This window comes from Thermobia domestica, chromosome 13, assembly GCF_964235325.1.
Source record: "Thermobia domestica chromosome 13, izTheDome1.hap1.1, whole genome shotgun sequence".
Taxonomy (NCBI): domain Eukaryota; kingdom Metazoa; phylum Arthropoda; class Insecta; order Zygentoma; family Lepismatidae; genus Thermobia; species Thermobia domestica.
Window position 1 is genome coordinate 40,401,507 of NC_137466.1, and position 72,089 is coordinate 40,473,595.

General features: G+C 36.0%; 2 protein-coding genes across 2 annotated transcripts in view; both read left to right on the forward strand.

Annotated features, from left to right (window-relative positions):
- The first annotated feature begins 21,628 nt into the window (after positions 1-21,628).
- Positions 21,629-27,716, forward strand: LOC145667570 (uncharacterized). The gene is made up of 2 exons (XM_081735041.1): positions 21,629-21,672; positions 27,018-27,716. The coding sequence occupies exons 1-2, from the start codon at positions 21,664-21,666 to the stop codon at positions 27,714-27,716; spliced, it is 708 nt and encodes a 235-aa protein (XP_081591167.1). The 5' UTR covers positions 21,629-21,663.
- Positions 27,717-70,669: 42,953 nt separating this feature from the next.
- Positions 70,670-72,089, forward strand: part of LOC145669173 (uncharacterized) — a 10,685-nt gene continuing 9,265 nt past the window's right edge. The window contains exon 1 of the mRNA XM_081737503.1: positions 70,670-70,971. Within this exon, the coding sequence (XP_081593629.1) occupies positions 70,963-70,971 (9 nt within the window). The 5' untranslated portion in view covers positions 70,670-70,962. The remainder of the gene's footprint in view (positions 70,972-72,089) is intronic.

The following is a 72,089-nucleotide window of genomic DNA, read 5'->3' on the forward strand; positions in this document are numbered from 1 at the left end:
ACACCACTGATGTTTTGTAGAATGTAAATAATAATAATAATAATAATAATAATAATAATAATAATAATAATAATAATAATAATAATAATAGAATATATAACTTCTATTCGGAATTAACATAACTGAAAACGAACTTGATTCTCATTCTAGATTGAGCTAAAATGTCATGCTTGTAACGGACTGTGTGAAGGGCAGATTTAAGTAAATATTATTCTTGTATGTTAATGAAACAGAATCCCATTTTTAATTATTATATGTTGTTAATTAATACTACCTTTATATCTTATTATTGCAATATATTTCAAAATATGATTTCTCAGCCTCTTGAATTCAAAACTCTTCCAAAGAACGACACTCTGGAGAGAATTCGTTAATCAAGTCTTAGTCACACGACTAGTTAGTGTGACATTATCTCTGTACTTTATATTTTGGTGTTCAGAGTCTGCTTGGAGTTAAGCTTATAAGTACATTTGGGTATGATTAACTGATATAACCCCAATACCTCAAGTGAGAAAAATAAATGTGGCAACTAAGGAAATCTAGACGTGCGCATGCGTACTCTGTAAAAATGAAATATATGAAATACGAAATTCGAAATGTTTTCTTTGTAGTTTGACATTACGATAACTTATAAACATTTACGAAATCGGATTATAATTAACGTATTCATTTCTGAAGAATGTATTTATGGCAGAAATAAGTAGAAGTCAATTTTATTAGTAACAATAGAAAGATTATGATGTAATTATAAGGGAAGATAATTTATCGATCAGTTGTATGTATCCCTTAGAAGACAGCAAAGTTTCTACTCATGTCTCACTATTCACTTGAAGAAACAGTTCTACTATTGTAGAGGACTCGGCTTAATGGCTTGCTTCATAGTTAAGTAACCCGAGTGGTGAAAGAAAATAAGGATAGAATACAATTACCCTTGTATTCTCATAATCATGGGCGGCGATTAGGGGGGTAAGAGGGGGCAGTTGCCCCCCCACTTTTTTGAAGTGACCACTTAACTCTTTTAAATTATATCATCTATTTTTCGGTGATAAGCTAGAATTTTCATTATTCGATTTAAAAAAGTACCAAAAAGCTTTTTACTTGTTTTTTTTCTCAAGTCTGGAGGCATTGTAGAACATGTTACATATGCTTTAACGCCTTTCTGCGTCGTGACGTAGTGTGATGACGTCATAACTGAAAAAAATATTTTTTATGACTTTTTTATTACTTTTTGCAGGGTTTTCTTTTGCACCTAGAAGATTTAAATTTTGCACACACATTTAGTACACCTCTTAGTATTTTTCAGATTTGTTTCAGATCCCTGTGTTAAAACAGGGGGGTACAGAGGAGCAAAAAAGTACAAAGAAGGAATATTTTTTAAACAAATAATCCATTTCTCATGATTTTCCCACCTCAGGTACATAATGGAGACACGTGAGTAGTACCGTTTGAAAGTATGTTCTGTTCTGAAGGGAATGATGTACGAACAATGATCATACTATAAATAGGGATGTCTCAGGAAAATTTTATACGGGTCATCTGGGGCATTGTGGGAATGTTCTTAGCTCATTGGTAAACATTTTCCCGCACTTAGTTTTCAAGATAGAAGCTTGAATTTTTTATACAAGTTTAGTACACCCCTTCGTATTTTTCAGTTGATTTTGAGATCTGTGCGTTAACAAAGGGGGCCCAGAGGGAATCAAAGTATGAAAAAATCAGAAAAAAATCCAGATTTCCCTCAAAATTTCCCGCCTTAGCGACATGATACGAAAACGTAAATGGAACCGTTTGAAAGGTTGTTCTATTCTGAAGAGAATGAGGTACAAACCATGATCCTAGGATAGATGCTGTAGCTGATTGACTGAAATTCTATAATTTACCTTTATTTATTTATTTATTTATTTAACAATCACCAGATACAGCTCAGAGGCCATTTTACACTGGATATCCAAAAACAACAATAACAATGGAAAAGATTTGGGAAGGTATCGGCCAGGGCCTGTTTAGTAGGTACCATCCCGGCATTTGCCTGGTAGGACTGAGGGAAACCCTGGAAAACCTCAGTTAGGATGATCGGCAGCGGGATTCGAACCCACGACCTCCCGAATACGAAGCCAACGCTCTACCACTTGAGCTACTTCGCTCGGTTAAAAAGCCATAATTTAAAATGGTTAATGTATATAGTTGCAATTGGAAATGTAAAGTTTTTGCATACAGGGTTTGTCCGGAAAGTAATAGGACTGAGTCGATTTTAAAAAAAATTATTGAGCCAATCGTTACAATTCTTTAAAAACTTTCAAAATAGGCTCCTTCTGCGTCGATGCAGCACTGCCAGCGCGATTTCCAAGCATTGAAGGCGTCACGGAAGTCATTCTCCAGAATAGCCTTGAGAGCCGCGGTGCAAGCTGCTTGGATCCCCTCTGTCGTCTCAAAATGCTTGCCTTTCATCGGGCGTTTCAGGCGAGGAAACAAAAAGAAGTCCGGGGGGGCACATCTGGGCTGTAGGGCGGCTGCGGAAGCGTTGGGATGCCGGCCTTGGTCAGGTAGCTGTTCACAAGAAAGGCAGTGTGAGCCGGGGTGTTGTCGTAGTGCAGCTTCCAGTCGGCTCCGATGTCTGGTCGGACCAGATTGGCTCTTCGTTTGAGTCTCTTGAGCACTTCCACGTAAAACTTGGCGTGGACGGTTTGTCCAGGAGGAACAAATTCATGGTAGACGATGCATTTGATGTCAAAAAAGACAATGAACATCGTTTTCACTTTGGATTTGCTCATTCTTCCCTTTTTTGGGCGAGGAGACGCCGGCGTGTGCCACTCGGAAGATTGCCTCTTTGTCTCGGGATCATACTCAACGATCCATGATTCGTCACCTGTGATTACGTTATTCAAAAATTGGGGGTCACTTTCACACATGTTCAAATTTTCTTGGCACAATTCCACTCGCCGCAATTTCTGCTCGTCAGTGAGCACTTTTGGAACAATCTTCGCGCACACCTTGTGCATATTCAAATGCTCCGTCACAATTTCATGAACCACAGTTTTTGGTAAATTTAACATCTGGGCAATTAAACGAATACTTAGTCGACGGTCTGAGTTCAAAACTTCGCGCACACGAGTCACATAGTCGGTGTTTGTCGAAGTCAAAGGTCTTCCAGCACGGTCTTCATCGGCGACCTCTTCCCGGCCCTCCGAAAAGGCCTTGTGCCACCGAAACACACCACTTCTTGCTAAAGCATCATCTGGGTAAGCCTGCTTGATCATATCAAACGTCTCTGTCGCAGATTTACCGAGTTTAACACAGAATTTAATCGCGTACCTCTGCTCTAACGAACGCTGCATTTTCTGCTTGCACCACTCACAGAAACACGTCGCGCGAAAAATTCTGTCCTGACTCTCCGTGTGCTCGGAGACAACTGACCAGCCGCTCGTTCGTTAGCTAGGAACGCCCTCTACCGGATCCAGTCGGTGCGCGCACGCTCCGAAGTACAGTCATGGCGGAATAAAATCAGTCTTATTACTTCCCGGACAAACCCTGTATATTACTGGTTCATAGAAAAAATGGTACCATATAATATTTGTCGATGCGGAAGATTGTATTGCTTATTTGTCTTCCCGTGGAGTTAAGACAGGTACAGGAATTGCGTTTTAATTGCAATTCAAAGGAATTAATATTACAATTGCGTCGTAGCATATGCTTGTAGTATTTATTGTCTTTCATTTTCTAAGAGTAATAACATACATTTAATGGCAAGTGTGGAATTATTACAAAACAAGACTCATTATTCATTAGTATGATTAATATTATCCTTTCTATTTATTTGTTTTACAAATATGTTATTAAATAATCTGATCACACAATTTTCCAGACAGAATTTTGAGATGTTCATGAGCAAGGAATCATGAGCAATTAAGTAAATTACTCTTGTCAACTTACTTAATTAAATATGAAACACGATATACGGTATTTTAACTGAAAAATATAGTATCCTATTAGTTATACAACCTTTCGTCAAACAAAGTGTTAGAAACAACCAGGAACACTAACATTGATATACACATATTCAGATCATATCTTGCCCCCCCCACTTTTAACGTCCAATCGCCGCCACTGCTCATAATGTACGTTTATTATGCCTAAACTAAGGTTCTTTCTGCTCTAAATTAACTAATCACATGTGATTAACTTAGTCAACTACTACGAGCTAATCAGAAATTCTGAATACACTTCTGATAACCATGTATTGGTAAAACCTTTAGTATGGTGTTAATCATTCGTCAAAACAACTCTGCATAAGGACCCGTGAGTTTACAATGAAAGTATTATCCATGGTTCCTTTCGATATTCTGTTTCCACAACGGACCATCACAAGAGGTCAGGAACTCAGTACTGACAACCCTAGATGTAGCCTCTTCGGGGGGAAGGGGCGATTGCCCCCCTGGATCCGCCCCTGGTTACAATATTAACTATCAGTCACAATACGTAAAACGGTATCGCTTCTAGCCCTCTGCACTACGGGTGAAACCACTTTTTTTTTCAGCCTGGAAGCATTACGAAACATGTAATTCGTTAAATATCTCAGATTTCTTTCTTTCTTTTCTTTTCTTTTCTTTTCTTTTTATTACATCTTGAAAAGTTATAATTTCTCTTTAACAACCTTAAATATAGTGCATCGATTTGCACTCTAATTTTCTTCTGGGTATTACTTCTGGAGTTGACCAACTGTCCCACCGGACCTACAATTAATTAAACTGTCATCGCATGTCATTCTTACGAAGGTACTTCTTTTTATAAATAAGATCCCAGTGCAGCCCCCTCATATTTTAATTTGATTATACTCCCCGGGACAAAATTTTCTTCAAGAAAGGCTACTTACACTGTCTCTTATAAAATAAAAGTAATAATCAACGAAATTATTTGGATTTAGTTCATTACTCAAGATTTATAATTACTACATTCTTGAATCTTAGTTTATGCAATAAGTCAAAAATTTATTATCATTTTTTTAAATGTTCAAATTTGTTGGTTTCTTTTTTGTTTTTATCACTTTTCAGGAAAGATATTTTACGTGGGAGTAATAAAAATGTGTTATGTACGTAGTACTACTATAGGTGAACATTGCATCGTACAGTGTAATCCCTATCGTTCATAATTTTCTCATATGTTGCACATGACTGCTATTTTCCTTTCAGATTTCAAAGGAAAGTAAGTAAACACAAGTTTGTTACATAAGAGGCGTAACCTTCCTGGATGTCAAAGAAGATATAACAAGTAAGAGAAAGTAGAATGCAATACTTTTCCTTACAAGGGGAAGTCACAGTATAACATATCACGTTACTTACTTTTTAGAACATTATATTACAGGCACATTATTTTAAAAATTATTTCCTTAGTTTTTCATCTAAAGAATTATTTAGTATTTTAGAAATTTGTTCAATATTTTACCAAAGGTTTTCAAATTAAGGTTTAAAACTCAAATATAAAAGACTACAATGTAACTGAGTTGATGACTACATAAATGATCAGAGTCACATTTTTCTGAAATTTGGTTTATGATCTTTTCCGATTCCCTAGGGGCATACATAACTTCGTATACAGAAAGTGCAGGTGTCCGTGGTGAAACAGAGGTACAACATTGAACTACACAATCACCGCAAGAAACGTCTGCAATCCTGGACTTTTTCTTTAATATCTCAAAGTTACACAAAATAAAACTCAGATCCTGTCTGAAAGCATAGATTCAATTATAATCTCTGTTTTCTATATGTCTCTTTCTTTATGGGAATTTTACATTGAAATGGAGGCATGGTGGCGCAACGATAGAAGAGTTCCTGATCCGATTCCTGTCCACCACTGATGCCAACCCGTGGGAAAAAATCCATTTTATGGGATTTTTTAACATTGATTTTTCGAATAGGGATAAAGCAAGTTGAAAGCTGATTCGTCGTGATTGGGGAAACAGACACTTCAGGTTGTCGCCAACTTGAACTTCAATATGTCAATTCGGTAAATAAACTGAACTAATTTTTTCATTCTACTATTCTACATATAGCTATTTCTTTAATGGTTATTCAATATTGGACTTCCGTAGAGAAATCTAATTGAATTTATTGACTGCGCCTATAGCGACAACTCCCAGTCACGACTTTCCTTCAGTTTTATCTTAAAATAGGAAAAGATTGAGAGAGCGATATATGTAAGTCAAGAGGGAGGTAGAAGAGGGAGAAGAAGAAGAAGGAGCATAGAAGGAAGAAAGAGGGTTAGTAAAGTCTTCTGAAGAAATCTATCATGTCGGCGATAAGGGGAGACCAGAAGGAAAAGATGCAGGAAAGGGATATTGGATAGTCTATGGTTAATACAGAAGAAGATAAAGGAGGGAGAGAAAGAATAAAATAGAAATGAAGAAATACGGGATAATTATTGAAATATAGTAAAGAAGCTTAAATAGATATTAGAAGGTGCTTCATATCCAAATTTTATTACTCGAGAATCAATTCTGAACTGTTCCTATTGAGACACATTTTCCCTCATACGACTCCGACTTGTATACAGGTAACTCCACAAGTTGGAGTTACCCTGACCCAGCCCAGATGATGAGAAGTACTAATTTAATGATTTATTTGTTGTTTCTGAGTGTTAAATAACTTTCACCCAGTAACTGATTTTACATGGTTAGGATCGAACACACGCTTGAGTTAGCTAAGGAAAGAAAAAAATTCAAATGATACACATATTTTCCACAAAACGGAATTCTTGAAAATTTGAAGAAACTATCATTATCTCCAGCCTATTCCGTTGTTTCAGCTTGCTTCTCAGAGCCGATTTGGATTAATTGAGGATTAGTTGCCTTCATGACCTCGGTCATGACGCAGATATATACATGTAACAATAATACACATACATAATAAATATCCATAATTTAATATATAATCCATACTTTAATATTTATGAATATTTAATAAATATCCATAATATATATACATAATTGTATATGAACTTTAAAATTCACTACTTAAAACTAGAGTTATCATTCATTCAAACACACACATTGGACATTGTATTGGCACAGGTAAATAGGTTTACTTTGAAGGAAACTATCACCTAGCTACAGTTTTGTAATATTTATTACACGTATTAAGAATAAAACACAAGGAAAGATATTAATTACATGCAAATACATATACATATAGGTATATTAGTGTACATAGAGTGTTAAGTTATATCAATCAAAATTCAAAGTTGGAAAGAAAATAATTAGAGTAAACATTTGTAATATTAAATCACATCTCGCATATTAAGAGGTTAAAAAAATTGTTAAAGGAGTCCTTTTCTAATCGTTTCAGATAATGTTTTATTTCACGTGTCTATATTTCACCTATTTGACGTCCATGCAGGTAGTCCATCTTTTTATTTGAGTATACATATGTTGTGACATTTATTCGTGGCTAACACATTCTTAGTCTATATAATTATTCATATATCGGTCTATATAATTATCTATATCCATTCGTAAAATTAAAAAAAAAAAAACAACTTAAATTTTTGTCATTCGATTCAATTCGACTGAGTAATTAGTCTCATTTAGTTTGTTATTTTGTGAAATTGATATCACTTAAGTCTCACATTGCGGTCACATTTGTACAATTTAGGGAAAAGAAATTTTGATGAATTCGTAACGTACTTGTTATAGTAGTTGAAGGATACTTGGTATGGTATTACATACATTACTAATTACTTTTGCACTAAGATCACGATCGCTGAGATACAACACTATTTGGGTTTTGAAGATTCGCATTTTACAAAAATATTTTACAAAAATAAAATAATTTATCGGAGAATAGATAAGCATCACTTACAAACCACTTTTTTAGTTTCAAATAATTTGTTATGATTATAATTGGCGGAGATATGGACCTGTAGATGCCGTAAGGAGGCAAAAACCAATAAGTAAGGGAGTCAGGCAGAAAAAAACTCTGAAGAAGAAAATTATACTTGCACAACCTCTAAGTTTACTGTTCTTTTCTTTACCATACTAATTTGTTTGTTTTAATTTAATCCTTTAACACACCAAGCGGGGTCCTCTAGGGACTCCAGAGGGTGATATTTGGTGATACTGCTGCAACTATAAGAACCAATTTATTCTCGATTTTTATGTGTCCTGTATCCTTTTGGGATAACTGCTACATAATTAGATCAATGATACGTTCGTTAAAAAAGTGCAAAAAAAAAAAAAAAAGGTTGAGAAATTAAAATAATACTAGAGGTCCATTAGAAGATCCCAGCTTGGCAAATTCAGACTTGGTACATTAAGGGTTAAACGTGATTTATTAGAATTTTTTAAAAACTTTTTTCCAGAAAGAAGAAGAACAGGCAAATATTTTCACAGTACACATGTTTTCTGCCATTTGATAGCCCCAAAGAGTTTATCGTACAATAATACAATAATTGCCTCCTTCGCCAACTATTTCCTTGTACACTGGGGACATTTATAAAAGTAGTTAGCTTTTAAAAATTTCTAATAATAAAAGGTACGGGGCACCGCACTAAATTTTCTTGCTTCAATTCCTTAAATTAAACCATGTTATGGAACAACTATTGATGAAACATGGGATGGGCGGCTCAGTGGTAGAGCGTTTACCTCTGGTGCATGAGGTACCTGATTCGATCCGTCGCCATGACAGTTTTGTGGTGGACAACATGGTGTCCATGGGTCTTCTCAGGGTATTCCCGCACCCACTACATTCTCATTCCACCAATTCTTCCATGATCATTCACATGCATTCATCCGTCTCCCTTAATCTAAAGGGCTTAATCGTTGGATCTTAAACAGAAATATTTCATTTCGAGATTAGCTTGATCAAAAAACTAAACTTCTTATAAGAAATTCAATCATTAAAATGAAACTTCAACAGACATTAATGACCCTAATCGTGATTTCTGTTAAATGTTGGGGTAATATAAAATTTAATATTGGAAGATAGTTATATAAATAAATACAAATCTTTCATTTTGAGAAGCTCAAGACTTCTCTCCTCACTGGGATAAGCAACGACCTAGCAGGTAGATTGATTGTCAAATTTTGTCAATTTGCTGAATGTTCCGTTCTTAGTGTTTATTATTATTATTATTATTATTATTATTATTATTATTATTATTATTATTAATAATAATAATAATAATAATAATAATAATAATAATATCTCAATTAGATCTCCCTAACTTACTAAGCAGTGCAAATTTAAGACTTCAATCGACTATTGAGATACGTTCGGAAATTATTCTGAAGTTAATTGTGTCTTAATTGAAATTTGCCAAATCTGGCAGAAACATATCCTCTTCAGCCCATAGGTGCACATATGTGCACCTCTGTTTTTTCTTCTTCTTTTTTTGGTTCTATTCTGAAGCTTGCATCGTAGTAGAAACTGCTTTGCAACGTTTGTCTATCTCCCACCTATGTTTATTACTAATCTTGTTCATTCGATGGCATCAACAATCATCATATTTCAAGCAATAGTTACAAAAGAAAAATGTAGACCACTTAGTGCCAGGACTCAAGAGGATATGAAGTCATACTCTTCTATCAATTGACACTTCAGGTTATATAGTCTATCATATCATTATGAACTGCCATTATTGGTAGTCACTTGCCGCAGTTGAGCAGCTTCCATGGTCCACGATCTGCAGCTAATCACTTCGTCTTCACGTATGATCTTTCTGTTTTTATATCGTCCATCAATCCTTGTCTCCTTCGCTCCCTTAATTTTTTCCCTTCTACCATACCTTCTAGTACGTCCCTCACGATACAGTTTCTTTTTAGTCAATGTTCCAATCAATTTTTCTTCCTCTTTTCAATAATATTCTATATATAACTGTTATTTTCTCTTCTACCATTTCTAACACCCTCTCATTCGTTTTCCTCTCGACCCAACTCTTTCTCTCTATTCTTCTCCACACTCACATTTCGAAAGCTTCTAGTCGTTTTTCATCATTTTTGCGTAATGTCCATGTTTCTTACCCATATGCACAGTGTTCCAAACGAAACACTTTATAAGTCTTTTTCTCATTTCTTTGTTCAAGGACCCACAAAATAGCATTTTCTTTCCCCTAAGACTTCTTTCGCTATTCCTATCTTTGCTTTTATTTCACGTTCACACTTCATATCATCCACTAATAATACTACTCAGGTATCGAAAACTAGTCACCTGTTCTATTTTCTCCCTCCCGCCTACTTTTATGTTTGACACCGATCGCTTTCAATCATCATCGCTTGTGTCTTTCTAACATTAATTTCCATTATATATTAATCACAACTGTTTCTCAAGTTCAACCTGTCATTTTCTCTTCAGATTTCGCAACAAGTGCCATATCATCTGCAAACATATATGTTTAATCATTCTACCTTCTACATTGAGAAAAAAATTGTAGGGGGGTACTTAAAAATATAAGTTACATGCATAATTCCTGTAGTTTTTGGACAACGTACAGCAGACGTATAACTGAAAACGCATGTTTTATAATACTTTCTGTATAAGTGTTCCATCTATACGTACTTTCCGTATGAAACAATGTAGGCGGTCAGGATCTCACATAAAAATGGACGTATATAACATATAGCTGACGAAGGTAACATAAGTATATGCATGTGATATACGGACAACTGTTAGATGTCAGAAATCCTGCAACGGCATGATGTAACATCTAAGGGCAGTGCCTATATGGCATACGGATAACGTATGCTCCGTACTGATTTCTATAGTAAGCAAGAGGATACCGTACATTTGTACCATATACCGCTGTCCGGAGAACGGATTTTTCTCTGTGTACCGAAATGCTGTTAATTTATCTTCCAGACAGATATTAAATCATGTTGGCGAGAGACATGCTACTATAATTATCACTTATATACATATGAATAATATGAGAGTCATTTATGAATACTCTCATATAAGTATACAAATGACAGATAGTATTTTAATACTTAAAATTCTTGGGCAAATTTGTGGGCTTATTTGGATTATAACGTGCCTTAAATATCTCTTCCCATAAGGAACCTTTATATTGATTTACCTGATCAAACATAGTGGAAGTATTGCTGTGAAAGAAGAATAACAACATTCCTCTTTGCATTAATACATAAAATAGTGGGTGTTCATGGAATCTCGTTAATGGAAAGGTAGATATAGATTCGATTATAGACTAGGCGTGTCATGACTGCTGTGTCCCTACAAGAACCTTGAAGCAAATACTGTATTATGTGTGAATTATTGGCCCCACCCACTTAATGTAGAGGATATGGGTGCACGAACAAATCGAGCAAAGCGAAATAATTACAACCTAGCAGTTAAATAAGAATGTTTACAACTGTTTGTTCTCAAGCATAAAATATTTATACTCTCCACGATCATGAAGCTTTCATTTGTTAACAACATGTAATGACTATTTTTATGGATATAGAAAGTCGATAATATTATTATTCCGTTTATATGTCTGCTGCCAACATTCTTATTTATTTATTTTAATGAAAGGGAATTTTTAAGAAAGATTTTTTTTTTTTTTTTTTTTGCAACGAAACAGTAATTCCGTAAAGAAATTAAATTAAATTTTTGAGCTTTACGTCCCGCGGTTGTGCCGTGTGGCTAAAGGAGACGGAGAAATGAATGAAATGGTGTAATGAAGAAAGTGGGAGGAAACGGGCAAACCCCGAGAAAACCCACGCACATGGAGTCTGTCCACCACAAAGTCCACTTGGTACAACTGGGATCGAACCAAGAATTCCACGCACCAGAGGTGATCGCTCTATCACTGAGCCACGGCGGCACCACAGAAACTTGATTTTGCTCTGAATTTGAGTAGGGGTATATTAAGGAATTGAAGGAAGTTGTTTAAATTTTGAAAAAGCAACAAAAGTTATTCAGATGCTCTTCAAACTAACTTTTGTACGTATACATCGTTTCAGACTTCAAACTCTGCTACTCGTACTCATAAGCATTAGAAGTATTATAGAACCGTTATCTTCTTCTGACCATCTGTCAATTTGTGCGAGTTTTCCCGGGTTCGATTCCTGGTGAGGACATGCAGTCGAAGAGGTATAACACCTTTTTTCACGCCAGCCATCCTGAGTGACATTTTTCCTGGGTTTTCCTCATTCACATCAGGCAAATGCCGGGATGGTACCTAATATAACAGTACCAGCTCGCTTTCTTCCGTCTTTATTTCTTTCTTCCTCTCCAATTGGCCGGCAGTGTGATCGAAGAGGGACGTCGCACAGTGGGGCGAAAACGCAAAAAGCTGGCCAAAAGGAAAAAAACGAAAGTTAGTAATATAGGAATTTTTTATGTAGTTGGCTAGAGTGATGTTAGAAGGGCCCAAATCCGTAAATAGAATAGGGTTTTTACTTTATTCCAACTACCTGAGCCACTCTTAAGTAGACCCTTCAGCAGGTCAAATACGCAGAGAACAATATAAGAATTGTGACGCGTCCGTTTAAACTGTTGTAACTTTCGAACGCTTTCATAGTTTTTAAATCTGTAAAGTTTTCCTATATCGTACTGGTAAGTAGAATAAGTGTATGAAGTGAAAAATTAATAATAATGATGTAATAATTTATAATTTGAATCGCAAGTCAGGCAAAATTTTCACATTGTTTATATATTTTATTAACTTAAAGCGTTGAAAACATTATGTGCACCCTCGTGCACCACGTTCATATTTTGTAGAATGGTAGTCTGATAATTAATTAATGCTGTCGACAAAAACTTAGCTGCCAAAACGTGCCAATTACGAAGCATGTTGATGTTAATTATTGCTCATTAATGTTATAGTTACAAGCCGTTGCAGTTATCATAACCGAATCAAATACCAATAATTTGTGTCATTTAAGTAATAATACATTTCTAATAAATAAGAACGTAAGTAACAAGTAATTGTTCATCAAAATATGTGAAAAAAGTGAATTTTGTTAAAGATACATTGTGAAAATTACGAAGTATGTTGACATTCTTGTTATTCCGCCATTTTTGATCCGCCATTTTATTTTTTTCAACTTTAGTTGCAGAATCGTAATCAGCAACCTCAATAACCCCTTTATCGCCACTTTTGAGAACATTTCTACGACTTTTCCGACTTTTGCAAATTTTATTCCGCCATTTTGGATCCGCCATTTTGTTTTTTTTTAACGTTAGTTGCAGAATCGTAATCAGCAACTTCAATAACCCCTTAATGCTAAATTTCATTCAATTTGAATATAGTTATATTTTGGCCAGCTTTTTGCGTTTTCGCCCCACTGTGCGTCGTCCCTCATATCATTGTAGAAGAACCAGAGGAAAGTAACTCCATTTTGGTAGGTTCACAGGAAAGAGAGGAAAACAGTTTTTTTTTTTTTTTTTTCAAATAAATGTTATTTTGATAAGATGGTAAACACATTATATGCATAACAGACAAATCAATGACAAAGTAAACTTCAATAACACTCAAATAACACCAAATGGGGCTTTCAGAATTACGTTCATAACCCAAAAAAAAGCAATAATTGCATTCTTGGAGTTACATTGCTTTGGTTTTCATACGACGATATGTGTAACGGGTTAACATGACTATAGATGCCGAAAGCCCAGAAATCTAATGGGGCGTTTACACTTGGTCGATTTAGTCGCACGGCTAAATCGACTCGCTGCATTTGCGACTAAATCGAAGCAACTAGACCGAATGAGATCGATGGAAGAGGTTAAATTGTTTCAACCGAAATTAAATGCTCCTTGTCGACTCGCTCTCCTCTGGTCGATTCGAAATCTACTGGCAATTTTAAAGATGTCCAAGCAAAAAGTAATTGGTACAATTTGCGGTGTTATAGCAGAAGAAAATAGAATCGACCACAGAAAATAGAACGTCTTTAAATTCAGTTGCTAGTCGATTAGTCGCTTTCGATCAACAAGCGATTAAGTTGAAGTCCTGTTTACACGGTCGATTAAGTTGAAAGTGACGTCAATTCAACTGAATCGAACGCAAATCGACTAAGTGTAAACGCCCCATAATCCCTAATCGTAACTCTCACCGTCTGTCGATAGGTTTCAGAGGAAAAAATGGTCAAGGATAGCAAGAAATGGTTTTCTTACAAGGATTCATTTTTCCAAGAAGAGATTCCACCTTCAAACCTAACTCTCTATTCAAACCGGAAGTGGTACAAGTCTACTTACACTTTCGGTTTCAGTATTGATGCCTATGAGACGAGATATAATGTTTTTCTCCTTTCGTGCCTCGATTCTCGAAGTATTCTTTCTATGTCTCGTCTCGATTCTTGGAAAGTTCTTCTCGTCTCGTTTTTCCAATTTATATATATACAAAATGTATTTCCTAGTTTTCTCCTTAATTTCTACCTAGAAGTTACCACAACTCCTCCGCGTCAAGGACGTCCACCATGGATGTAATTTTACAACATTTAAACCATATTTATTATTGGAGTATATTGTGTAATGACTTGCGTACCTTTAAACACTGATAAATGTTCTTTGTTGTGTTGGTAAATTACGTTATCAAATTATTTATTTATACTATAAATCCTGTACTATTAAAACAATGTTTGAGATCTAATACAACGATATTGTATATTTATTTTGTAACTTCTTCTATTTTTATATCTTGATTTTGGACAACGGTGCATAAAAGTACACAATCTGTCGTGTAGAAGAAGAAGAAGAAAAGAATATATATGTTGTTGATTCTAAATAGGAAGTAATAAGATTTAATCTCAATAGTTGAAGATATATGTTGGTTTGCTATGTGTAATCTGCATTTATAGTTATCATAACAGCAGATAGTTGCTTGTTTAAAACGTTGCTATGACAACCGGAAAAGAAAAGAATAATTAATGGAGTTTTAGAGAATAAAGGTAATAGTGATATAAGTTGTCGTGCCTGATTTAATGTATTTTGACCGTGTTAACGTAACTAAAAAGTACACGAATTGTGGGCTGGAATGTAACGTGAAAAATAATAAGTTAATATAATAATCGTTACATTTTAAATGATGGTTCCAATATACGTTACACTAAGAGTAGGATGAACTAGTGTTGAGAACGAGATTAGAGGAATTTCTCGTATCTTCTCGATTCTTTTCTCAATAACGAGACGAGAATTGTCAGTTTGTCTTCTCGTCTTGAATATTTGGGGGCACAGTGGCTCAGTGGTGGAAGGCTTACCTCTAGTGCGTAAGGTCCCTCGTTCGATCCCCGGCCACGTAAGTTTGTGGTGGACAATATCACATTCGTGGAGTTTTCTCAAGCTACTCCCGTTTTCTCCCACATTCTCATTCCATCTATTATTCCATCATCATTCACTTGTCTTAATCATCCTAAAGGGCATAATCATGGGACGTTATACTGAAGGATTTAATTTCATTACAGTACGTATCTCTCGTGCAACATACTTGAATATTGTAAAAGAGGATTACTGCTGCTGTCTAAACTGTCATATGATTAAGATAAACTAAAAAGAGTGGTGGCTCTTGAGGGAGGTCGCATCTGCATAAAAAATTAACATTTTATTGCTACATACTAAAGAATGTATACACTGTATGAAACTGTGTGAAGTTTTCTTCCCTTATCTTATAGCAATAATATAACTAATGTGTCTTCCCTCAAGAACCGCCACTATAGAGAAATTGTCTTGAAATCGAAGTTCGTCTGTTTTTTTTTTTATTACAAAAACTTAACAACACACATCTACAGTAAATACTGTCTCAAAAATTGGTTAGTTTTACTAGGTATTGTCACAAACGTACCATTAGGGTCTACCAATCAAAATATGGAAATAGGGTATTTTTTTAAAAAAATAGGGAATGACTGTATAACACCATATGAAGATATTAAAATACAAAAACCAGAATGGAATATTCATATGTTAGCATAACATTAGCTTATTATTTACATAAAAATGTTATTATTAAGTTTCTTTAGTAGAACTCGGAAGAACAATGAATGGTTCGTTGTACTGTGTATCACGTGCTTCGGCAACGTACTCGGATTGAGGTTACGAGACAACAGAAAACCGCAGTTATCTAGGAAAATGTGTTTGCTGTGCTTTCGTGTGCCTCGACGTCCGTCGACTGAAATATGCCTAATTAACGAACTTCCACCTTTCACTTCGGATGGGTTTTACCTATCAGAACTATTCCTCCGCAGAAATTGGGATTCTGTTGCACTTAATACAGCAATAGTAATGCGAATATAGAAACAGTTGCTCGAAGAAGAAGGATCACGCCTATGTCAAGGATTCGGTGATGACATTATACTTCGGACGAATATAATAGATATCTTGTCACTATAGCTATTGTGCATATGTTCGCATCAGAAAGATTTATGCACAACGTCGGGAGTGTTGTATAGCGACCAGCAGTGGCGTACATTGAATTTCTTCAAAGATGGGGGTTGAAGAATTCAAGCTCGTATTGTTTCATGAGATAAGTGACTTTCATGTGCATTCTTCATATTGTGAATGTTTATTTTCGATTGGTAGGTGTTATGGTTTAACGTATCTTTAGCACTGAGGCTAAACGCCGTAAGACGTAGACCTATAGCTTAAAGTGGGATCCGAACCACATGAGCTTCTAACAGAATCGCAACCGGGTTCCGCGCACCAAAGGCACGTTCGCTAAATATAGAGTGGGGAGATATTTCCATAATAATATGCTGAAGGGATAGTGGGGTTAAGATCCTAAATCTCCTCTGGGTATGCCACCAGTGTCTTTAGTACGGGCTAATGTTGTCTAAAGTGTCGAAGCATTTTCTCACTTCGCTCATTACAGAAGTTCTTTGAATATATGCTAGAAATGAATGAAATGAAATCTTTAAGTTTTACGTACCACGATTATGCTGGTTAGGCTTAAGGAGACGGTGATGATGAGAGATGAGTGAAATGGTGGAATGAAGGAAGTGGGAGGAAACGGGAGAACCCCGAGAAAACCCACGAGCACGGTGTTTGTCCACCACAAAGTCCACACGGCGCGAGCTGGGATCGAACCAGGGACCCCAAGCACCGGAGGTGAACGTTCTACCACTGAGCCACCGCTCCCCCCGAATATATGCTAGAATGGTGGACCAAGTTTCATGATAACCGTATTATCTAGCGACATCCACTTCTGTCTCCTGTGCCATAGTAGCTACTTCTGTGATAGAGCGTTCACCTATCGGGCATGCGGCCCTAGTTTGATCCGAACTCTCGTCACTTCCGCTTTGTGGTGGACAAACTCCATCTGTGCGGATTTTCTCGCAGTTCTCCCGCTTCCCGCATTCTTCATTTCGCAGTTTAGTTCATTACTATCAACATGTCCGTCACTCATAGCGTCGCAGTGTAATTGCTATGAGCGTTGAACACTAATCTCAATCATTTGATACATTTCATTTTCCATCTCTTTTCTAAACTTTAACACTGTCGGGAGTATAATTATTAATCTCAACGACATCGAGAACTATGGATCCGACACTAGTATTGGTCGTTTTCTATTATTTTAACATGTCAACCTATTTCCACTACCATCATTGGGGCGTTAAATATAGACTTAAATAGTATAGGGGCTGTCGCCAATAAACATACGGATCACGAGAACTATGGATTCCCTACTAATGTTAATCGTTTGTGATTATTTTCTTTATGCTAGTATTCTCCTAGCTGGGGTACGAATGGGGTTGAACTTTAATTTAATCAGCATCGTGATGTCGCTATTCATCTCAGCGAGCTGAAAAACTATGGACTTTACACTAATATCAGCGGTTTTGATTATTTTATATGTTAACCCTTTCCACTCTCCCTAGGTGCGCTAAGGAATCTTACCCTTACTGGAGGCTGAATGTGAACTTAAAGGCCATCGGTAATGCTACCAATCAACTTAGGGGTGATGGAGGGAGAGGGAGAGGAAAACTATTGATTCGAAATTAACAAAGGTAATTTCATTTTCAAATATTTTTATATGCCACAATTTTACCTCCCCTCTTCCTTAAGAGTGACAGTGAGGACTAAAGTTGAACTTAAATGGAATCCGAAAACTACGCATTCCACACTAATATTGGTCATTTCCGATTATTTTTATGTCAACCTATTCCACTCCTCCTCCCTCCCTAAGTGCGCTATGGAGTCTTAACCCTACAACACTATTTTCTCAGACTGTAAGTAATATGTGTACTAAAATATTTTTTTAAAATGCGACTGCATGACATTGTGAATAAGTAAACTGTATTTTTTAAAAGTTAGCCTGTGCACTGCAACTTAAACCCACTTAAATTAAGTATCAGGGCTTGAAATGAAAACATGAAGCCCCATTTAAACTACAATTTATTATGACTGATTTTTACAAAAAATATGCAAAATAAATCTTTAAAACTGAAAAGTACAGTGGGTCGCTTGTCACAGGAGACTTATACCCAAAATGATGAATGACTTCTTTTGTTTATGCATGCCAGATGGCAGAGTTTTACTAAAGTTCCTCCCAAGAGTGGAGAAGGGATACCATAGGAAAAGAGAGGTACTTACACGGCAAGCGTTTTAAACTCCATTGCGGTTATTGGTAATTCCTTCCAAAGCGTAAAATTCGTTGATGTTAATTGTCATGCTCCATGTTTCTTGCCCGTGCTTTTTATATTTTTTAATTTCGTGACGTATCACGCAGAAAAATCAAAAAAAATTGTTTTTCAATAAGTGTGCTGCTATATTTTTATCTGGGAAGTTCATACGTTTGTCATTAGATGTGTTTTATGTTTTGAAAAAAGCAACGGGCCGAGAAGCTTACGTAGAGGTCAACTGGCTGTTGTTGCTCTTGATGGGAAAGTTTGTTTTCCTATTTACACAACTAACCTTAACCATATGTTGTCACTTTCTATTACTATTTTCACCTTCCGTGTATAAAAATATACACTAAAAATACGTTTCCAATAATTCTAGTTTTTATATTAAAAAAAAAACCTTATGCATTATTATGTGGAAATTTATTATATAACAGTACGAAGTTCGGTTAAAAGTGCTTCAGGCGTTCTAGAATTATGCTGGAACATACATACATATACATATACATATATATATATATATATATATATATATATATATATATATATATATATATATATATATATATATATATATACAGTGGCGGATCCAAGGGGAGGGCTATAGGGGCTATAGCCCCCCCCTTGACGCTCAGGTTTACACTGGATAAAATGGGCTTCAATCTTGGCTTACACTGGATAAAACGGCAAACTATGGGTTAGCCCCTCCCTTGATCATATCCTGGATCCGCCACTGTATATATATATATATATATATATATATATATATATATATATATATATATATATATATATATATATACGCGTATACTTCCATTTTTATAAGTATAAAAGATTAAGGGGAGAATTCCGTGTCAGTCTTCGCAAATATTGCAGAGCATAACGCAACATAAAACATGCAAAAATGAATTAAAAATGTTATCCCTATTGTCGCAACACTAAAACACAGATTTTGCACTATGTTGACGCAAACCTTGACGGAGTGATTTCCTAAGTCAATAACTGATCTGGAACATTATAAGTGATAAATGATGTATTATTGAGAACTTAAAGTGTCGTTGGGGGGGGGGAGGGTCAGTGGTAAAATGCTTACCTCTGGTACGTGAGGTCCCTGATTCGATCTCCGGCCAAGTAAGTTTGTGGTGGACAACATTGTATCCGTGGGTTTTTTCGTCATATTCCCGTTTCCTCACACTTTCTCATTCCATCGCTTCTTCCATAATCATTCATTTACCTTCTCTTTTAGTCCAAGGGGCACAATTGTGGGGCACTGAACTGGAAGATTTAATTTAAAGTGTCGTTGGCTTAAAGTTCGGACAGTTCATGGAGCTAATTTGAATTTCTTATTACCTTTTCAGATAATTTATTTAAAAGGTTCTCTGGACGCCGGGAAAAACCCAAAGATCATTTATATTTGTGTTGTCAGTGATCTTGTGGTTTTTTTAGTTCACGTATAAAAATATGTAACGAATGGAAATATATACAAACGATAAGACCAACAATAAGTGGCTAGAGGAGCCACAGTGACCCAGTGGTAGAGTGATCACTTCTGATGCTTTGGGTCTCTGGTTCAATTCCAACTCCTACGAAATGGGATTTGTGATGGACCAATACGGTGCGCGTGAGATTTCTTGGGGTTCTTCCGTTTTGTCCTACTATTCTTATTTATTGTCAACATTACCGTCTTCCTTAGGCTCGGGTCATAATCGTGGGACGGTAAATTTTAGAAAGTAAGTACTTCTGGTGCGAGGGGTCCCTTGTTTTGACCCCAGGCCATGTACGTTTATAGTGAACAACATCGTGTCTGTGAGTTTTGTCCAGTGGCGGGTTTTCTCTAGCCTGGGGTCGGGTGCCTAGGCTCACCAGTCTTTTGCGTGATAAAAATAATTCAAGCTATTATTTACATATTTTGTAAACTTGCCTTTTATTCTTTATTGGGAAATTTTTGAAATACTAGATACAGTTTTCTATTATGCAATGTGTAAAACAGTACTTGAGGTCCACAATATCAACATGCAATCTGGTAACCTAGTTATAATACCCATCGGGAGAGAGTTAAAAGTTGAAAAATTGTAAAACTCGTAATAGTCTATACCTACAAGTATCATAGTCTAGGTTCTGGGTACCCCCCAGTTCTTACCTTCTAGATCTGCCACTGGTTTCCTCCCACATTTTCATTCCAAAAGTTATTTTATAACTGTTGACTTTAAATTTATCATCCGTCTCCTATTGCTTGCAAAACATAACTGTACGACGTAACTTGCGAGACATACAACTAGAAATATAAGTAGCGTACGCCTTTGGTATACATGGTATCAGGTTCCATTCCCGGTGCGAGAATATTTAATAAATAAATAAATAGATGCATTATTGTGCTTCAGATTCCATCTTAAACTATAGGTTCGCATCAAGGCAGAAAATGAGACGCTTAATTTCAACAAATAAACATTCATTAAATTATTTCCCTCAGGTATGAACAAGTATTCATATTATGAACATCTACCATCAGAATATTATATAAACGTTTTAATTTCATTCTATTTACACATGCTAGATGTCAGTCGCTGTTAAAAATAATGTAAAATCATAACCGGAAATGCCAAATTTACCCGATAACATCAAAATAACTTTATTTGAATTAATGCTGCATTTTCATTAAGAAAAGAAAGAAGAAACAGCATTTGTAGAAAAAAGGTTAAAATTAATACGAAATCTCGCATTAATTAAACTCGTTGCCATAAATATTTGAAACAGAAAGTATACATACATTTCGTAAATGTGTATTGCAATCCGAAGGTGATTTCAGTATCATCAAAAGTTAAAAGCGTTATACATAATTGCGGGGATCACTGTAGCGTATCCTTCCGGACAGTCCTTCATTTACTTTCCCAATTTCCTTCCTCCATTCAACGTTTTGCAAAAGTTTTATGTATAGAAACCTGTGTCTTGACTCAATACAAAAAGCTTATGTATGCGGAAAGATTTCTCTCCAAGAAATTCCAACTATGTCCATTTGGAAGTGATGACGTAAAGATCGTTATATAAAAACCCGTAATCAAAATGCAAAGTACATCATTCATTAAAACAACAGTGAATTAATAACTGATTAAGATTTAAGTGCCATCATGAAATTGGTAAGTAAATTTGATTATTTACATGTAATTTTAAATGAAGGATACTTTTGTATACCAGATTTGTTAAATGTATGTAGAGTTCTTGCTTGGGATAGACGTAACCAAATGAAAAGATGTGTTCATTTTACCGTATTAAATTACTTTAACTGTACGAAACCGTATGACTCTTTCACTCGTTACTATTTGCTCAAGATTTCACAAATACTATAAACCTATGAATAACGTCAAATAATGTTTTTCCTCGTCATCTTTGTAGATCACTTCAGTTGTCTATACCTCAGTTAAGGACTGTTCATAATCTTGTAAATGTTTTAAGAACTATTTAAACCTTCAAGAAGAAACATTCTTTTCCTAATTGATTCTTCTTTCAATTATGAGGACAATTCAAATCTCAACAAGTTGAGTAAAGAAAGGGGAAAACTAAATCTACTGAGTATAGCAGGTGTTACTGAGTTCTTCGAAACGCTGATTTAAAGTCACTAATTAACTGTATGGTCTATGGAAGCTGAAGGTTCAATGCCATGTTCACGAAAACTCTATTGATTTCTGGCCTCAGCCAACTGGATCCAGTTTCTACTTTGTATTCATATTTCGGCGAGATCAATCTTAATATTGTTCTCCCATCTGCACCTAGGATCTAAAATAATCAACTAATAATAATAATAATAATAATAATAATAATAATAATAATAATAATAATAATAATAATAATAATAATAATAATAATAATAATAATAATAATAATAATAATAATAATAATAATAATAATAATAATAAAGTAGAGCTCCCTCGTGGCTAAGCGGTTAGCGTACGCGCCTTTGGCGTAGGAGACCCGGGTTCGATTCCCGGCGGGAGCTCATGTGGTTCTGATTCCACGTTAATCAGTAGGTCCCCGTCTCATATAGCCTCGCTGCTGAAAGAAACTCTAAACTAAAATCAACTCAACTCTATAATAATAATAATATCGTAGAATGTTATATTTACCGAGTGGTATATTTCTTTATTGCGGAAAAAATTCGTCCTTCCTTCATTGATTTTCGGCAAATCCTTAAGCAAATAACGCATTTACAAGATGTATTTATAACATATCAACCGTCTCAACATTTATTTTCTTTTTACACTCTTATAGTATGAATCAACCTTTTCTTTTAAAGTTTGTTGCATATGTCTTTGTTCTACATAAGATTAAGCGTTTCTTCTTCTTTTATTTCTTCAATTTGATTATTTCCGAATTCTACCTTCGATGGTCCATAACTCGTAAATCATTCGCTTGCACACCTTAATATTCCATTGGAATGAAGGTCTACCATCATGCCAACCTTGGTCAATATTGGATGAGTTTTTGCGATAGCTACTCTCATCTTGTTTGCTTCTTATTTAAAAAAAAAAAGAAAAAAGAAAAAAAGAAAGAAAGAAAGAAAGCAAATCAAGAACGTAAAAGCATATGTCATGCTACACAATATGATTTCCTCCAATTATATTGATGTTAATATTAGGCCTATTAGAGTACGGTACGGTATTCTGCCTTTTGGCAGATCCTGAGACTAATGAGTTTTTTTTTTTTTTTTTTTTTTTTTTTAAGTTAGGATTGGACTAGAAATGTTCCTTCCACGTTTCTCGATCTTCAGCTTTCTCTTTTAATTTTCAGTATTTTCTTCTATTCTTTAAATCATGGATCAGTTCTGTTCTTCTCTCTTCTACTTCTCGCTTTCCTTCCATTTTTTCTTCTATGGAGTTATGAAGAAGACAATTTCTTCGCAAGATGTCTCCAATCCATTTGGGATTCCTATGAAGGATGGTGGCTAAAAGTGTCCTCTTCTGTCCTATCTATTTTAAAACATCTTCGTTTGTTACTCTCTTTGCCCATTTTACCTCCTCCATGTGCCCCGAACACCACATTTCGAAGCTTTCTAAATATTTCTTCTCGACTCCCGTAATGTCCAAGTCTCTGAGCCATACAATCCAATGCTCTATATATAGCACTTGGACAATTTCTTCCTTCGTCCAATATTAAGCCTGCTAATTAAGAGTGACATTTTCTTGTTGAGTATTTTTTTGGGATATGGCAGTTCTTCACCTGATCTCTTTGGTGTAGTAAGCCCCTTTCCTCAAAATACTTTCCACATACTTAAGATGATCGACCTCTTCGAGTTCTCTTGGTTCTACTTTGACCTTTAAGGGCGTGTTTTCATTAGAAAATAGAAAGATCATTTTGTTGAACTGGGTTATAGTTTCATCAATATACGTATCATTCTAGTATTCCTCTCTTGTGACTCAAGACATTGCAAGTACTTTTTTTAAGAAGGCAGGGGCGGATCCAGGACCGACTTCTGGGGGGGGGGGTGTCGTACTGCTACTTTTAAGGACTCCAAACTTTGAGATGGGTTTTATTTATATATATAAAATTTAAAAAGTTTCCTCTTCTGGGGGAGCAATCGCCCCCCACCCTGGATTCGCCCCTGTAAGAAGGTGCATTCAAAGTGTAACGTAGAAACAAGGGCGTCAATTTCTCTGTACATTTCGGGGGGCGATTCAGATGCAGAAAGCATATATGAGGATATTAAGACAAATTGCATTCAAATTATGCCAAATATTGTAAATTTACAAATACAATAAGGGGGGCCCACATGAGCGTTGGGGGGCCGGGCCTTCCCAGATCGACGCCCTTGTTTAGAACCAACGACAATTAAAAGACTGAATTTCCTGACTCTGAGTCTACTCTGAGACTGAAATGTGGGTTCCTATCGTTTAATTCAAGAGAGGTGAGAGGCGGAGCAAGTCATATCCACTTATACATTCACAAATAATTCAAAGACTAATATCGCTTCCATTACTTGAATATATGACGATTTCAATCTTTGTAACCGCTGAAGATATTCCTTTGGGCATACGTATATGAGAACTTGACAGATAATGACAGCTTGAAGGCCGTACGTTATAAAAGTGTTTTATTTGAATTTCTGTAATGAGTGAAAGTATACTATGTTTTAACATTTAGATTAAGTGTTAACGTATATGAAAGTGAACAATATCATTTATTATTATTATTATTATTATTATTATTATTATTATTATTATTATTATTATTATTATTATTATTATTATTATTATTATTATTATTATTATTATTATTATAGTGCTCATAAATTCAAACGAAGAGTAAGTATTTTTTCGTTGCCAAAATTGTACTTTATATGATCTCATTAAGGATAATAACATTTACTTGGTTACTTTTTCTTACTCTTGATTACGCTTAGTTCCTTGAGCATAATTGTACACTTATAAATGAAATTTCTTCAAATATTTTTAATATATTAAGAATTTTCTATATGTTCTAAACGCCTTTACTGAATTTCAGCATGTAACTTAAATATAATGAAAAATATAAAATATCAATAAGCAAAGTTAAAAATTTTAAAACACTTCTTGTGTTTTTTCTTTTTCTAAAAAAATTGCAATCTTGTATCAGAACTACTAGGTACACAAAAGCATTTCACATTATATATATAATGTCTATATTTCAAGTGCAATACATGATTTTCTATTGGTATAAACACATCCATAGGAGAGAATTACATTGAGACACCCCAAGAAGAGGGAGAGGGCAGAGGATAAAACTTTACGATACGGCGACACTGAGGAACGAAACTCATCCTAACCTATTCCGTTTCGTATGTTTTAATTATATTATGTTTTCTTTGTTTTATGTTGTTCCACTACACCTATTGTACCCGAAACCAGATTCTGTAGGCCATTTATCCTAACGTAAATATGTAGATACTGTTTTCTCGTACTAATATACCAACTCATACACCACAACATGACCACGGAACAGCCTTTAGATATACTATAGGTCCAATAACTGTCCCGGTTTAGGGCAGAAACTTGTACTGTTAAAATTCGAATAATGGATACTTTGAATATTCGAACAAAATTCGTATTTTTCGAATAATTATTCAGATAATGAATTGTAATTCGTACAATTATTCGGACAGCGATTATTTTTTTCGAACTATTGTTTGAATAACGAATAATTATTCGAAAAATATCTTTAAATATTGTAGACTAGACACATATTCAGATATTGGAATATTAGAATAACAGAAGAAACATATTCAAATAATCGTTTGAATATCGAATATTCGAAAAAAAATTAACAACACTAGCAGAAACTCCAAGGATAAAGTAAATATTCACGTATTTTAGCCTTGATTCCAATGCAACGTACCTGTTGCAGGATACTATTTATCTACATATTCAAACGTCATCCAGTGATTATCACTCAAACAGCCCATGAATGATCCATAGACTTTTCGTATGAAATCCTGTTTCCGGGAAATAAGGGGACATGCAGATGTCCATAGGATGTTTCTTAAAAGAAATCATGTGAACATACCGAGATTGGCGTTCAAGTGTGTTTTGCAGGAGCATAGAAGCGCAAAGCGATATTAGATTCTCCATCAATCACTCTGTATGGAAATTAAGGAACTGGAGTGAAGGGAATAGATTGAAAATTACGATCACGTCAAAACCGAATAATTATGGGACTTCATTCCGCAGCGGTTTGTATGAAAGCAACGTTACGCAACGCAAAATTTCATCCTAGTTTGCGGTAATTGGCATAGCCCGTACGTAAAATTGATTGTCTCATCTTTTGAGATAGATCCGAAATTGTGCGAAGAATAATACGAAGATTTTGAGAAGAATGCGAAGTTATGTTCTTGCTTTGATTACACATCAGCTCCAGTAAAATGTAAACATTTCTTCATGTTTAGTAAGATTTTTTACCTTTTTAATTATTTCTACCTCGTTTTCCTTCACATTACTTCTTTAAAACAACCTAATTGCTTTTCCGAACAGGAAACTGATTTTCTTCCTATTTTTCCGCTATTCAGCCCTATCTCAATTTTTCATCAGTCTCATAGAATTGTTCGGTCTCCTATAATGTACTGTAACAGAGGAGACAAAGTTCTAAATATGAAACTCAAAGTTCTCGATAACCGTGGGACGTACAACTTAAAGATTTAATTTCATTTCAAAGTTCTCGATACGAACCGTGTAATGAGTACAATTATTGTCCTTTCCCTAGATACCCATAAATGTACTTTACATTCTTCCTAGTACCTCTTTCGAAATCATTAGTTTTCGTGTTCGGTAAAAGAAGGTGCTCCTTCCTATCTTACCTGCATATTCGTAGTTTCAACAGTTCTACTTGTAAACATCGAGTCTCATTTTATTTTCACTGTTAGTATAGCTGAATGCCTCAAACTAGGGATAATGTTAACAGTAAGATTGACATTAAGACACTCTAGAAAGAAAATTAACAAGATTTTTTTTCGTTATAGGTAATCTTCGCTGTACTGTGTACCCTGGTCTCAGCTCAACAAGCACAATACCCAGCAAACCTCACTCCTCAGCAATGTCCCAATTATCCTTTCTGTGGAAACACACCACCTGCAGCAATCAGAGGACAAGGTGGTAACTATTATGGAGGCAGCACTGGTCAGGCAGGTTCTTGGGGACAAGGTGCTCAATGGAGACAAGGGTCTCAGTATGGAGCACAAGGTCAATGGGGACAAGGTTCTCAATATGGAACACAAGGTCAATGGGGACAAGGTGGTCAATATGGAACACAAGGTCAATGGGGACAAGGTGCTCAATGGAGACAAGGTGCTCAATGGGGACAAGGGTCTCAGTATGGAGCTCAAGGTTCCCAATGGGGGCAAGGTTCTCAATACGGAACTCAGGGTTCTCAGTGGGGACAAGGCTCTCAGTATGGAGCCCAGGGTTCTCAATGGGGACAAGGCAATCAATATGGAGCACAGGGACAATACGCACAAAATAATATAGATAATACTCCAGTACGAGGAGACGATGGAGATGATGGAAGTTACCGAGGAGAAGCAGCCTATGGTGATGATGGAGGCTATCGTTGGAAGGAACAGGGAGCTCAAGGATCCTACTACGGAAGTGGAGGAGCACAAGGAGCTCAGTGGGGAAACGCAGGAGCAGCTCCAAACTACAACACCGTTCAGGGAAAATAGGACGACCAATCTCTTGTCTTTTAATTAATAAATTATTTCCTTCATTCTAATTTAAGTTATGAAAATGAATTATTTATTTAGTAAATAAATAAATAAGTGAAAGTGAAATTAAGTGCTTGTTAATTAACGAATTATGTTTTCACCCTATAGATAAATTAGAGGTAATTGCACCATAAATTAAGCTCAAGTTACGTAAAGTGAAAGCTAATATCAGGAATAGATTAAAGAAGATATCCTCCTCTCTAGGGTTTCAATCATATTCGTTAATTATTGACAAGTTCACAGGTTACGGAGATTCTCAATTCTTGATCAGCTTTCAGTTTGGAAGATTATCTTAACACTGCAATATATATATATATATATATATATATATATATATATATATATATATATATATATATATATATATATATATATATATATATATATAATGGAGCTGCAATTACCTGATACATGGACATTGCTCATGGTTTGCTGAAAGCAGTGTTTATTTTGTTTTTTTTTCTCTCTCTCTCTCTCTAGTAGTACTCAGTACTGTCACCTTTTCTTGAAGTATTGAAAGCTTGCAACTTCTTTAGAGTGTAGACAGATTATAATCAGGGGTAAAAGTGATTCTGAAAAAGTACGGGGACGCTTGCTGCCACGCCGTTCCCCTTGCCTATCTGCCCATTATGTTCTTTCAGGAAGTGGAGGGACTCCATATGTATTTTTTTGGTAGCGGAAGAACGACGTCCACCCGTGTTCTCCCTCAGTTTTACCCCTCGTTATAATACTGTATATATTCTACACTCTGCAATTGAGTGCATTAACTTTGTCTGCATTAACAATATCGCAAACGAAATAAGAAATGGGGGTAGTCGGAGTACATGTTAAAAGTATGGAAGTTGCTCTGATAAATATTCATGCTTACTTTTAGCATCTTTTTCTCAAGGAAATAAGCCACTGCTCAGAAGTATCAATCTTAACAAATCGTTCAAATGAAGGAAACTCTTTTGCTTACGTTACACTATTTCCTAATGCATCTGTTAACGTTCTAATACTTATAAATAGCAATTTATCAAAAAAGGAAGACTTAAGACCTTACTCTAAAGTTGAACTTTATAAACCAGTAACTTTTTCAGATATATAGTTTAATAGATATCCTTCACTTATCCAAAGCTGCACTTCTTAAATACATTTTCCTATTTTTAAATCCAATTTCATATCAAATGTTCTTATTTAATTACAGTTTTTAGTATATAGTTGACCGTGACATGTTATTTTTGTGTAATATAGTGCATGTAATGCAAAGAAACCGCCCAACTTATCATTAGGTTCTTTCTATATATATATTCACTCAACCACAAAGGACTTTGTACCTCTAAAGGCATCAAAATCGAACAAGTTTCGGTCTGGTATGAGAATGAACTACGTGATCTTCTTAAAAAGAAAAAAAACTCCCCTGGAATCTATGGAAGTCTCATCCAAACACATACAAATATTTAGCTAAAATTTGAGGCCTTACTAAGAAGATACAGTGACGTAAGTACTTTGAATACATTGACTCAATTGGTGATTTTACTGTTAGCAATCCTAAACTCTTTTGGTCTGTAAAGAAATCTACATTAAAATCTCCCAGCATACCGGCAACAGTTCAAGACAAGAATACTGAAGTGAGTGATGATCAAAGACGCGATCTCTTTAATAACTACTTCTGCAAAACATTTACTTCCCTTCCCCTTCTCCGCCCCATCTGTTCTAACATCTTATCCAACCCCTCTACCACCCGGATGAAGTTCTGGCTCTCTTGCAATCGCTATCTCCTTATTAATCTCTTGAACCCGACAACATTGGTTCTCTCTTTCTCAACAAAAAAACTGCTTTAGCTATTGCAGTTCCTCTATCCATCTTATTCAATAGATGTTTCAAGGAAGGATATTTACCCCACCAGTTGGAAACTAGCTCACGTGTCCCCGATATATAAATCTGGCTCTGAAGATCATGTATCCTCTTATAGGCCAATATCTCTTCTTTCTGTAATATCAATTTGCGAAAAGATAATCAAGAACAGGTTACATAAATTCACCTCACCTTACATCCACACTCCTCAGCACGACTTTCTACCGAAAAGCTCAAGTCTCTCAAACTTAAATACTCTTCTTATCTGTGCAGTTGAATGTATGAATAACAATACTCAATTAGATGTCATCTACTTTGATCTCTCGAAGGCCTTTGATTCTGTCAGTCACATTCATCTTCTCCACAAACTTTCCAATAGGTTTAATAAACATGACAAATCTCTCTCTTGCCAGCTACTTGAAGTACAGTAAACAGAGTTGTTCTTTCAAGGGCGACTTCTAACCCCAACCCATGATCTCAGGGGTGCCACAAAGAAGTGTACTAGGGTCCCTGTTATTTGTCCTGTATGTGGATGACCTCTACTCTCACTTATCAGCTCATCCTAGTGGCCTTCTCTTTTTTGCTGACGATTGTAAGTTATACAGCAAAATATCGTGTCTCTAAGGCAAGATTGCCCTACAAGAAGACATAAATTACCTTATAGGCTGGTGTAAAATGTGGCACTTGAAACTTAACAGCAAGAAATGTGACAATGTTACCGTTGCACTGAAAAAGTTTCCTGTTCCCTCCACGTACCATATCAAGGATTCCCCTATTACATATTCTGTTAGTCATAATGATCTTGGTGTCATCTTTGATTCGAAACTTAGATTCTCTGACCATATCTTCCCAATACTTAAGAATTCAATGAGCATGTTAGGGCTTATTTATCAATTTATTGAATTACGTACTGTTTCTCATTAGAATTTTTTTTTTAAATAAAACTCTAATAGCGCCCAAGATCGAATACTACTCTCCCATATGTCAGTACCTACACATCTCTCTAGACTTGATTCTATTCTGAATTTATTTATTTCTATAGTACATTTTAGTGTTCCCGCACTTCGAACTTTACCTAAGGAGGAACTCTTGCGATATCTTAATATCCAGACTTCGGGAATACGCAGAAATAACTCTGACCTGAAATTTCTTCATAAAATAGTTAATGGAACTCAAGATCGGAAACATTACTTCATGAACTATCCTTACGTGTTCCTCCCCGCATAACGTAGAATACCGGTACCCACCTATTCCATCTTGCCCGCCCTAGGTTGGCAATTATACAGAGGTCTTTTTTTTTTTTTTTTTGTACAGAATACCGAACTGTTACTCATTTAACAACTGATGTTGACATTTTTTCGAGCTTACTGGTGTTTGAAAGAGCAATTAAAGAGTTTTGTCGAAATAATATTACTTTTGCACTATTTGTTTTGTTGTTTTTTTCTGTTTGTTAACATTCCTCTGTGTAAAATGGCCAAGTTATGCTGTACCTGGGAATTTGTTCAATATATATATATATATATATATATATATATATATATATATATATATATATATATATATATATATATATATAGGGTGTTAATTAACTATACAAACTAAAACAGAAGAATGTTCACATCAGAAGGGATCGCAATTATCTAGGACTACTTTTCATTACTTCCAAACATCTCCAATACTTCCCCACTTACTTGTTGCAGGACAAAATTTCACAACTAGCTTCAGACCTTTAGTCTTGTTTCCACGAATCTACAGGAGCTAGGACGGTGTCTAGTTTTGCAAGTGTCAGTTAAGCTACTTTGTGGAAAAAGTGGATGGACTTTCGAACTTGCGACATCATCTCTTATTCGGGTCATTTCAAACTTTCGGGTTATTTCCCGAAAACTAAACTAAACTTTCGGGTTATTTCAAACTTGTGACAACATCTCTTAAGATTATGATTATTCTTACGGATTCAGTACTGTCATTCCAATGTGCCATTCCTTTAGTTTAGTGAAGAGTATGAACGAGGCCAGGTGGGTTCTTTTTACGAAGCATAACCAGCCAATTAAAAATATTCTACCGACATGTAATGTTGTACTGCACCACCTGAGGAGAGCTTCCTTCAGTGCTCATTGTGGACAAATTGTCTCTAAAGAAATTTGCAGTCTCTGGATCCGTGTGAGTGGGGATGGGAGAAAGTCGGAGATGACTACGAGCTCTTCTGGCCAGCTAATACCGACACTATGGACAAGCTGGAAGGACTATCATACAAATCTAAGAGGTGCAATTGTTGTCGATGTGTAAAATATTATTTAAATTTTGCATTGTTTCGTAGCTGTAAGGTTCGATGAAGATATTAAAACACAACCATAAAAAGTATGCTTTTTCTTTTTTACTCCCTTTCAAATTGGTATTGCAATAACTCCTAAACCGTTTCTCAGGCAAATAAGACATTTTTCTAACAATTCAAGATCTCTCAAATAGTATATGACAACATTAAAGATCCTGCCCATAACTTAAGGGAAGATTATGGGAATTGGGCTGTGGTGAATCTGCCACTGTGTAAAGGAAGAAGAATCAGAGTATAATAATATGTATCATTTAATGATGTATTCATCTCATTCCCAGAAGAAAACTGTGATATCATTGCTTTTGATTGCAAAATTTTCCATAAATTGGGCCATTTTGGGGAGTCGAGTTTTTGAGCACTTACGGTGTCAGACAACAGCAATAAGAATTTAAGCAGATCCTTGACTCTGAAAACATGAGGAACGATGCCACACACTAATATGGAGGACTTCATTTTCTCGTCGAAATTGGTCGGTATCTTGGCTTTCATTGTGGTTTCTGACACTTTCGGTGGTCAGGTCGTATCTCGGAGCTCACAAATGGATTTTTTGATCCTGAAAATCATATTGCCCCTGTATATATCACACGGCAATATTTGTAGCTATGTTCAAAAACAAAATTTATGCAGAAGCCATTTTGACCGTCACCCTGGATTTCATCCACAACGAAGCAACATTCAACTTGTTAACGTTCAGATTCATAATATACGTTGCTGAAATGTCGCAAGAAATATCGTTAAAGTCGGTTTAGAGAGCGTTTTTTTTTTCCTTAAATATTTAGCAGTATATCAGTAGCTTACTTCAAAATGTGGGAACCGCGGTGGCTCAGTGGTAGAGCGTACACCTCTAGTGCATGGGGCTTGGGTTCGATCCCAGCTCGCACCAAGTGAGCTTTGTAGTGAACAAATACCGTGTGCGTGGGTTTTCTCGAGGTTCTTCCGTTTCCTGCCTCCCACTTTCTTCATTCCACCATTTCATCCATTTTTCATTATCACCGTCTTCTTTAATCAAGCCGGCATAATCGTGGAACGTAAAACTATAAGATTTCATTTTTTTCATTTCACTTCTTTAATTCAAAATCTTTCAAATGCTATATTCAAACATCACAATATCATTATTGGTAATGGTGGCATGATATGGTCACCACAGCGATCCATGACCCCTGATCAAGCGTATTTATTATTATTATTATTATTATTATTATTATTATTATTATTATTATTATTATTATTATTATTATTATTATTATTATTATTATTATTATTTCATATATACATACCCACTATACAATGACACTGGTGTCCGTAAATGAAATATTTTGGTGAAATTTCTATTAACTTCACCGACTATTAAACTGTCCAGAAGAATTAAAACAATTGTGGAAAAAAAAGGAAGCAGCGTATAAACTTATATTGTTATCGTCATTTTTAAAACTGACAATAATCAATTGAATTGTTTTGATTGACATTTCCTAGGAGATCCATACTTAAAGTTGTTTTTCAACAAATAAAATTGAATCTCGTGGAGATCGGCCATCATCTTCAGGATAGAAAACGACTTTATTAAGATACTAGCAGCGTTCACCCCGCTTCGCTGGGGTCACCCCGGAACGCAATAAACTTTGTTACTTAGATAATTTTTACTTTTTCGCTTTCAAGTGATATGATAAAAACCATAGAAGATTGGAGTAAATGTTAACATTATATCGCCTGTCATTTATGTTAACCCGCCGAGTGACACGGTCATGTGGGTTGCATATAAATACGGTTAGATTTAGCTATGATGAGCTAACAAAGGATTTCTACGTTATGGACACTTGAATGGTCAATTATCTCAAGACACTGCTAATTGAAAATTAAAGTGATATGATAAAAACCATCTAGGGTCCAAATCTTAATAACCCCCCAAAAATGAAAGAAATTGGTTCAGCCGTATTAGCGTGATGAGCTAACAAAGGATTTGTACGTTCTCTTTTATATATATAGATTATTTACTTGATTACTTAAAATTTTTAGAAAAAAAAATATTTGTATGCTCATTAGTATAAAGTGTAAAATGTTTACTTAAAATTATAATAGCAATCTAGGAAAGCAGATTTTCATTTGCTGAAAAGTGACTCTGTGTACTTATTTATTATTATTTTACGGTCTCTTGTATGGAAGCAACAATATTTTATAATAATAATGGCAGTAAGGATAACGGTAGTAATTTAATCTATTTCTAGAAAACCTGTACAGAACTGAATACTTTCTAGGTCAACAAGTGCCAAAAGGTACTGAATTTATTTTTCAATTTTACTATTTCCCTTTAATCACAAGAATTCGACGCCATGTTAAAGTTCATGAATGGTGTTTAACACGGGTCTAATACAGTGTTTGTAGTTTGAGAGAAATCTCTCTAATCTAGGTCAATTTCGTAGGTAAATTTATATAGTAAAAAAAAAAAAAAGAAAAGAAAAAAAAGAAAAAAAGAAAAAAAGAAAGAAAGAAGGAAAAGGAAAAAGTAATTTTTCTCGATAAAACATGAAAATCCAGGGAAATTCTCGCCCTGACACATTGACCCAGTGGCGTATTTACGGGGTGGCTTCCGGGCTTAAGCCCCCCCCGAAATCTTACTTACTATAGTAAAGTATATGAAATATCTTGCAGAATTTTTACATTTTCAGGCAAAGCCCCCCCCCCGAAAGTTAGCAAAGCCCCTCCCAAAATAAAATTGTAATTACGCCACTGCATTGATCAATATAAATGCTTAAAATGTTCTTTGTTCTTTTGAAATTAACCAATCAATAGCTAGTTTGTGTATGTGTCTGTGGGGGAAGGGGGGTTGCACACGTTGTTGACTGGGTGTTTTTTGTGTGTGTTTTCTTCTTTAAAAAAGTGAAGGAAAAAGTATTAAAAAAAATTAGAAGCAAAAAGCAAATGAATAAAACATGTGTGGTTTTGCACTTTCTTTAATATAGCTAAATTCATCTTATCACATAACTTCTCTCATAGGAATTGGGTACTCAACAAACTAGGGAGAATTTTGTGTCAGTCGAGGGAAATTTTCTTAAGGAAACCTACGAACACTGACCGAATACTGTATTGTATTGTACAGCCAGGAGTGTACTATGATTGTGACTGCACTACGAACTGGGATTGTTCTGTTAATATTGTTATTATTATTATTTCTTTCTTCATGTTCTAAACTTTAATGCAACACCACTGTCACTGTAAATAAAGGACAAAAATAGTACAAAATAATTTATTCATGCTGATTATCGAATTCTATTCTACTGTATTTGCCCCACAATTTTACTTTCGTTCCAGGTTTCATATTCTTTTTTTTGTTATGCAAACATTAATTTTATCCATTAATGCTTATTTGCTTATTGTATGTCCTGAGATATTTCTTTTCTTCATTATAAGTTAAGGTTTAAAATCGAAAAGAAATCTCCAAATGCAGCTCCAATAAGAATAGTGAAAATGCTGTAGATACGCGGTGAAATTTAAAAGTCGCCGAACTGAGTTCAAAAGGTAATCAAAAGAAAATCTTAAACTAGTTACTTCTATTGTTGCTTGCGATATTTATGAGGAATCTTGTGACAGTGCACTAGTTAGAGTTGGCTAGGAGTCAATGACTAAAGAAAGTCAATCCACCATTGGGTATAATGTAACAAAACCGTATGGATCTTGCCTCTATACCTTTTACCAGCGGCTCCCTAGTATTCCCATGTCAGGAGAAATAACAGTGTATGGCAAAGCATAACGTTTTAAGGAGACAGGTAGTGTTTACCTAAGTGAAAAGTTGTGGAACTATTTTTTCTTAACTATTAAATTCAGATATATATATATATATATATATATATATATATATATATATATATATATATATATATATATATATATATATATATATATATATATATATATATATATATATATATATATATATATATATATATATATATACAGGGTGGGCCATTTTAATCAATCCACGGAAATATCTGAAAAATGATAAAACATAGAAGAAATGTTTGAAGTGCACGTTATATATTGCTAAGGGGGAAAACCAATTCCGCTAAAAGTACCCCTCCCCGCCCCCCGTAAATGGAGGTAACGGGGGTAACTTTGAAATGTCAAATGGGAACCTGGGTCGAGTAATACCTCGTTCGAAAGGTCTTGGAAAACTAAGTAACGCTGTACCAAAAGGTGTTTCATATGGAGCACCAGTTTCAAAATGGCCGCCATGATATGGTTCGAAAACTCCAGTACCCGTAGTATGAAAACCATGGAAGGTAAATGAATGGAACAAAATTGAAATACGTAAATACAGGGTGCGGCACGTAAAACCGGCCCGTAAAGTGAACACATAAAATGAAATGTAATGTATTGAATATGATTAACTACAACACATAAATGAAATGTAATGTATTGAATATGACTACTCACCTTCACAGCAGGTGCTGAAAGTGTCCTCCGCCCACTTCAACACACATGTGAGCACGATTGAGGAGATTCATATATACCCTTGTCAGTTCTTCTGTTGTAATGCTATTGGTGACATCCTGGATCCTGGTCTTGAGTTCTTCAATTGTGTGTGGATTTGTTTCGTATACTCTTCCCTTTAACAGTCCCCATAAGTAAAAGTCACACGTGGACAAGTCTGGTGACCGAGGAGGCCACAAGCCTTTGCTGATTGTCCTCTCTGGTGTAAACATCTCATGCACAAGGGACAATGATGCAGCTGATGTGTGGCATGTTGCACCGTCCTGCTGAAAGTAACATAACTGACGCTCCTCTTCAGTCAAGTGTGTATAAAACTCGAGGACTTCTTGTCATTATCTCCTCCACCTGCATCTTTAATTCAGGTGTGCAGACAGATGGTCGTCTGTTCCTGGGAGCATTTTGAACCGATTCTGTACGCCGCCATTTTTCAATCAATTCCTGAATGGTGCTTTTTGCTGGCACAGAACGTCCTGGAAATTCCTCCCGAAACAAATTCTTTGTTTTCACAAAAGATCCAGTGAGAATGAACCCTTCAACAATGGCAACACGCTCGGGTATCGAATACGGCATTAGCACACACTGACACTCACCCGGCTTAACACAACGAGGCCTTTTTCTCAACTGGTTTCGACAAGTTTCACTGGCTGCGGCTACACGTGACTGCTGCAGGTCACGTAAGTCGACCCGACCTCGACACGCCATCTCTTGGTAGGAAGGTAGATCATTTAAGTGTTGCCAAAAACACAATATACCAGAATATTACGACGGGCCGGTTTTACGTGCCGCACCCTGATCATAGGGCATATCGAATGATGTGATCCCTGTGATCCCAGCGGTCTCCCTGAAGGGGTCTTGTGGGCTAACTTCAAAATTTCAATGTCCGATCGGACAACGGTTCGGGCGTACGCTTCACCTACTCAATGCTGTTTTGAAGGCAGACTTCATGGATAGAGAATTGGTGCACTGAGTTAATGCGGATGGCCACATTTACATTTTGATTAACTATTAGCACTCATGTCATATTGTGAGCTTGAGGGACGAAACGGTGTGTACGTATATCCCCGAAATGCTTTCTGAATAACCAGCACGCATTGCATAAAAGTTTCTGTGGCGATGGAGATTAGCAAATTCACACGTTTGTAAGTTCCAGCAACTGCATTATTCGACAACTTCTTTCGTATAACGTTCCTTCTGTTTTCGCATCAAATCACACTCAGCCATACAGATATGCGTTACCATTCAAATAAAATTTCACCTTTTTTTAGTCACTACAGCGTCATTCTTACAAACAAATGTTTCAACCACACCATACCTATTTGTAGCGTAGCCTTAATTAGCAAATTAAAGTAGAGTTCTCATTTGAACTTTCACAGTTACTTTCCACCCCACTCAAATACAGAGCGCAAGGAGAGATTATTTTGCAGGACTTGGATTTCTCTCTATACATTATGGCAATATTACTCTAACATTTTTATTTCTGTTGTATCATTCTCGAGCCTTGGAACGCCTCCGTGGCTTTCCTATTTAATTTTCGTTATTTTCATTTATCTCTAACCGTATTCATACTATGGGCACTAGACATTTTCTTAGACACATTCACCATGTCTTTACGATCATTTTGAAAACGGTGTCTCATGTCGAAAACATTCTTACAGAAACTGTTTGATATTCATTTGTCTATGTAACGTGATGTTACTCGCTTCAAGTTACTATTTGAAATTTTCAAGTTGGCCCCGGATACTTTTCAGTTGGCCCTTGGAGTCATCCCGACAACACCTCTCGATGTGCCTTACATCAGTTACCTACTCCAGTTTTTCTTCTGTTCATTTATCTCCAATCGCTATCATACTATGGGTACTAAACCTTTTCTCTGACACGGATACTATGTTTCGGAGGCCTTTTGAGAACACTGCCATTTCACCTCAATCGTTTTCTCCTGCAAGATGTTTGATTTTGCAAGATTTATCGAACGAGGTACCACTCGACTCATGTTACTATTTGAAATTTTGAAGTTAGCCCCCAAGACCCCTTCAGGGAGGCCACTGGGATCACAGGGACCACACCATTCGATATGCCCTATGATATTTACGTATTTCAATTTTGTTCCATTCATTTACCTTCCATGGTTTTCATACTACGGGTACTGGAGTTTCCGAAGCATATCATGGCGGCCATTTTGAAACTGGTGTTCCATATGAAACATATTTTGGTACAGCGTTACTTAGTTTTCCAAGACATTTCGAACGAGGTATTACTCGACCCATGTTCCCATTTGACATTTCAAAGTTACCCCCGTTACCTCCATTTACGGGGGGCGGGGAGGGGTACTTTTGGCGGAATTGGTTTTCCCCCTTAGCAATATATAACGTGTACTTCAAACATTTCTTCTATGTTTTATCATTTTTCAGATATTACCGTGGATTGATTAAAATGGCCCACCCTGTATATATATATATATATATATATATATATATATATGCTGATATTATTACTCACATAATGGCTATGCTTGGAGAAGCTGAATGTAGTTATTTTGTTCCAATAGGACGAGGGGAAGATGTATATAAAATCAAAGACAAGGCGGGACATGTACCGTGTACGACTGATATCGCAAGATTTGTATTCCTCAGCTCACATGATTTTGGTTCACTAGATTTTATATTTATGTGGTTATCTGAAAAGTACGATATACCATAGCATCCCATTAATGCTCAAAGATTTACAGTGTACATGATCAAAACCTTGAGTGGCATCTCAGCTATCACATATCAGAAAGTTGTAACCAACATGTATCGCCGCGTCTGTTGTGTCTTAAGGTTAGTGGAAGACTTTTCGAATATCTTTGTTAAGGTAATGTAAGGCCCTTGTAGTTAAAATGACAGTAAATTGTATTTAATGAAAATTGTAAATATAAAATGTCCATTTGTTCCTTTTTTGTGACTATAACTGAATAATTTCAGTTGAAAGTTGGAGGACTTTTGAGTCACACATTGTTAAGGTACAAGTCACATACGGCTTAAGGGCTTCTAGTACCTTTCCACTTCCACTAAGACTACATGAATAAGAAATTGTAGTTGAGAGGAAAGGCCGTCCTATTTACTTCAGAGTAACTCCATTTTTAACCTCTGCAGACAAGCTTCCTCCTCCTCAAACTCACATATGATAGTGAACAATTTGCTGATGCCAAACAGAAATGAAAACGAAATATTTCAGCTAACGTCCAATGGGCTTTAGGCTAAGGCAGACGATTAAAGCAAGTGAATAATGATGGAAGAATTGGTGGAATGAGAAAGTGGAAGGAAACGGGAGTACCCCCAGTAAACACACGGACGCGAAGTTGTCCACACAAACTTACTTCACCGGAGATCGAACTAAGGACCCTACGCATCAGAGGTAAGCACTTTACCACTGTACCACCGCGCCTCCTTACACAGAAATCAATTTGCATTGAATATTTCTTAAATTCTTCAAAAGTCACAAAAATTGCTTTCAGAGTCTCTCCTCATCAAGAATCGATAGAAAATCAGGGGTAAAAGTGGATCTGAAAGGGTAGTGGGACGCATGACGTCACACCGTTCCCCGTGCCTATCTTTGCCCATTGTAACTTTTTAGAAAGTGCTCCGCCAAGTGAACTTTGTGGTGGACAAACACCGTGTGCGTGGGTTTTATCGGGGTTCCCCCGTTTCCTCCCACTTTCTTAATTCCACCATTTCATTCATCACTCATCATCACCGTCTCCTTTAGCCTAACCGGCATAACCGTGGAACGTAAAACTCAAAGATTTCATTTCATTTAATTTTTTTTTAGAAAGTGGGAGGACGCCGCAGATATTTTCTGGAAGTGGAGAGACGGCGTCTTCCTGCGTTCCCACTCACTTTTACCCCTGTAGGAAATAATCTAATTTAATGTAATTTTAATCACCATGAGCTATCACTATCTTGATAGTCATGTTAATCAAAAACAGCGTATTCTTAAAACTTACTGTTAATCTCACTCTGATCATTGGTTTTATTTTCAAGTACGTATATAACTTGAGTCTCCATAACTCTAGCAGTGAAACCAGTGCCCCTATAATTCTGAAGAAAACTTTAGAGCCTGTTATTGTTTTACTGTTATGTTCAGTTTCATGTTTTCAGATTGATTTTTTTTTCTTATACAGTTAATAAGATGCAGGAGGTTGTACCGTATTATTACAACCAGAAGGAACTCATAGCTTTCAATTGAATTTATCAATATTGATGCTTGAGAGTCAATAACAATATTCTTGCTTTCTCGGAGAATTCTTCAAGTGTATCTCACGTCCTCCTTAAGTTGAAATATTACTCTATACATTATCCTCCGCAAATTTTCGGGCAAACGCTGAAGTACACTTTTGTGGTATTCCTGGTTGACTGCCTGTCCCCTAGAGGCAAATTCAAGATGCACGGTATCCGTAGAATAATAATAATAATAAATCACCAACATTGTCTTCACATTCGACCGACTTTGTCGCGCTTTCTTCGGTCGTGGTAAACCTAGGCTCTTCAACAATTTCGGAATGAATTCCTTAGACACTCGTTGACTGAACCGCGTAGAAACTTAAATTCAGATCATCAGCCATCTCCCTAATTGTAAGTCTACGGTTCTAGCGCACTAAATCGGGAACTTTCATGATATTTTCCTTGGTTTTTGATGTGGAAGGCGGTTCGGAGCAGAGGTCATCTTCGACTGAGTCGGGGCCATCTTTGATTCTGTTAAACCAGATAAACACGTTTGACCGACTCAGACATTTATTTTCAAAAGCTGTTTCTAGGAATTAATAAGCTCCGAAACAGATTTCCCGGTTTTAAACCAAAATTTGACACAAACGCGCTGTTACAGTTTCTCATCCATTTTACGCAATTAACAATCCGCCACGACACACACATACACCCACACTCAACAGGTTCCTACGCTGTACTAAATAAAGGTATCGCAGTGATTCGTACAGTATATCTTAAGGGCACACAAAGCCACGTTAACGGACAATTATACCTACTCCTTTTGAGCAGTGGTACGACCTGTCGTAAAATTTTCCAATTACACGTCGTATACACCAATTTCTTGTACTATAACTCATTCACACTGCACATGTTTACTTACATGAGAAGGTACAGGGGGTAGACAAAAAATCTAAAAACACTTCATACAGGACACGTAAGTTTTACCCTTCACTGTACAACACGTGTTGCGGTTGCCGAACGTTTTTTTTGTTTTCAATGTGTCATGTGGGCCTTCCTCTTCCGTCAGTAGTAACCAGTTCACCTGTAAGTGTCCTGGTGTGAAAGTGGTGCGGTAAAATGGTTGACCTGACAGACTTCTAAAGAGGCCTGATCGTTGGTGCCCGTCTGGTTGGAGCTTCAGCGGCAACAGTGACGAACATTGTGGGTTTAGTGGAAGGCACTGTGTCCACTGTCACGAGGGCATACACAATTCATGGGCAAACGACGTCTGCAAAGCATAACAGTGGTCGAAAGACAATCCTGTCAGATAGGGACCGGAGGGCATTATAACGGATTGTAGCAGCTAAAAAGAAGAGCACTGCAATGAAAATTACGTCTGAACTCAATTCCGGCCTACAGAAGCCGGTTTCATCGAAAACAGTGTGACGGAAACTTCATAAAATGAAAATTCATGGCAGGGCCGCTATCGCCAAATCCCTGGTCACAGCAGTAAATGCGAAGAGGCGTATCCAGTGGTGCAAGGACCACAAGGCGTAGACTCGTGAGCAGAGGAAACATGTAATATGGTCCGATGAATCGACCTTCACCTTGTTTCCAACAGCCGATCGTGTTTACGTATGGAGAACACGGTCGCAGGCCTATGATACAGACTGCCTGCTCCCAACTGTAAAGCATGGGGGTGGTTCTGTTACAGTGTGGACAGTGATATCGTGGTTTTCTACAGGTCCCATCATAGCCCTGCATGGAATGATGAATGCTAAGACGTATGAGGCCATTTTTGGAGTACCAGGTTCTATCCATGGCTCAAATATTGTTCCCTGATGGAGATGGCATATACCAAGATGATTTTTCACCCTGTCACACTGCAAAAACGGTGAAATCATGGTTTGAGGAGCATGACCAAGAGCCATCACACCTCGCTTGAGTCCCACTATTACCAGATCTGAACATCATTGAGCCACTGTGGTCTGAGTTAGAAGGGCGTGTTCGGTCTCATTACCCTCCACCAGCATTCTTTAATGAACTGGAGCATATTTTGGAGGAACAATGGTACAAAATTCCACACACCACGATTCAGGAGCTGTATACGTCCATTCCACGTCGGATCCAAGCTTTTTTGGACGTAAAAGGAGGCCTCACATCATACTAGGTATGATTTTCACACTTTTGCAAACGTTTTAAATTTTTTTGTCCATCCCTATATTATGAATTTGCTCAGCAAAAGGTATAGAATAGGATTAGTGGATATTTTCACTGTACGGCATAATTTAGTGAATATTTACCTCTTTACTACATATTTTTGCAATTTTTAGAGTACAGTTGGATGCACATTCTGCCGTTTTTAGTGTATATCGATCCGAAGTTTAGTAATTAGTGAGAAGGCCAAGGAATAATAGCTTGTTCGAACAACGCATAGTGTCACTAGTAGGTACAATTATATTGTAAAATTTCAGGTAGTAAATGAATTTAAATTTATCGTTATTATTATTATTTTGTAGATCTTGTCAGTTGTGTTTCCCTTAATGTTAAAATTATATACCTAGGTGTAATATGAGATCTTACAAAGGACCATCAGATCTGTCTAGAAAATATTATATTGCCTGAAGAAGGCAACGTTGTACAGTAGCCAAAGAAAATAGCTACTAATGTGAAACTCCATAAAAGAAAAGAAAAATATTTATTTTTAAAAATAATTAACTACATTTTTATTTACAATACTCACACTCCCTACTTCGTTATTAAATTACGATTTTTGAATGTTATTACTTAGTACTTATAAATATTATTTTACTAAATTTGCCTTATTTTCTTCCTGTTCTCCTCCTCCTCCTCCTCCTTTTTCCTGTTTTCTTCTTCCTCCCCCTCCTCCTATTCTTCTTGTTTTCTTCTTCTTTCTTTTTATCTTTGTTGTTCTCTTTTTCTTCCTCCTCCTCTCTTTCTTCTTCTTCTTGTCCTCTTCATCCTCCTCCTCCTCCTTTTTCTTAATCTCTTCTTCTTCCTCCTCCTCTTCTTTCTTCTTCTTCTTTTTTCTTCTTCTTATTATTAGATCCTATTAAAATATAGAACATGAAAATTTTTGAAAAAGGAAACACTGATAAAATCTGATATAGAGATATGTAATTAATTTTTAATTTACTTAATTTTTTCTTCATGCGTTTAGTATCTTTAAAGTAAGGAAAGAAAAAACAATGTTCAGATGTTACAAATAATATTCTAGTGTTTAGAATACAAGAAAAAATGTTCTATATCTACAGTGCTAATTAAGTGTTAGCTACTCGATTATGACGACGTAGGTCATAGCTCCATATTGCATGTACAGTATTTGTGTGCTAATTAATGAATGTCTCAAAAGCAGTTTTACTATATGTGGCTTTCTCAGAGTATTGAATTGTAGTTTAGATTTATACACCTTATGTATATACATAGATAGATAGATAGTGAGGGAAAAGTCATGCACCCGGAAAAGTGAAAGGCACTTAAATGGTGAGCATGATTGTATACGACCACGGTTTGTTTGAATGAATCCCTTGCTTAATCTCCCCCCCCCCCATTTTATCGTAAGACTGGTGTTAGTATCTTGAGCACTGTCGTATTTTTGGGAGATGATCCACGTTGTTTTCGTTTTCAATGCTTTTAGAGTGATCGATGTGTTCGAGTTTGACTGTTTCCATATCGCGTCCTTATGCAACGCCAAAGTTCTGAAGGGTAAGACTATTGAACCCGGTGTAGTTAATGGTTGTTCAGACTATCATGGAAGATGAATTATCACGGTATAGAGCGTTTCCAGTACACTCACTACCTTGTCTCCAACAGAGCTGGAAACTTCAACCACGCCACTCTGCACGATATATATTGGTCTTGACAAATTTGAAAATCCATGGGAGGACACAAATAGCTTATACTGCTTGGTTCGATTGTTTCCATTGCAAGGTCACGGGAAACCATTCAATCTCACTAAGGTAGTGTTGATATATGTCATGCTAAATAAGATGACTTTTGTACGGATGGGAACGGCATGAAATTAAAATGCGTTAAAACACTTCTTTGGCTGATAAGCTTCAGTGACAAATGGCCTGAACTTTTCTGTCGATTTTAACTGGATGTGTCTAGAATTGTTGTTGCTGTCACCCGAACATAGATGGTCTTAGTTATACAGAAAACGACTTGACTATCACAGAGCACGTGCCTCCTTGAACTGCTCAATCCATGGTATTGTGTGTGTTCGGCCGCCACTGATTGATTCCTCAAATACCTCTGCAGTTACAAGCGTTCAACAAGGGAACTACTTCAGCACTTCATTTTTTGATAATATCTCCGTTTCATTGAGTGGGAATTTAGGAGAAAAATAGCTACTTGACTTTTGCCTCAACTTCTATAATAGTTTAACATTATTTAATAGGTTAAACACCCGTGCTCATTAAAAAAAAAAAAATAGAAATAGATGACGCTACTCGACTGATTGCATAATGGAGAAGAGAAGAAAGTAATGCCTTTTTGAACAATTCAACTAAATTGCGGAATAAAAACGCACAGAGAATAAAATTAATTTATTTGTACTACTGGAATTATTATTTCACTTTTGGTTTCATATGTCACTGTAATTTTTGTTTCTCTGAAAAACCTAGGAGAACTTGTAACTGGTAGCGCTCATTACACGTCTTGTAAGCATGTTGTGTTTGTGTAGTTCACCAGAATACTAGGCAGTCTATAAAAGAATAAAATGAAATTAATACTTATAATTTGCCATTCCTAGATTATATCCTTTAGGCTAAAGGAGACGGATGTGAAGGAGAGTGAATTATTATGAAATAATTGTAGGAGTAGGAATGTTCGAAGAAACGAGAGAACCTCAGAAAACTTCCCGATACAATGTTATCCACTGCAAATTCACATGGACAAGGATTGAGTCACTTATCTTATCGCAACTCAATCCTTGTCCATGTGAATTTGCAGTGGATAACATCGTATCGGGAAATTTTCTGAGGTTCTCTCGTTTCTTCGAACACTCCTACTCCTACAATTATTTCATAATAATTCACCCTCCTTCTCATCCGTCTCCTTCATCCACTTATCGCAACAGACGTGATCGCTTCGCCACTAAGTTCAACTACAAAACACATTTCAGTCTTTATTTGATTCTTGCTCGTATTTTAGTTCCTACTATACTAGAGAGACGTACGAATACTAATAATTGCGACTTGCCTCAATTTTTCCGCGATCAAAGGCAGAAACGACCTGGATTTGCTGCCGGTTTGATAAGTAGACAATTTTCTACCGTTCAGGCATACACACGTCATGTCATGCCAACACTCGACCATTGCTGAACTGCCTCTCTCTACCCTGTCTCCAATTACTTGAAGCTTTTGACGAGTAGGTATTGTTCTACCGGTCAGATACACATACGTCATTCCAGAACTCAACCACTACTGAACTATCTGTCTGATTTGCCTTTCAGTTGCTTACTGCTTCAATGACGACGCATTGTTCTATTGTTCGGGCACACATACGTCATGCCAACATTCGACCACTGCTTAATTGTGTCTCTGGCCTGCTTCCACTTACTTGCTGCTTGGACGAGTAGGCTTGTTTTGCCATTCTGGGACACACACGTTACCCCACCATTCGACCGTTTCTGAACCGTCTTTCTCTGGTCTGCTTTCAGTTGCTGCTTCTGGCGTAGTGTCAAACGTTCGTCAACAAATTTTACCCCTTTCTTACCATCAACACGTTCTACAAATTTGACTCATTTCTTGATGTTCTATTTTTAATATTGAGTAGAATATTTTATTGTTTACCCTTGGATGTGGCATAGTATGCTTCCTTGAGAGAGCATGGAGTGTTCTACTGATAAGTAGGGCTTTCTTAGAACAAAAGTTTCAGGGAAACCTTATCATAAATAAATAATATTTCATAAATATTTTAGTAACAACTACAGCATAATATGGTTTAATTTAAACAAGTGAAATTCGTTTCACACTGTGAAACGATGGTAGACTTTTAAACTACATCAATTCAATACTGAAACTCGAAGTAGCACATCTATAAATTCTGGTTGCAAGTTAGAACATGTTACTTAGACGCTAAATCTATAACAAAAAGCAATTACTCGCAATCTCTTACTCTTTGTGTTCTATGGAGATTAGTATTGGAACTGAAATTAATAGTAAATACCTAACACTTCCGGTTTTAGCAGAGAACTGCTGGTGAAGGTACTAGATTTATCTTTCCTCGAGACACTGAATCGATTAAAAAAAAAAAAAAAAACTATTTGTCGTTATCTATTACTGTATTTGTTCTATGGTGATCAACGTTGAAACGGAAAATGCATAATTTGTACCACTTCTGGTTCAAATACAGGGTCAAAACAGTAGATGGAACTTTCCTTTGAAACGGTAATTCAAAAAAAAAAAAAAAAAAAAAAAAAGCTTGGTCGCTATTTCTTACTTTTTTTTTTTTTTTTTTTTTTGCCTATGGAGGTCAATATTGAAACCAGAAGCAGTAAGAAATCTCTATTGTTTCCAGTTTTAGTACAAAGATGCGCATGAAGCTGTCTTCAGATGCTAAATAGATTACAAAAAAAAGAGCCTTTTTCGCTATCTGTTACCGCTTTTCTTCTATGGCAATCAACGTTGAATCCGGAAATTGCTAATTTCTACGACTTCTGGTTTGTGATTTGAATAGAGGATTAATTGATAAGATGGAACCTATTTTAGGGGCGCTGAATCGACCTCCGCCCCCCAAGAGCTGCTTCTCGATACCTCTTACTGTTTTTTGGTCTGGTACCCGCCGATAGATATAGCCATTATGATATTTATGCATAGCATAGCTTGGTAATCTAATAATGAAAGTTAGAAAGTTCAGTATGATGGTCTATATCTTTCATTTCCTATTCTTTCTCTCTTGCCATTGCTGTATCAGAAATAGCCTCAGGGAACAAAGTGAACTGAAGACATTGTGCTAACCAAATTATTGTCTAAGGCACTAGTAACATCAGAGATGAGAAAATACTTGATCTGAAACATTGAATTTATACATAATTAAATTTTATTTTAACATCTAACACCCATAATGGTCCATGTTTAAAACTTAAAGAACAATTCAAAGATAATTAAAAAGATATAACTATTTTAGCTTCCACCGTTGTGCAAAATGCATGTATTGAAGTGTCCCATGCATCTTTCTTCTCCATATTTATATGTCGAGTAGCGTCTAGTAGTTTGTAAGTAGCCATTTCTGTTGGTAGAGCATCAAGATTTCATCCCCTATCACCAGAAGAATATGAGCTAGAAAACTGTAAGGATGATTAGAAATGAAATAATATTCTGTCTTTTGAAACTATTAAATAAATAAGTAACTTGATTGTTGTAGTTATAATCTAGCGTACTCCTAGTGTTGCCATCCTTTGGTAAGCTTAAAGCCGGACACTTATATGATCCATATGCAGATGGTCATTAAGGTATGACGTACACTCATGTCCAAAATGATTATCGCATATCTATAACTGTCTTCTTGTAAGAATATAATTTGATAATGATTTTGCAGGGTACTTTTAATACTGATACTATGTGTATAATCGGGAAATGTATATTTGTGGTAAATTTCATACGAAAAGAATTATAATTACGAAAATTAGAATGAGTAAAACAAAATGTTGCTAAATAGACAAGAAAGTTTTATTTTCGTTTTATTTTTCTTATTTACTGCTCTTTTGACATGAAATTTGCCACATACATGTCATTACTGATTATACACATACTAACGTTATAAGAAATACCGGGCGAATTTGTTATCAAATTATATTTCTACAACAACATATTTATAGATATGCAACAATAATTTTGGACATGAGCGTACATACGATTACAATTTTAGAAGGATGAAGTATGTAGACCCAGCAGTGCCCTCGATTTGTAAACCGTCCTCTAGCTGTACTACTCAGGGAGAAAAGGGTGGAAGTGCACAAACGTCACTATGTTTCGCTCACGTCTATAAAAGTAACATACCGTATATGGGTTAAATGTTTCTAATGGGACTATACAGGGTGTAACATAAATGCATGGTCAAAAGTGGCGAGGTGATTGCGAACATTCAAATAAATAAAAATGCTTCTATAAACATGTTTACGTTGCCGCTTCGTTTAAGAGATACAAGGTGTTCAAATGTCGACTCCCTCCATTGGCTCACTCCGGGAAAGTGAATGAAAATGTTCAATATTAAAGGAATAATATAACTAAGTGGAAATACGCTTGGGCAAATACATTTTACACTAAGTACTAGGCTAGTCGACAAAGCGTTACCCTCCACAGCGAACGCGGCCTAAGTGGCTACACGGTAATTTTAGTTTCACCAAAGTTGTAAATCATACTATGAGCCAGTCAGGGTTTCCAGGCCTTTTTTCATTTCCCGCGCTAGAAGTGGTAGACCTGGATTCGATTCTAGGCAGGAGGTTATGTGGTTAGGGTCCCATGTTGAGCTGTAGTTCACGTCTGATGTAGCCTCGCTGATATAGTCGAAAGAGACGGAGCAAGAGGCATTTGTTTTTAAAGATATCCTCTGTATCGAAAACAAATATTAGACCCCAATCCATAAATTCCAACATTTACACTACTTTATACTTTACTAACTATGCACGTGCCTTTGGAGAATGGGGTTCCGGATTCGAATCCTGTGGGAGATCATTGAAAAGTTTCAGCGCATAAAGATAGTTTAGATTCCACCTTAAACTGTAGGTTCACATCTTGTATAGCTTCGGTGCTGAAAGGACCGCTAAATTCCAAGCCACCAACTATAAAATTTACATCATGATATTTTTAACCAATTCTCTGGTTTAATCTTTTAATTTTTTTCCTCTCATGATTTTGGCTTCTTCTGAAATTCCTACTCTCTACCAATTTTAGCACCTTAGTTTCAGTTTCAGAACAAAGTTGATAAAACACGAGCAGTTGCAGTTAAAATAAATAAATAAAATAAAATAAACACATCTTTCCCAGGAATATTTCTAAGCTGCATGGAAAGAAATGTCTGGAAACTGAAACATTATGTGTTTGTTTTACAAAACTAAGTTTCGAAATAATTTGGCAACGTAGTTTTTCGGTCATTTCAAAGACTGGAAAGAGAATAAGATGTATTGAATCCCAATTTAAAATTATGGTCTTTGCTGTTTAAAACATTTTCGATATATCTAAGTACCAAACTATTAGAGGTGGCATTTTCCGCCTTTCTCTAATGCACTCATCCATGGCTTAGACCATCTAAGGGCAATTCTTCCATCATCTAATATATTCACCCCATAAAATGCCGCGTAGCCCTGACCCTTTCGGGCTGTTGCGCCTTAAGGTTTGGTATATATTAGATAGATTAGAAGTTGGCACAACTGTAACAAAGTATTTATTATTATTATTATTATTATTATTATTATTATTATTATTATTATTATTATTATTATTATTATTATTATTATTATTATTATTATTCATAGTGAACATACAATTTGGCTCGATGTAGCTCTACTTAACAGTATTAAATGAAATCATAAAATAAGAATATTCTTACTTTCTTCATTCTGAGAATTCCGTTCCATTCCCTCCTAGTCTGGAACAAATATCGCAGCCACTTCTCTCCACATTTTTATTTTTTAAGTCACGATTCATGTAGTTCGGATCTCTTAAATCATATAGGCATGGCCTATTTTGTATTTCGATTATAAACGCCTCTGTGTTAAACACACTAACCATGACTGGATATGTACACAGGACACGTTTTCAAACACAACTGAAAATTTCTCTTTGTGATTACACTTGTGGTTATCTGTTTGGGGGTGGAGTTCGAGCTTCGGAGATAGGGGTCAAATTAAAGTTATTTCGTTGTTTCATCTTTTGCCTAAAGCCAAATATTTTGCTTATAGATTACCATGGCACCAGCTAAGTGTCAATCAAGTGTATCACGAGAAATCACCCTATTGTGTTACATAGATTTTTCTGTGATTAGCTAATTTTCGGAATTTCCTTCTATTTTTGTGAATTTTCTTTTGTTATACACACAGATACTTTATAACAGCAGAGTTCCAATCTCTGCACAAAGCGTCTTCCAAGCAGCTGTTTCTTGTTACAATCCCCTTGCCTGGCAACACGTCTTTCCTTTCTGTCCTTCCTTTTGAAATCTTTTAAACAGCAGGCGGTCTATTGTTCCGACCTGCACCAAATACGCTCGAGCCGGCGTTTTCTTAGCGATTTTATTGCTTTCGCGTTCATGTTTAGCCGCTCAGATTTAAATACATGGTCAGCGTATTTCAAGCATACGCATGAGTAATAAATGCGCTTTGCGATCGCTTCAACTAGCCACCCACTTAGATAGAGAATTAAACTAATCAATGTTTGAGGTTATTGGGTTATGTTTTCAAACAGCACTAGACGTCCACACTTTAGCATATGATTGTTCACATTAAAACGTTCCTAAACATGGGCCAGATTCTGCTTCGTTTTCGAAAGACAAGGCGTCCAAGTGTGAAGTCAATTAATGGCGCACAATAGGAAACAACGGTTCATAGATTGCAACTCTCGCACGCATAGGCGTAGCTAGGAATTGTCTGCTGGGGAGTAGTGGGAGGGGGGAACGAACCTTTTGGTCGGCCTCGGAGGTCTTGGTATGTGGTCATCTTATAGGTGGCATTTTTTTACTTTTTGTCAATAAGTTGGGGAGGGGGGGCAATGACTTCCGTAACTCCGCCCATGCTTGCATGAAAGTATTATAGTGTCGTTGCAAATGAATGAACATGAGAATAACATACGTATGAAGCCACAAAGTAATTAAATTTTAAAAGCCACAAAGTAATGTTATTGGGTAATAATGTTGCTCACTTCCTTATAAAGGCCAGAGTGTATCTGCCAGGGATTATCTTAGCAGTGAGAAACACACCAGAAAATCGTTTTGGGAATAAGTAGTAAGAGGACTCGAATTTTCCCGCTACTCCAGTGTTTATTTGATGTCAATAAACGTAATCACAGAGGCCGTTGTGTGCAGTCTAACACTTTCGTTAACTTGGGTACCTGAAGCAACCATATAGAAATTCAACTCGAACCCAGTCGTGACTTCCTCTACACAGTACCCAGTCGTGACTTGAAGAAAATACACCGCATGAGGTACAAGAGGAATCACTAGGAAGGGAAGGAAACAAGTGTGCTTCTGTTTCCGTGATCCTGATAGTCCTGAAGGATAATAACATCAGATACGTTGCACGCGTTTGGTCAACAAACTGTTACTACTCCTCGTGCAATTGACTTCACACATGGACGCTTTGTCTTTCGAAAACGAAGCGGAATCTGGCCCATGTTTAGAAACGTTTTGATGTCAGTAATCATATGCTAACATGTGGACGTCTGGTGCTGTTTGAAAACATAACACTTTGTACCAGGTTGGCAATACTGACAACCCAATAACCTCAAAAGTTCATTAGTTTCATTCTCTATGTTAGTGTAAATGGTGTCGTTGCATTTACACTAACGAAATGTATTTGCACAAGCATAATTTCACTTGATTGTTTTATTTCTGTAATATTGAACATTTCCATTCACTTTACCAGACTGAAGAACTGGAGGAACTCGACATTTCAAGATGTTGTATCTCGGAAACGAAATGGCATCGTACTCATGTTTGTAGGAACATTTTTACTTATTTGGATGTCCGCAATCACCTCCCCACTTTTGGACATGCATTTATGATACACCCTGTATAGTCACTTAGAAGAGAGTGACTTCTCATACAAGTAGGACTTCTCTAATGCTAGTAGAGCGTATGCCACCATTACAGAGATGATGTTTCGACTAAAAGGACCCGTGCGCAGAGCCGATCGGGTAGAACCACACAATGTGACTGCACCACAGGATGGCTTCCGTTTTTTGATCGATGGGCATGACAGATCATACAGTACATTTTAGTCCACAATATTAGTTCGACTAGTTCGATTTGTCTACGCCGACTGTTGAAAGGCTATGATTTTGAAGTTCTTTTCCCACTGTTCCCAAATCATTTACGAGTGAGTCCGCAGTGGACGTGGGAATATCGCCACTGGTGTCCTGGATGACAGGAAGCAAGTTCAGCTACGACCTGCTCTAATGAACATACACATTTAGACGTTATAGTGATGCCCGTAATCTGTCACGGCTCACGGCAGATGTGGTGATATGGAACATCATTGATTGAAACAACCGATCTTATCCGCTATGCATTGAAGGTATTCTTGTCAGTATTACAATATAAGAGAAGGTCTAGATGTTGGCCCTTCGTTCAGACAACTCCGTACACCAGATTTCAGCAAAGCAATGACCGACCACATATACCTTGGAATATACAACCTTGTTTGAGAAACAACGGATACAGTTGGTTTCACTGAAGGTGTGTGATTAATAATGGTGTTTGATAACCAGAATAATTTTAGTGATATGTGTAAACACAGTCATTATTTTAGAACCAGCTTTCCAAGTTAGCAGTTGAACATGTTAATTAGAGAGGGGCTCATAACCCCAAATTTTACAAAACTTTTACACAAACTTTATGGTTGTGAGTCAGTGTGTATTCTTGTTACAAAAGATGATTAATTTGGGTGGGGAAAGTGGTTAGATTAGTGCATCCTAAAGTCCTCCTGTCCATTGTGGTAGTATCAAGATGATCCATGGTGGTCGAAGACAGAAGGTAGGTCTACCTAACAATTTCAGTTACCACAGTTAGTCTTTTAAAAAAAAATGTACAGCATATTAAATGCAGTTATAAATTGTACCAGTGGGCGACTCAAGTAAAGTACCGTAAATCCACGTAGAAGTAAATTGCAATTACTACATCGAGTGCCCAGTGAACTATGATGTGTACAAACACCGTATGCGTAGATTTTCTCGTGGTTCTCCTGTTTCCTTCCATTTTGTTCATCCCACCATTATCTATTCATCTCTTCTTCACCGTCTCTCTTAACATAAGTGTACAATCGTGAAAAATTAAACTTTAAAAATGATACTATATGGTTTAAGACCCTATAAATTATGTAGAAAACAAAAAAGTTTATTTTTAATTAGTAACACCGTACCTGATTGACTCTTCTAGTGATTAGGGAGAAATTCACCCATGCTCACCTTCAGAAATTCGAACTTTTCCTTTAAGAAACTGAAAATACTTTTCAGTTGTATCAAAGTTTGATACAGCTAGGATTCCGAGCAATTTTATTTATGGTTTTAAAAAAACAAGATAATAGTAACAAAAAGAGTTATTCATAAACTACTTAAATACTTACTTATATGTAGTAAGATGTAAATTATCGTTTAAGTTGAGAAATCTCCTTACTATTAATCCTAAAGTTCAATGTTATTTTTATATTATAGATTTAACTGGAAGTGCACCATCTGTTGAGTGTTAAGCAAAAGATTCATGAGCTTATGAAAATACATGATCCATAAATATATTGTTATATCCATAGAGTTATAAAATAACGACTAGAAACATAATTGGCGCTGCAAACTCATTATCCTTTCAATCGCACTTGTGTATGACAAAAGGGCGCATGCATTGCATTGTGTGTTATGAATGATCAGTGGCGTATTTACGATTTTATTTTGGGGGAGGGGGGCTTTGCCAACTTTAGTCCTGGAAATATGAAAATTTAGCAAGATATTTCATTTACTTTAATATAGTAAATAATATTTCGGGGGCTTAAGCCCGGAAGCCTCCCCCTAAATACGCCACTGTGAATTATGTTTGTTTAGAGGAACAAAATCTCAATTTCTTGTATGCTTTATCGCTGTATTAAGAATTTTAACACTTTCGATCCTGGGCTAATCTGACCTTGTTTATTTCACTATCCTGTTGTTTTTAGGCCTTTAAAAAAAACAAGAAGAAATAATTGGTAAATAATAATAGACTCACTAAAAACATTCCAAACAAATTTTTGGATTTTAAATTTTATTACGAATATATAATTTGGTGATGTAAGACGGGGTTGTTTGCTACATTGCTGTTTGAAATATGTGCTTTTTGAAAAATCGATAAAAATTTTTAGAATAAAAAAGTAATACTCCCACCGCGTGTGAAGTGCGAGCAGTGATAATGGTGTGCAATAAGTCGCGGGAAATCTGCGGGAGTACAACTTCTGTAAAAAGAAAAGTAGTTTTCGAAAAAAAATATTCCACTATTTTATCGAACGTGCTGTAGTCAAACGCAGAAAGTTGATCACAACAATCAAGCTGCAAAAGTTCGTTTCTCTTCGCTGGATGTCAGATGAATAGTATTTCTTCAAGAACTGAGTCTCAGAAGGCATTTAGCAGGATCGACAACCGACTTCAACCCATAATAAGTTACATACAAGGGCGCCCATCCTGGCGGACCGAGGCCCCCCCCCCCCCCAAAGCTCATGTCGGCCCTCCTATTGTATTTATGAATATATAATATTTGGCATAATTTGAATGCAATTTGTCTGCATCTGAATTCCCCCCAATTTACAGAGAAATCGGCGCCCTTGGTTACATAGGACCCATTACGTGAAAAAACGAGTTGGACTCGGGATCCGGCCGTTTGGAATAAACAGACAACCCGAGTCTGACTCGAGGTTAGGATCGATAGTGTTAAAAGAGAAAATGAGGCACCGTTTCATGCTTAAGTTACACATTCCTTTAGATATCGGAAAATTATTTTTCTGCAAAGTATTTTAATGTCTATAATCAAGGCTATTGTTGTGACCTATTTATTGGTTCTCCGAACAACAGGAACTTTTCTCTCTTGTGCCCTAAAACCCAAAGTTCGAATTATTTTAATCGTATATAAAGAGAGATTTATAATTCTCTAGAAAACTTCAAAGCAATCGATAACTTATCTAATGAAGATTAGTGACATTCAGGGACATACGCAAGAGATAGATCCTGGGGATTTGAACTCCCGAAATCTCGACTTTTCTGTTAATTTAGGCTAATTTCAGGGATAATTTCACAAATTTTAATATAATTTATCCTCATATTGAAAATTTGGAGACCCGAAAAACTTTAGACCTTCCAAAATAAAATCTTGGGTACGTCCCTCATGACACTACCCCATGCCGTAAGCGTCGGTGGACCACCGATGGGCAACTGGCGAATCTCGCCAAAAATTGGCGTCCCCGCAGCGACTATTCGCGATGGCCCCTCTTCCGTTTTGAAAATTATACCACCTGCGGCAGAGACGCGATAAAACGCCAGTGAACCGCAAAATTACTCCCCCAAAATATGTTAAATCGCCTATATGTGTAATTTGTTTACATTAAGGTGAGTAAACTAAAGTACCAACACTTTAAAAAAGTACCAAAAAAGTACCTCGGAGGGGGCTCGAGCCACCTAACTTTTGATTCCTAAGCGGGTGTTCTTCCGACTTCGGCATGGAGGCGACGAAGGAAATGTCGCTTGGAAAGGGAAAAATCGCTGAGATCCTTTTAATTTGGTCAATCAGAGTGCTCCTTTAACCGTGTATTTTCGACGATAACTGTTTGGAATAAGATAAAATGCGTTCGCCATGTCATTTTATAACAAAATGACGCTTGTCTGTTTACTTTTTCATAGTTCTCCCATACTCATTTTCTAATGATCGACGACAATTGCCATCTAAATTCATATAATTATCGCACTTATCTCAAGATTTTTCACTTCATGATGTTGAGGCAGAGGTTATTCTTGACCCCGGGAGCTTACTTTAGGAACAATTTGTCAGGAAAAAATAATATATAATAATAACCGGATGCACATGACTGGCGACAGTTGTTGTTGGTCTCTCCGCAATTTTCCGCGACGAATCGAAGGAGCGCGAACCAAAACGAAGTCCTCGCTGCTACGCGGTGGTAACTTCAACACCCCGACTCGAGATATCTGTTTCGACTCGACGAAACGCTGCCGCCAGTGGGACACTAGCGGCAATCCTTCGACGCGTCGCTATATCGACGATCGACATTTACCTGCAAGTGGGCTACTGGGTGCTGGCGACCTTTACGGCATGTGGTAGCCAGAAAGTAAAAAAAAAAAAAAAAAAGGCCACAAATCAAATGTGTGATTACAGAGAGAAAGAAATATGTTTAGCAAAGTGACTATTGTTTATTATTAATTAAAATATCTTAAAGTAATTGACAGAATATGATACATCGATATACTAAAGTTTTATCTTTGCTGTTGTAATCAACTAGTCACAATGTAGCCTATCTAGTGTCTAAATATTTTTTTTAACCTTGGTCCTTGTCCCGATAAATTTTAAACCCACTGTATAATATCGGAACGCATAATAAGTTTTTACTGTATAAATTTATCTAACTCACATTTAAAATCCGTTTCATTTTGACCTAAATATGAATAATTTGGAAGTTTTAGGATAATTAGGTGTGTAGGTTCTCAGAAAATAATTTCCTTTAATTTCTTCATCATTCCTTCATAATATTCTCATATATGGGCATCTCATTTGAACAGTTATAAAGGATACATAATTATTTTAATGAAAATCATATTTTAACAAGGGGATAAAATTTCTTCCGAATTTTGGCAAATCCAAAATCACACAAAACCCTTAAGATCCCCTTCAGCCCGATGAAATAACCATATCCTGCCAAAATCTAGTTTTACCCGGTTTTAACCATTTTCTATTCGATTTGTAATGCCGCCGTGCGAAAATTCTGTGTTGTGATTGGAAGTTAAACCCAGCCTCACTGCTTTGGCGCACTTCGACAGGGCTTTTGTTCGTGAGATGTTATAGAGAGAACAGTTTCAACATCAGGTTGTGAAAGTCTTGGAAAATTTTAGGGAGAAAAATCCACTGTGTATAAGTTAACAATAATCTAATTATGATATAAACGGCAGTTACGCAAAGAACAGTACAGGACTATTAAAAAATCAATCAGGAAAACCAGCAGGAATACATTATATACGGAATCCGATTCAGCAGACGCCATGTTTGTGATGACAAAGTTCCCAGGACAGTTTTAAAGTGAAAGTGAATTTGTTTTCTCGGTGTTCTGAGCTACTAGAACCAAAATTTGGAGATTCGTTTTCCCTTCTAAACATTCCTTCCCTTCCTGTGAATTTATTAAGTCGTATGTGATATTTAGTTAATGAGTGTCAAGTGTGAATGAGAATAGGCTATGATTATGTATCTAATGATAATGTATTTAGTAATAACCACTTTCATCTCTGTGTAGGATTAGAGCAATGAGCAACTTCATGAGTATTGTGTTTTGTTATATATATATATATATATATATATATATATATATATATATATATATATATATATATATATATATATATATATATATATATGTGTGTGTGTGTGTGTGTGTGTGTTAGTATGATTATAGTATCGACATATAAATTGTTTTGTGTAGCTATGTGAATGCTGAATTAGAAATTAACCGAACTACAGATACGAGCGAACATTCATAAGATAGATTAGCTACTAGTGTTAACTAACTTCATTAAAAATACGAATTTTCAGTTCGCGAGCTGATGCAAAAGTTTTACTTATAGGTAACATTTATTTAGAAACGTAAACAAGTCAAATAGTGTTAAACTATCTTTCATATATATGATATGGCTGGTTACAAAGTGTAATGATATGGTAATGTTTGTGTTGGTAACAGTAAATATTGAGTAGTTTCAAATCTTTTGTTGCGGTGATCAGTGTTTGGCAAAATTTTTACTTGAGTTAATAATCGCTATTCTACTATCCTTCGTAGGCTCGGCGAATATGGATTATGGGATTTAGCTTTCAGAACTGATTACTCACTGATAGTGGCCTACGAAAATGAATAGGACGTATATGCTATGAGCAGTCCTGGGGTTTTAAGGTTTTGGTGTCTCGGGGGGAAGCAACTCTAATATATACAAAAAGTGAATATAAATAAATGACTATACGAGTGCATGGTAAATGTCATCGAATAATAAGACATCTAGAAATGGTGTACGTGTAAGCCCATTTTATTTTCCCTTTAGCCACTTGTTACGGATGTATTTATACCTACATGTATTTGTGTGAATGTTTATGTATGACTAAGATGGTCGAACAGTGGTCCCCAGCACCGAAAGTCAGTCTCCGATGTGAGTTATATTTAGGTTTGGCTATGTTTACACTCCGGAATCTGGTTGTATCGTCGCCACTATTCACAATATAATAGCATCGCGAGTGAAATACATATAACGAACAGTGAATGTGGTAACGTTGTGATGAACGACTAGTTTTTTTTTTATTTTTGTTTCTTTCCCCATTCTCCACATACGGATATTAGTAGCTTAAGTAAATCTGATACGTAAATGCTCGCGTACATTAACGTCATACCCAGTCTGACCATACGAACAGTGCTTGTTTATTATATACTTTAGTGCATAACAAGATAATTACAGAATGGCATAAATAGTTATTTAATCGTTGTGCAGTTAAAGTAGACGTGCACTCTTGACACTTGACTCGCATACGCCGTAGTTTTCGTTTATTTTGTTTTTGTTTTCTTTTCTCCCGAGTATTATTGGTTGCACGGGGTTAATTATCATTTGCATACGTGATAGGACAAATGATAGCAAATGATATTATGTATGTTTGTCAAGGTAGTTTTTCTTCCGTAAGAGGATGCCAAGTCACTTGTCCTAAAAACTTTCATTTCTGTTTATAAATAATGTAGAAATGGAAATTAATGGCATCTCAAGGATTCACACCCTTGCGAACTGTAGTGAATGACAACTTTTTAGTTTATTTCACTTTGCCATTTTTTATTTTTGGATACTTTTTTTTGGATATTCTATACTTCTCGGACTTTAAATTATTTCCTCTGTGCCTTAGTCTAAGTCATCTCCTTAGTTATTCTGAGAAGTCGGATATTTTTTCTTGCTTAGAAATTTCTAAATTAAGAGATCACACCATCCTTTAGGTAAATCCGGCCTTAAACTATGCAGTTTGGTACCGGAGACAGTTAATAGTCAATCATTCCACAAGGCTTTTTCTTTAGGAGATGGTTGACTAGAAGGCACGGACTCGTACTTTGGCGCTGAGGGACATTGGAGGCCATGTATTTAGAGGGCCACCCGTTTCGGCATGTTAAGATAAATATTTGGCATTAAAGTCGACACTTGTTGCAGTATTTTGTTTAGATACGATTATCATCCCATTAGCATATACTCTTCTATTTTACTTTCTTCTGTACATCTCTGTCCTCTTTTTTCTATCTGTCCTAGCTTAGCTCTAAAGTTTTTTTTGTTCGCAACCTACCCCCCTTTTTTGAAACTTTGTATAATCACTTAGTATAATTGATTTGAACCTGGAGATATTATTTAGGGATTTTCTTTATACAAGATGTTGTGAAATACAATTCGTATGGTTATGTACCTCCCTAGTATGCCGGGGACATGACTTACCATAGTTAGTATTTTTTTGACCAGCAGTGGTAGTGAACGATTGCTCGGTGGATGATTTACTCATGCTATGTTCCTCTAAAATTACTCGATTTTTGAGATGTATTACAAAATTCTTTTGAACATTACTGTGCCAGCATATAAGCTTTCGGGTCCCATTAACGACCGTAGTCATTGAGTTTAGTTCTGTATAAAAAACTAACTAGGAGATGAAACTTTACTAATTATACCTTCTGGGCTCACAAATTATCGTTTATTTCATTGATACTTTACTGTTGTGTATTATGAATTTTAAAATTATCAGTACTGCCAATTAACAATATTCATTAATTATTATTCTGCAAAATGTGTAAATCTCCCCCATTCATACCTGCTTGCTAGCCTTTCCAGATGGAACCCCAAACAAAATATAATTACTATTTAGAAGAGGAAACATTGCTATTCTGTATAACTCTTTTGGGAACTATACTGTATGTAAAAATCATTATTATTAAGTACAAAGAGAGATCACCCTTCATCCCCAAGGTAATTTCCACATTATTATTATTATAACTACAGTAAGTATTCTGCCTTTTAGCAGGTCTTGAGACTAATGTTTTTTTTATTTTCTTCTTTTTAATTTTTAGATTGGTCCTGGAAATATTTCTTCCATGTTTCTCGATTTTCAGCTTCCTCTTTTAACACCCAATATTTTCTTCTATTTTTCAAATCATCGATCAGCTGTCTTCTTCTTCTTCTTCCTATTCCTTGCTTTCCTTCCATCTTTCCTTCTATGGCGGTATGAAGAAGACAATGTTTAATCTAATTAGCCTTTCTACGAAGGATGGTGGTTGGAAGCGTCCTCTTCTCTCCTATCCGTTTTAAAAAACATCTTCGTTTGTTACTCTTTCTGTCCATTTTATCTCCCCCATCTTCTTCCAACATTACATTTCGAAACTCTCTAAATATTTATTTTCTAACTTCAGTAATGTTCTAGTCTCTGAATCATAAAGTCCAATACTCTATAAAAAATATAGCTCTTGATTCAGTTGCACATTAAGCTTACAATATTCATGACAGTTAAAACATACGTTAGTGATGATATTTTAATGGGTATTTCTTTTACTTTGTAGAAGTACGCATTTTATTTAATTAATTTATAGATTTACATATTTCGCGTAAACACAACATGCTAACATGATAAAATATATCATTTCTTTGTTTTATCAAGATTGTACGCGTAACTGAAATTAAATCTGATTGCCTTATTTTAATATGTAGATAGCAACCTGTGTCGAATAAGGTGTACAAAAGCCGAATAAGGTGTAACGTTTGTACTCTGTGTTTATGTGCATACCATTTCTTACTCCATTTTCAGATAGCTATTGAAGCGAATTTATAAAAACAAAAAACACTGCATTATTCCACACTCCGAAAATATGATTCTTTTTAGTTCATTAGAAATATTGTGTGTTTAAATGATTGACATGTTTCATGGGAGTTTTAGTCAGATATCTTGTTTGGAACTTGACTTGATAACATCGCTTAAACATTAAAACAAAGAACACCCGATTGCGTTTTGCCATACATGTGGAGAACAAATTGTTGTTCAATTAGCAACGCATTCAGTTGGCAAGTGTATGTCATTAACCAGACATTGTTCAACAAAAGGAATATCTCTTAATATCCCTTTGTATTGTGCAGGTCTTTTCCGGACATATTACTCACGTATTGTCCACTAACAGAAGTCTTGTAACACACTATTTCATATTTCTGTCTTGAAACCAAATGTTTCAGTTTCAGGTTATTCAATCTTAGATATAAATTTAACACTAGAAATTAGGATAAATTATTATTATACTTATTAGTTTGTTGGAGATACCAACATAATGTCAATATGTAGTTTAGATAAGCGCAATCGGTTATTGTAAGGCATTTGCCTAATAGTTGCTATATAAAGAGAAAATGTTAATCGGAATAATCTACTTATTTTGAAGTTTTACCACACAAATGAAGGGCACCTTTATAAGAACTTCTCCCAAACTTCAGGAAAAGATTCAAAGCGTATGTTTTAATTGCCCACTTGATGAAGGGTTAAGTTTTCAGAATTTGACCACCAGAAGATAAAAGGCTGGCTATCCTATTGTAACCCAAGAATCTGGATCAATGATTGATGCATAATTCAATGTAGTTAAGTAAAGAATATCCATTTCAATACCCGACAGCAGGATGTGCTTTGTCTAGAAGACATAGCTAAAGTGTAAAATTCACAAGTTTCTTGAAAACGTAGCAGATGTTCTCTAATCTTCTTCTCCTCGAGCTCCTCCGTGGCTAAGCGGTTAGCGTACTTGCCTTTGGCGCGGGAGACTCGGGTTCGATTCCCGGCGGGAGCTCAGGTGGTGCGGATTCCACGTTAATCAGTAGGTCCACGTCTCATATAGCCTTGCTGCTGAACGGGACGTTAAACTCAAAATTAACTGAACTCAACTCTTATCTTCTCTTAATGATAGTATTTTGATATTGATCAAGTCTCTTTTTACTTAGAAAACATTATGATGAGATTATGAGTCTCTTCTAACATTTATGTCCATTCAACATCACAGACACTATCTTTTGTAGGTGATGCGATCTTTCCTGAGTATAAAACACCTGTTGTACAAATGAGAATTTACAGGCAGGACTTTGAGGAGGGTGCAGACTAAATTACAATGATCCTTTGTCCTTCATAATCATCATTAGTGATCAGGGCCGAATCCAGGATTTTCTGACGGGGGTGCACCAATAACTACCAAAATAACTAATCACAGTGAAACTCTTCAAAGTGACATGCGACAGTTCTTTACCTCTGACAACGTTGATGCCTAGACTGGAGTGGGTAGTTTAGAGAGGGTCGCAAGTGGCATTCAGAAAAAGTATGTTCTCTCCTCCTGGTTTCTGTTTCCTTCCTTATTTGAGAAACGTTGCTTAGTGAATCCTTTTCCTCCAACCTACAGAAAATCGACTTAAACTATTGTTTTTGCAACACTTCGGTTTCTTTTAAGCCCCAAACAGAAACATGACGACAGAAGGTTTCGGGAAGTGCTGCTATTTTTACTATTAGCTTATCTTCTTAGAGAGTGTACATTTACAATGAAGGAGAGTGCACGTGCACCGATGTACGTGTCTTAAATTCCCGCCATATTGGTAATTACTGTCTATTCAGGGTGGTTCATTTTGAAAATACAATGTAAATTCCATTGTTAATTGTGTATTCATTTCCAGAAGAATCAAGATGTTTTGAGTGGAAAAGCTTTTATTTTCTTCATACTAGAATTCGGTCTAGAACTTTCCTTCTTTCAGCCAGTGTTCCCTTTCACGTTCCTTCTTTTCCATTTCATTCTCCTTCTTTTTCTCTTCTTCCATTTTGTGAATTCCATTATGAATGTAAATTAAACATGGCTTACGAAATTTTATCTTAAGTTATTGGAAGAGCCTAGCTATCAATCTCTAGATGGTTCAACTTAAACTCATCTTACGTCAAGGATATTTGATACTTTAGAAAAATGCTCAAATCATGACACAAAATACAGCATATTCATCAAAGTTTTAATTATCACAAAAAAATTACACCTGAAGAGATTCAGAATAGACGTGCCAGCAAAAACTCTAATAGTTAATCTGCCAATTTGTATACTTCTTCATTGTTTTCCATTCCCGTACTATTAACTTCTAATAACCACACACGCACTAATCGTTTTCTTCTAGTGGTCTAAATTTATCAAAAATCTCCATTGACTGCATTCTTATTCTCCAGAAAGCAAATCCTTCTATCTTTGAAGTAGACCTGTGAAGCCAGCGGGAGTCAAAGGGAAGAAGGTCCGTCGCCGTCCCTTTGAAAACCCTTTGACGAAGATCGCTGTGCCGAGGTTACGGCGGCGAGGGTTGTTTAGTAGTATCTCAATCATTTTTCTCTCTTCCTATACTTCTTTCCAATATATGTTGCATCTGATCAACCCGATAAAGACCTTATCAGGTGCTTAGTAGTGAGTGACAATAGGAACGATAATCGTGGCGATCGTGAAAAAAAAAAAAAAAAAAAAAAAGAATTTGAGTACACATCTAAATAAAGCATAGAAGCTACTACATCTACTCGAAAGCCATCAACATGCATTTTATCAAGCCAAAAAAGAGCGCTTGCGATCAGAAAATTCGATACTTTAAATCTACCATAATTCAAATACAGGTACACACAAATTGAAAATATACACCAGAAAGGACTTTTTGAACGTCTATTCATCCTTATTGCAGCTGAATGAATACAGCAGCTTATGCCTTCTAAAATTTGGGTTAAAATTATACACTTCCGTATTAGATGTCTCTCAAATAAAAAAAAATCTTAGTTAACTAATATTTCTTTAAGATTAGGCATCATGTTATTATATAAAATTTAACATAACTTGCATTATGCTGTTGACATCAAAACACAATTACAAAACACTTACATTAACAAAAATCATTTTAAACAAAAAATCATTTTAAACAAAACTTACAACATTAGCCATATTTACAAATAGTTTTTATAAAACTGATTACTAACGAAAATAAAGTGTCATAATGTTTAACAATTAGAAATAAACACAAAAATATTTTTAATATGAATTATTTTTATAAAATAAGATTAAATTATTAAAAGTTTTTGACATTATGTACAGGGAAATTACAAATGATTGACCAGGTTTTATAAATTCACTGTTGCTTTTTTATTGGACATGTTCCAAAACTTTGCAGACGTATTCGTACATGTATGTACATTTAGACGCCACACAGTTCAATGTATCCACAAGAAATAAAATAATAAAAATAAAGTTTCTTTAAATTTATCAAGAAAGAAGTTCCAATATTATTTCTTTTTCCAAATATTAAAGCACTTTAATCAACTGTAAAAATCAAAATTTTGGAATTCCTCAAAAAGCATCTCTAACGATTTGATTTGTATTTCATAAAATATTATCTTAACTGCAAGTTGATCTTATTATAGCAAAGTGTTCTTTGTATGACTACTACTCTAGCACTTCACGTCGACACCAAGGGTTTGGTGTTGCGGGTAGCAAAGGCCTCGTGTTACCTATTTCACATAGAACCGGTGTGAAATAAGAACGAAGCACTGTGTTACAGAACTACGTAGGTAAATGAACAATGGAACGCGGAAATAGTCAGCGCCATGGAGCCGTATTCAGAAGCAGTATCTGGCGCTTGTAGTTTGCAATAATCGACATAGCTGTTATTGCGTAACTGCAGGTATATACGCCAGTGCAGCTAAATACGCCAAGTGTTCAGTGCTGGAACGTTTCCGACGAAATCCTCTAGAATGCGCCTCCAATTGCGCCACGGGCTTGGGCAAGTTCGATTTAACGAATACTCCGGGAGACAGCGCTGAGACCGCCACGCCGTGCAGTGTTGTTTGCTTTGGGAAGGTTCTATGGAAGGATGGTATTATTTCAATAGAGGTAAGAATCCATTATTAGTACCGTACTAACTTAGAACATTGCCGATTGTTTACAGCAATGTACGCCTTATTTCGTCTCCGTCTAGGAACACTTTGTTTTGTAAGTGTAATTTCAGTATTTGTGATTCCATGGCTACTAAATCAATACCAAGCATAGTGAAGCGAAATACACCAAGGCTTGAGCAAGACTGACTGTAGAAGACAAAGATGTTTTCGTTTGTCCCACATATTTCATGTAATATCGGTGTATTTTTTAAATGCCATTTATTTTTAATGTTTTTTTTTTTAAATATCGGTGTGGTGAATGCCGGCTACTGACATTCTAATGTTAGTAACACTATCATTCGTTAGTGGACAGTGAAACTTTTCATTTCCTAAGAACAATGAGTTACGGAAGGTATCACAGACGCCCAACAATCCTGTCTATCAAACAGATACGCCTATACTGTAATTTTAGACGTGTACGTTGCCTTCCAAAGATATTATAAATAGCTAGTAACCGTTCTAACTAAATAACTAGCATATCAAGTTCTACCGCGATGGAATTCATGACCTTCCAGAGCGTTGACAGAGAATGGTCTATGCTGATGGGGACTATTTTTGATCTTCCAGGTACATCTTAGGTGACACATCGATGTTTGAAGGTGGTGGGTGAAAAAGCGACAGAACTTTCTTGGTTATCTTTACAGTTCTCCAGATATAAGGCCTATAAGAAAAATTTTGATTGAAATATATTGGATCTTGGATCAGGAGGGCCAGAAAATGTATGAACGGTTCCTAAATCGAGTTTTCGTATTTTCTACGGAATAAGCACATCATATTCAGTTAACTGATAGTTTGGGTTTGACTATACTATATGTAGTTCTCCAGATATAATAACTACAAGAATTTACAATTTAAAAATTCAGCACCGGGAATACAACTTATCACAACCTCGTCAGCCTTTCTACTTGGTGCAGCCCTTTCACCTGAGGCAACACGTAATTTGTTAGTCGAGAAAACTAAAAAGTTAGAATTTTTCTTGTCACGTCTGGCCCTAGTCTCCGCACATTCGCTTTTTATCTCCTTCGTGTGTCGTTCTCCATACCAAGAATAATCTATTTTTTTATGCTGTTCTACTTTTTGGCGTGAAGTCGTTTTACTAGAGAAGTTTGACACCGTTCTGAAATGTGGACTGGAATCGTTACTCAACTGTAACCTAAATAGCAACGCATGGATACAGGCCTCCCTTCCAGTTGATTCTGGAGGTCTTGGTATTTGTCGGGCTGTCGATTTGGCGTATCCTTCATTTTTAGCGTCGTTCTATGGCTCCCGGCATACCATTGAGATACTCCTCAACCAACTGAATGAGCCTCACATAGAATCTGACGTCCAAGACTGCATATCTGACTGGTCTAACCTAGTTGGTTTAAGCCCTCCTGAAATAACGGGCAGAAGTTCGCAATCAATTTGGGACAAGCCAATCATCAAATTACATCAATCAGTGTTATTACAAGAAGCAGACAGTCAAGAGGACAATGCTAGACTTCTCGCCTCCTCATCAGCAATTTCAGGTGCTTGGCTACAGGCATTACCTTCACACACCCTAGGACTGCACCTTCCAAACGAAAGTTTTCGAATTGCAGTTGCACTTCGCCTAGGAGTAGACATCTGTGAATCACACAACTGCTCTAAATGTGGTGCATCAGTCAAGCAGAATGGTCTACGCAGTCTGTCTTGTATAAGTAGCTCCGGAAGACATGTGAGGCATTCGAACGTGAATGACATTATCTGGAGAGCACTCACATCGGCGGAAGTTCCATCTGTTCGTGAACCTGTGGGGTGTAACAGATCTGATGGCAAAAGACCAGATGGCATGACGCTGGTACTATGGAAGAGGGGAAGAATTCTTCTCTGGGATTTCACCTGCTCTGACACTTTCGCGTCATCTAATCTCACTCTTTCTTCATCTCGAGAAGGAGCTATTGCAGCCCGCAGAGAATGCGAGAAAAGAAGAAAATATAAAGATCTGCTCAATAGATACATGTTCGTGCCCGTAGCCATTGAATCGAGCGGCATTTGGGGCCTCGAAGGGCTCAATTTCATCAAAGAATTAGGCCAACGTATAGCACACCTTACTGGTGACAAGCGGGCTACTACTTTTCTGATACAACGTATCAGCATAGCAGTTCAGCGAGGAAATGTGGCTTCCATTTTAGGTACATTACCTCCTGGAAAATTATTAGAAGAAGTTTTTCTTTTATAACTACCTGTTCAGAATTTGCTGTTTATCAGCCTGTAAAAAAATGTCAAATATGTTCCAATTTATAGATAAAAAATATTCTATTTAAATTGTAATATATATGAATGCAGTGTAATTATGTCATTTCGGTTAAAAAATAAAAAAAATGTTCGAAAAAAAAAACCTACAAGAAAATTTTTGATTGAAATATATTGGATCTTTTGACCCAACAAGAATTTTTTTTTTTATTTATATCTTTTGATCCAATAATCAAACACGGTGTTAGATGCCTTTGGTTGGCTACAATTTGAAGAATGTTTATGCGCTAGAATATAATTAGAATAAGTGGAAGAACATGGAAAACAGGTGGCAGTACTTCTACTAATCTAACCTTTCGTACAAAATTCATATCCTCACAAAATCATTTTTGTGAAAGATCACAGAAGATATAATAATATTTCTTTCGTTACTTGTAATAAACGTCAAATATGTAGCGTGGTTGTACAGGGTAAACGGGTGAGCATAATGCTGCCCTTGGTGATAGTTTTAATGGTTAAATGTATTTTAACATGGATGAATGTCCACTAAATTATAAGCAATAACATTTGTAACTTTAATTTGTCCAATTGCAGGAATAGGCAAAAGTATAATATAACTGATATTTACGCATAATATAAGATTTATGATTAAACTGCCGACCGTGAACTGAGAAAAGCCATTAAATAGATTCTACAATATGGAGAGTGCAAAATAATTTTCTCTCAACAGTTATTGAGACACGCATTTTACAGTTCACAATAAACTGAAATAGTGTGACGTCACATCCATCTCGTTGCTATGGTGATCGTAATTTTATTTTCTAAACAACATGGCCTAAGAACATGGCCTAAGTATAAATTAAAAACAGTGACGCGCTGATTTCCAGATTACACACATTAGAGTAAAAGAAACACTTGAATATGTTTTAAAAATTCCAATGAATGAAACTACGAAAACATAGAAAAAGCAAGCAATAGGTAAATAATATGTTAAAATATGTCAAACGTTGAAAGTGAAATGTTTCCTCTGATATCGCAGAGGAAGTTGCGTTAAGTGTCAAAATATACTTAGCTTATTCATTATCGGATATTACATTTAAATAATGCTGGAAATTTTTTATTTAGTATCATCGATATCACATATTACATTCCAAACGTGTAAGTCTACAGAAATATTGTTTAAAACTTATGTTGAACCACTCATAATTGGAAGTTATATATTTTACTTCGTTAATTACTATATTTCACTTGTAATAGTGGGCCCATATTCTTAATCTGTATCTTTTCCTGCCAACTTTACTTTGTCCTCAAAATATTCTAAAATTATTATTAACTCTGTGTTCTTATTAACAGTATACTTCATAGTATTTCTATCGTTTCATGCATTTGTTTAGAAAAAAAAGCATGACGATCACCATGGTAACGAAGAGGAAATGACGACGTCACTTTTTCAGTCTATTCTTGCTTGAATGAACTTTTGACACCACGAGAAAGATTAATGGAGTTGGTTGTTATGTACTTAAGTTCGCTTGCACCCAGTGTTCACATTCCAAAGTAATTTCCAATTAACTTCTCTTGTTAGAAAAAGAAAGAAAAAAAGAAAAATAGTAGAAATGTCAACACTTCGTCACGAGGATGCATTAATCTCTTGCCGCCTGGTAAACATCAATATCTTCACAATTCTCAAACAAATAGATGATCATATTCTCAAAAACTTTCGACCGTGGTCACGTACACGTATATATGTATACAAGGGCGGATCCAAGGGGGGCTATAGGGGCTATAGCCCCCCCTTGACCCTCAGGTATGCACTGGATAAAATGGACTTCAATCCTGTTTTACACTGGATAAAGCGGCAAACGTGTTTAGCCCCTCCCTTGATCATATCCTGGATCCGCCACTGTATGGTATATATGCTCGTAAGAGGAGAGATGTTGGCTTAATAAACAACTAGTTGATATATTTATAAACTTGATTTTCCATCATCATTATGGCATTTTTTCGCTTAAGTTCCTGCAATTATACTTACACATAGGCCTACTATTTCAAGTGTTCAACTTTTTTCTTTACAGAAATGAACTATATGCTAATTACTAACAGAATAACAAGAAAATAAATAAATAAGACAGGTAAGTCATTTAGGGAAGGCAGAGAGCAATTAGTCTTCCTGAATTTGAGAAACACATTTTTTAAAATCAATTCTATACTAATCTATATTATAAAATTGAAAGTGACTATGTTTGTGACTCCTAATCTCTTAAACCATCCGACCTATCTTAATCAAATTTTCAATATAGATGAGGTTTGGATCTGCGGTAGTTTTCATCATATCACTTTGACGGTGCAACTTAGAGGAGAGGGAGAGACATTTAAAAATGATAAAAAATGACCAATATTAGTGTCGAATCCACAGATGCTCGAATTTCTCCTGAATATTGTTAAATGGGTTCCAGCAGCAGTAGTGTAATTCAGTGATTGACTTGCGGAATGTCTCGAGAGACCGAATGTACCGTTCCATTGCGTTTTACAAGTACCGCATTGGGTTAAAATACGGTTCAGTTATTTAAAGGAGGAAACGAGATAGAAAACAAAATTCCCCTGACCATTCCCGCAAAGGACTCTAGTAATAGATATTATCATCCCGGAAGAAAGTACCATCATTCTAAAAGAAGGTACCATCATTCTAGAAGAAGGTACCATCATTCTAGAAGAAGGTACCGTCATCCTAGAAGAAGATGCCATAATCCTGTAACATTACAGTCTTACAAGTAAACAGTAAACAAGTTTTAATCAATATTATGGCATTGTATAAGCACAAAGGAATAGACTTATGGAGAATGTTAAATTAAGACAGCACATAACCCAAGTTCAATGCACTACATTAATTTGAAAGACTTGTACAATGTCAGTCACATTGTTGATACATCAAAAATATCTTAGAAACGGCCAGAAATAAGAACTTTGGTGAAATTTAGTGAAGAATTACTTTCTACTTGAAGAAACGTATGATCCGAAATTTCGCAGAAATGGAACAAAAAAAAAATGTTACAGATACAAGTATGTGTATGCTTCGATTTTATATCCTGTGTATATATATACACGAAGAGATTTCTCTAAATGGAATTTCAACCATGTTTGTCTGAAGATTGATGACGCAAAGATTGGTATATAAAAACCCAAAATCATAATGCAAAACGCATCATTCATTCAAGAAACAGTGCATTAATAACTGATAAGTGCCATCATGAAATTGGTAAGTGATTTTACTTATTTACATCTAATCTTAAATGAAGCTTACTTTTATATTTCACAGTGTTGGGTAAGTTACTTGTAAAAATGTAACGCGTTACAAGTTACTTTACTTTCTCTTAAAATGTAACGCGTTAGTAACGCGTTACTTGTCCCCAAAAAGTAACTGTTACTTTACTTCGAAAGTAACGCGTTACTAACGCGTTACTTTTAGGTCCGAAACTTTAAAAATGTGAAAAAAATTATGACTTCAATTTTCCGTACTATTACTACCGCTATTATTATTATTATTATTATTATTATTATTATTATTATTATTATTATTATTATTAGTAGTAGTAGTAGTAGTAGTATTATTATTAATTATAATAACACTGTATATAAAAAGCAAGGTAGGCTCTATACTAAAAAGATAGTTGAATTTGAATACTAAAAAGATAGTTGATTGCCAACCTCGGTAGTCGTGAAGTCTAGGAGTCAAGGACATTGTTCACGAGCTTCTGAATTTGGATTGAGGGTCTAGGTTGAGTATTCCGGCTCGAGCCGAACACTGTTAAAAGTTATAGGGCACTGGCCAAATATCTTCAAAACTGCTCGGCCCGGCTTTAGAATTGTCAACGACTCGAGCAGCTCGGTTCACAGCTCATTCACTATCGACCAGAACCGAGAAGTAAGCCGAGCCAACAGCTCACCCAACCGACTCGGCTAGAGCCCTCTGCTCATTGAGCCGAACCGAGCTGAGCTTGTTATAAAAAATCTCTTGTGGTCTCGTTATCGAGACGAAACGAGATGCAAGTAGTGTCCCATCTCGTGAGCAACACTAAAAGTTTTCCGTATTACTGTTTAGCTTACATTTCTCATGGCTTTCGTTTCCCAGTGTAATCAGGCCATGATTTCAAGACGACTTAAAACGAATGAGCCATTTATCAAACTCGACTGGACTCGAAACTCGACGCAAAAAAACTGAATCGGCTCGGAATTCGACTCGAGGATATTACCCTTGACTTGACTCGAAACTCGACTTGAATTCGAGTCGAGTCGAATTTTACCTCGACTCGTGCTCATCCCTATGCGTTAGAAAAAATGGTTGCTTATAATTATTCTGCTAAACTAATTATATAA